This window comes from Miscanthus floridulus, chromosome 2 (assembly GCF_019320115.1).
Source record: "Miscanthus floridulus cultivar M001 chromosome 2, ASM1932011v1, whole genome shotgun sequence".
Classification (NCBI taxonomy): domain Eukaryota; kingdom Viridiplantae; phylum Streptophyta; class Magnoliopsida; order Poales; family Poaceae; genus Miscanthus; species Miscanthus floridulus.
In genome coordinates this window covers 97663926-97736014 of record NC_089581.1, presented here as the reverse complement: position 1 = coordinate 97736014, position 72089 = coordinate 97663926, and positions in this window count along the sequence as shown.

Sequence of the window (72089 nt, the reverse complement as noted above, 5' to 3'; positions counted from 1 at the left end):
TGACCACTTCACCAGTAGGAATTTCCTCCACAGTCATGTAGTGAACACGCCCCTGATGGACGTTTCCTTGAGCATTCTTGGGAGGATAGGGACACTTATTTGCCCAGTGACCAAGCTGGTTATAGTTCTAGCATGGCTTGTTAGCTGGTGGGGCATTGGAGCTGCCCTGCCCAGAGGTATTCTTTGGCAAGGAAATTGTGTACCCCTTGCGGAAACTAGTTTTAGCTTGATTCTTTTTTTGAGGTGGGCGGTACCGAACATTAGCATTGGGTGGACGGTACTGGGTCTTGGATACCATTGGAGCCTTAGACTAAGAAGCTCCGGCCTCAAAGTTTCTTTTACGGGTCTTGGAAGCAGCATATATCTTGTTATTATTCTCTTGAGTCAGGGTGTCACTGATAAACTCATTGAAGGTGACACACTTGTAGTTGCCCATAGACTTCATCAGTTTAGGGGAAAGTCCCCTCTTGAAGCTAGCTATTCTCTTAGCATCAGTATCGACGAACTCGGGAGCATACCTCGCTAGGTTGTTGAATGCCTAGAGGTATTCATTAAGACTCTTGTTGCCTTGGGTTAGCTTCATAAACTCGGTATGCTTAATGGCCATGAGACCAGGAGGGATAAAGTGTCCCTAGAAAGCTATCTAGAACTAGTCCCAAACTATCTCGACGTTTGCAGGGAAGGTGGTCCTGTGATGGGTCCACCAGATGCCTGCAGGGCCTTGGAGCTGGTGTCCTGCATACGAAGCCTTCATGCCTTCTGTCAAACAGAGCAATCCAAACCTTTGCTCTATCATGCTCAACCATTCATCAGCTTGTAATGGCTCTTCTGCCTCACGAAAGATAGGAGGCTTTGTGTCCATGAAGTCCTTAAAGCTGCTGTACTGGTTTGGCTCGGGTCCCTGGCGGACATGCCGATCCTCACGGTTAGCCATGTGGCGCATAGCCTCAGCTAGCATGCGCTGACTTTCCACGACTATCTGCATTAGCTCAGCTAGTGTGGGCGGTGGAGGAGGTGGTTGTTCCTCATCTCCCATGCTACGACCACGATGAAGGTTATAAGCCATCTGCAAAATGTATAGCCAATGAGCACTAACAATGTGGAAATTTTTATAGATGAATTGTATAATTATGCCAAACTGAGTCCATTGGAGAGAATACATTTATATAATCAACAGAGGCACAATCATTCATCACAATCACATAACTTATCAAGTGCATCAATTGACACATAAATGCGATGAACTTAACCAACAGCGAGATCTATAGACCGCAAAGACGAAATTCATCAAAAGCTCACATACGTGGGGCATAACACGTTCAATAGGTTACATTGAAGCCATAGAGGTTCCAAACTTACATCAAGGGTAACATAGGGTTCGATATTACATCCCAACGATTAACTTGATACAAAGCTACTCGTTCATGCATGAGGATCAACAAAAGACTAGCTCTAGCGCATTAGCTAAGTAGTAAGCTAAACTACGCATCGTCCTCGGAGTCAGTGTCGAAGATCTCTCCTCCATCTTCATCAGTAGCAGGCTCTAACTCCTCATCTTCCTCCTGATCAGGTGGAACATCCTCAGGTCCATTGACCTTAATGCCATCATCACCTTCAGCCATGATGACACTAGAGCCCATCTCATCCTCATCATTAGGTGGCAGGAGAGGGTGAAGTTGATTGTGTAACAGGTGAACCTCCTCATGGAGATGGTCATTGTACTCTTTGGCAACTGCCACTTGCTGCTCTAGCTCCACCTGTCGTGCTCTCAACACATTCTCTTCGTGCCAGGCTTCATTCCATTGGTTCATCATATGAATCAACATACGTTCACAGTTGCGGTGAGCAACTGTCAATCTCTAAACCTCTAGGGTCTCTTGGTCCCATTCATGTGTTACTTGCTCCAAATGGTGCTGAGCCACATTCCTCTCAGCAGTCACCTGGGCCAGCTCTGCCCTCAGCCTTTCCGCCTCAGTAGGCTCAGGACGGGGCTCACGAGGAGCTAACCGGTGACGAGGCGCCCTGCCTCCAGTAGACTTGTGAGCAGTGAGTTTCGTGCGCGCCATCTATAGCAAAAAGTTGCAACATAAGGGAAGAATCATTTAAGGGATACGAAATTTAATTAGTCAGGACAATCATATTTTAAAGGAGGGAGTAATGCAAGAAATGCCATGTATGCTTGAACATGATGCATGCACGGTCCATACGTCCTCACAACCAAGAAAAATTTAAAGGCTAGCAAAATATACGGTGGCATACATACATTCTCTCGTATACGGTAGCTAGTCGATCTACAACGATACGTTGTTAGTGTACCTGCAGAAAATTTCATTTCAGCCCAGTAATTTCCCAAAATGCATAAAAAGTAAGCAGTAAACTGAATACTTTCATACATACATCCCCCGATGCATATACTCTAGTATCACAGCTACCCGTCAGAGATACCCACATTTAAGTACTCTCATAGATACATGATCGAACATGTAAGTATGCAAGCAACCACAACTACTCTCCCCTAGACCGACGGTTGGACGATCATGCTCTCACAACTCCCACTTACCAGAGCGTAGATGTATTTTGATCCATACATTACCACCCAAGCGGATGGCATCCATACAATAGCACGCCGTATGGACGATGAAACAGAACAAGTAGGAACCCCCATGTTAGTACTTTAATAAGCCACCTAAGAGTCCTTATTTGGGCATAAGGGATATGACCACTGGCAATACTTAGTGTTTAATTTAGGATTTTCGCAAATACTTTTGTTTTAAATACACAAATGACATGTTTAGTGTTGAATCTTGCTCTGATGCCAGCTGTAACTGAACCGACCAAATCATAAGAACGTAAGTACAAAAACAATCACTGAAGCGATCAAATTCCTATACTTAAGCTCCCATAATCCCGGTAGTCCGAAAATCACGAAGGATTTCAACCAACTCTCGACATACAAACCAAGATCGTAGTGATTCAACACAACACATCATTCGTTACAACATTTCACAAGTAGCATTCGAATTACATCTATCAGAGTTCAAATAACATATTACAAACCAAGTTTGAGTGTGCGGAAGCAACATAGTTTAGTACAAAACATCATAGTGTTCAAATACATTGCCAAGTCTGAGTCATGTCCCACAAAAGCATTATTAGGTATGAGAACTAGTAGAGACTGCGCCCCATGGTCTAGTCTTCATCCCCAGCTGGGAGAAGGCAATACTTGCAGCAACCAAATTAGAACTGGTCATTTGCAACAGGTGGGAGATAAACCCTGAGTACGAGAAGGTACTCAGCTAGACTTACCCGTCAAACCAGAAATAAAAGACACCAAGGATCATGCAAGGCTTTTTAGGTGGGCTAGGTTGACACAGTTGCATAAAAGAGCTTATGATTATAGTAACCAATTTAAACTTAGCATCAAGCTTATCATCATTTACCTGTCCACTAGATTAGCACCTGTACTAGAGCACTCACTTATTAGGAGCAAACAATATTAACCATAGCAGGTATAATAAGGTTGTCAGCATTATATCATCATTTCCGAACCATCATGTTATTTAGTGTATCTACTTTGAAGATAAGCCCGTCAAGTTCTCACTAACCGGGAGAGACGGTGACTCGAATCGAATTACAACTCAGCTAAGGGGGTATTCCTAACTCTCACCCTGGCATACTTTGCAAGGGTAGTCGTGGGTCACCTTTGGAACATCTCAGGAACCAAATTCATGGGTTTGATCAGCGCCAGCACTCTCAGGGATTACCCTTCTGCCAGGACGATTAGGACTTTTAAATCATCTGCCCTTGGACTCACGCCTACGGCTCCCTTTCGAGGCGTACTTTATACTTATCGACTCCTAGCCTAAGGTGAGCTACTCGGCTTCGTGGTCGGTCTCTAGACCTGGCCAACTAAGAGAGAGGCATGCGTTCAACATGAACAGGAAAGGCTCCAAGATTCAGTCCTTAATCGACACAGACAGAGTCACTGCAAACCGGCAAGCCTTCGCCCGGTCTCCATTTTAAATTAAGACTGGTTCTTTTCCACGATAGCAAATATAGCCAACCATGCCATATGTATCTTCCTATATCTCATAGGTGACAGGAAATCACTTGACTTCTGCCACGTTTAAGCAGGGCTAAGCACTACATGAGCCTGAGCTACATAGGATTTAGGGTATCAATATCTAGATAAGGATCGGATAACCAATGCAGCAAGTGTTTGCATTCAACACCTAACTTAATGCAACAATATATATATGTAACAATAATACTGTAACTGCATTTCAGAAATTAGGAGGCTTAATATGCTCCGGGGCTTGCCTTTCACAAAGTTGCACAGATGGTGATCCGGGCACTCAACGGCGACCACGTCTGGCACTGCTCCTGAAGGCTGCACCTCCTGAACCTCTGGTGTTGGCTGCTACTGCTCGCTCGGTTCCTCAAATTCCAGCAGTGTTACTCCCTCCGGTACACCTATTGCATGCCGATGTACAAGATAAATATCATGGATGCATAAGGAATGACATGATGCTCATGATGAATGAATCACAGTAACTGTTTAACGAAAACATCACTGGACACCCGTTTACCAAGTAAAATAGCTCTATTCAAATCACTTTAAGCATGTATCTAACTTAACTTAAAGAACAAGATCAACTTACCTAACTTGCATAACCTAAGATAAAGATGCTCATCTTCAGTTAAAGGCCTAACACCTAGGAACATTACCACAAACTTAGAAATAGTAAAGGCATACATAAATCAACATTTAAAGTTTCATATGCACACAAGTAGTCCCTTAATTCAATCACAACCAGGGTTCTACAATTCCAAATGGCTTGCATGAGGATATTCTGGAAAGCTTATGAAATTCTCTATAAAACAATTATAAACATCACAGCATGATTCTTACGTTAACCAAATCGAATTCCAATAAATCTAGAATCTGTCTAGAAATGACAAGGTTACTATCTTAATTATTTAATGATGATGCAAAAGCCTAATTTGACCAAACCAAGTTTACCAACTTGTTGCACATACGAGAGGAACACTAGAAAGTATAGTGCTAACTTCTAAATAAATTATTTAATATCCTTTTCAAATTTATTTAGTTAATTAGGTGATTAAAGCAATATATAGTAAAACTATTCATAAAAATCTACAAAAATTACAGTAGCTATCTCATGCTTCACAAAGACTACCATGAAAATTTCAAAGCCATTGAGCAAGCAGAACTTGCTGTATCCAAAATAATAGGTGGCATGTCTATTTTTAGCATAATTAGGAAACCCTATTGAAAAGTGTCAAGCAACAAATTTCTCATTTTTCCTAGCCTCATTCTAGCATAAGAACAGCACTCACCAATTTTTACCTTTACTGGATCTATAGAAAAATTATGAAAATTCACACAAGATCCACCCATGCAAACAAGATAATTTTCTATCTCCTACAAACAGTGTCCAAAATTTATGAAAATTTAACTACAAGCTATTCATGATATGAGCAGTACACCATAAAAATTTCATGCCATTTGGAGCTACCTAGAAAAAGATATAATTACCCCTATTTCTTGCATGATTAAAAGAGATAAATAGAAACTCCCATTTTCATAACAGAACATGGTATGGATTATATTTTTAGTAGAAACTAGACATTATCATGAACTCAACAAAATTAGAACCACATCATTTGGATCTACCATCTAAGAGCTACATATTTTTGAATATGTACATAAATCTGTGAAATAATAAAACAAAACAAAATAAGAAAACCAAATCAACTACTGGTGGGCCGGCCCGAAGAAATGGCGGCCCGCAAAGTAGGCATAGGCGCGGCCCAGAAACGGCACGGCCTAGCCAGGCTCCCGCCTTAGCCGCAGCGACTGACGTGTGGGACCCACGCAACAGAGAAACAGGCAGGGGAGGAGAAGGAGACAGCGGCGTAGCTCGTCACCGGTGGCTCCTCTGGCGAGGTCAGCGGTGCTACGACATTTGCCATGCCCGTGCGCACCTAGCGGTGTCCTCAATCGCTGCTATTACCGCGGCTATCGGGGTTGGCGACGAGCACGGCAGCGCCCAGCCACGGCATGGCCGGCTCCGGCGAGACTACGGCACTTCGGCTCGAATGGGTGACCCTACGAGCTTCAGCAGCGCTCCTAGGACCTAGCGCGAGAAAGAGATAGGATGGGAAGGCCACGGTGGCGACTGGCCGCGTGGAGCAACAACGCTGGCGAGGTCAGCCACGGCGGCGGTGGAAGAAAATGGTGATTTCGCGCTTACCAAGGCACAATTGGATCGACGGTGGGGTGGAGGAGGTAGAGGGGATCACGGCGAGGCTAGCAACGAGATGGCTGGCGTGTTTTTGCACCGACGAGCGTGCACGACAATGGCGACGCTCGATCGGGAATGAAGGGCGGCTGCGGACTCGTCGCTGCGCGCGGAGAAGTTGAGAGGGAAGCAATGGAGCAGGCGGTTGCGTTTGAGCTGGCACTAGCCCTCTTCTGGAGCGTGGACGCACGATGTGGTGGCTTCGACCGAGCATGAACGCCACGTGGAGAGCGACTCCTGCGCCGGTTGGCCATGATGTTCACTGAACGTTTTCTGAAAATCGCGATTCAGTGATCACCGACGATGACTGACAGATCAAGTTCGACAGTGATTAGCTCCTAATCCGTGATGATTTAGATCATGCCATAGTTAACAAAGTTGATCATCTATATGTGAACTACAATTCTCTTATCATTGGAGCTCGAGCTGGTTTGGCTTTGTTAGGGAGATACAAGGTGAAAAAGTTGGGTACACGAAACTACAAAACACTTAAGGACTTAGAAAATTTCTAAGTATGAAATCAGCATGAAATTCTGACTTGTGGGCCATGTTTGAGCATGTTCTAGCCATTTTCATGAGATGATCACAAAACAACTTTTGTTCCTTGATAAATTAGCTACAACTTTGGTAAAGAGTGTATAGCCATGCATGATCCCTAAGTTGGACTTTTGAATCAGTCAAATAGTGCCACTCTAGGGGTCAATTCAAGTCAAACCTCTCCTAAAGGGCAATTTTGTCATTTTGATCTACATGAACAATGTCCAAACAATTACCCTAAGTGTAGTTAAGGTGTATTATACCATGATCAACCACTTTACACAATTGTTATACCAATCCAAATGATCACATGTGATGAAACAACAAAATAAGCAATTTACTCAATTGTTGCAATGCAATGTTTCACCTGTTTCATGACTTTGTTGTTACTTTACACTTGTCACATTACTACCATATTGCCATGTTTCAAGGTATGAGAAATCCATGTTGCATTCACATGTTGCACTCCCACCATTCATAAGCAATAAAGTACGAAACAAACAGAATATGCAAATGTTGCATATGTATGTTTCAATGATAATGGCATGATGACACAGATGATGCATATGTTTATGAAATGACATGCAATTTAGTGGAAGCCAAACACATAGGGTGTTACAGGCTAGATGTGGAGGTGGTTAAAGTGGTTACGGTAAAAGTGGTAGGGTGAAGTTATTACAATTATAGGTTGGATCTTGGCAGAGTATTACCATTCTCACCAATTTCTAGGTTAATTATAGTTTACCAAATTAGTAAAATACATCTTACCAGATTATCATAGTTGTAGAAGTCTAATCATAGTATCCCATCCTAGCATCTGCCCATTCCAAGGACGTGTCTATTAGAATAGATTCAATAAACTCTATAGAGGTGTATAAATTTATCCACAAGATAGACACAGCCCGACACCATCATCATGGCTTAGATAGGTCTAATGAGACCTCGTACCCGAATGTATGTGACCTTAGATTTCCATATAATTCTACTACGGCTTCTTAGGGGTTGGAACACACTAAACTCAGGAGGATAACTAATTGTCCCAACATATAGTGCTGATGATACCTAATCATCATAATCATTAACAATAACATGGGCTCGAACGCGGCCAAATCTTAAAGGGCTTAATGTGGAGGATCACATAGCAACCACGCCAACCAAACCATGGAAGATCACCTAGCATCCGTGGCTGTTCCTTATATTTTGTTGCCTATACCTGCCTCCTAGTAGAATTATACTTCTATCTAACGGGTGTGAGATGAAGTCTACCCATATAGACATGTGGTTGTACGTAATATCTCACTAAGTGAGAGGGACTACGAACCAGTCTTCATGTGACCAAGGCGAGTATCTCCCACTGGAAACCCTCACCAGGCAAACCTGCCAAGGTAACTTGTACCACACAAATTACCCCCACTTGCCCCCTGTCGGGGTTTAGTCCAGTTTTACAAGTTTTAAGTTAATAATTATTATCCTCAGGTTCATAGAGCTTATCTCATATCAAGGTAACCATTACCTTATCTCAATAACATAGTCAACTTATATCATATCAATATAATTATCATCAATATTCATATTATCATAACCGAGCTCATGACCCATTATAATTCTATTAATTCATAAAAGAGAATTTAAGTAATATAAGTTAAGTTTATTGATTAGTGGAGATGGAGGGTGGAGGGTTTATGGTGGAGGCTAGCAAGATGTAGTGGTGGTGGAAGGGTTTGTTAATGGATGGCATGCAATGTAGAGGGAAGGAGTAGGTGGGTGTTAGGACTTGCCTCCATTCACTGACGATTATTTCCTCACTTCAAGACTCCAATTCCTGTGTCTCCTGCTCCTGACTTCTAAGACTCCATCAGCTCTCTCCATGTCTTCTATCCTACGTGGTGTAGCATCGACAAGCAAGAAAACACAAACAAGGAAAATAACAAGGCATGTAAAACATGCATAAGCAACAAAGGTGAAGGTAACGATCCTAGATGGGTTGGTCCTATTAGGTCGGTGAGTCATTATCTAAGGTTATCATTATTATGTTAATTTGAAGTAAGGTTTGGATGAAGGGATTTCATCCAAAAGGTATGGTTCCTATGGGTCAAGTTAGAGTGGTGGTGATCTGGTAGAAAACCAGACCACATTATTATTAGGGTTCACTATTATGTGAACCTGAAAGAGAAAGCCTGACCAAGTCATCATAGATGACTCATTTGACTTCTATAGGTCCACCGAGATAGTGGCACATGCGCACCTGCATATGTATGTGCCTCGGGTTAGGTAGGGAAGAGAAAGGGCGAAAGGTAAAGTTAGCCATACATAGGCGTATACCCGGGTATCGGGCATCTCCTTGTATGTATGTATATCCTATTATTTTAGGTGATTGGGTGTGGTTATATTCAAGTATGTGTCTTGGTGTACACACATACACGAATATATGGGGTTGACTAATACTACGGTGATGGGCTACTACTATAATTAGTATTAATTTAAATGTAGAAAAGAAAAAGTAATCAAACTAGAATTTAGATGGGCACCAAATAATAGGACAAAGGGTATGAATAAGTAGAGCTTGAATTTAGGAGATTTTTGGTGAAAGAATCAAGTAATTTGGAGTTAGGATGAAGAAGATATGATTTATCAAAGATTTAATAGTAAAAGTATACATAGAATATATTTTGGGAATTAATTCTGGAAACTAGAATAATGGAAATTGTGTGGAAACACTTGGGTAGGATCTGGGGTGTACCTAGTTTATTTAGGAATTTTCTAACAATTTTTCCATGCAAGGAAAATGGATTTCTACTCTCCTGTGTACACTACTCGGGTGCTCCTAGAAACTCCTCTCTCGATCAGGGGCTGACGTATGGGATAGTGCGGGCGGGGTCGGCTGCTGCTACTGTGCTATGCGCCAGGTCTTCCACTATTCCGTGAACTCACTCACTTCCCGGGTTCATGCAGACCGGGTCTACGGAAGAAAGGAGGAGGAGAGGGAGTGCATTGCTGTCGCTGCCATGTGGGTCCAGAGCGTCAGCGTCATCGTCTCCTCCCATCTAACGGTGTGGACATCGTTCTGACCCGAGCCTATGGACAGTGGGAGAGGGAAAGGAACGGAAGAGAACGACGGCAAGATAATGGCACTCGATGTGGCGGCGGGAGCAGAGCAACGGCGTAGAGCTCACCGGAGTTGGCATCTCTGGCGGTGCCTTCGATCAAAGCTCGTCGCGGCTAGGTGGACGATGCTCCCAAGTCTATCCCGTAATGCCTGAAGCAGTTGGCGATGATGGCCAGTGCTCGAGGCAGACGTGGCGGCTTGCCGAGGTGACGGCGGCGGTGCGGTGACGATGTCTTCGCCCTCTGGTGTCGTTTGAGTGCGCAAAGGTGTGTGCGTCATGATTGGGATGCAAGCACGAGCACACAGGATCCTTGTCACTCTATTGGCGTGCCTCGTCAGTGTCAAGCAGCGGCAATGGCGGCTCGGCGGCAGCGCTTCACGGTGGCAGGGTGACACAAGGAACTAGAGAGGACTAGCGGTGGTGCGTAAGACAAAGGGGGACTCCAGGAGCTCACCTACTCGCCTAATTAACCTATGGTGGATTGGGGAAAGCTAGAGCGCAGCTCGACTCCCATGGTGGCAATGGTGCCTAGATTTGGGGAAACCGAGCTAGGGCTTGATAGAAGGGAGGAGAAGAGAAACTGGGAGGGAGATGGAGTGTTCCTAGTGTTGTCGTCGCTTCGCCGGCGCCCGCCGCCGGAGACGTAGAAGACGACCTGCGGAATCCCAACACACTCAACGTGAAACACAGGTGAACACGATGATTCGGTGCCGCTTGAAAACCACAGTATTTTCTGACTCTATTCATGCGAATATAAAGACCCGATTACAATGCCGCGACCGCAAATTCAGTCCACGACTCCACGCTCGCCACCACCTCCTATCGGTCCGCGCCATCCCACGAACGAGACGATGCCGGGCGTGCTACCACTACAAGCTAGAAAACAGCAATGTCGTTGCATGCTCTCATGCGCACGACTCCTACAAATGTGTAGATCCAAATGGTGTGATTCAAATTTTGTTAGACTCACAGTGAGGTCTAGTATTTAAGAAAAATATGTCTTGAGCACATGATGTATAAATTTTGGATGAATTAAATAGGAATTTGAAAGGTGTTTTTGAATGCATGCAAATTTGTTTAAATCATATCTTGAGTTTCTGTGATCCAAAGATTATGAAATTTTATGGGTAAGCTAGTCTTGCTTAGTAGAAGCTCTGGTTAAAATTTGAGAGTCATTGCATGTATAGTTTTTGAGTTATAGATTTTTCTTTTATCATTGATGGATACTTGTATGAATTTTTGTAAATTATCTAGGAATACTATGACCATGAAACTTGGTGGGTAGTATCTTAGTACCTTAAGGATGCTAGAAAAAATATGAAATCTATTGCTTGACACTTTTCACTAAGGTTTCCTAATTATGCTAGAAATAGACCTGCCATATGTTATTTTTTATACAACAAGTTCTGTTTGTCCAATTGCTTTGAAATTTTTATGGTAGTCTATGTGAAGCATGAGGTAGCTACTGTAATTTTTGTAGATTTTTATGTATAGTTTTACTATATGTTGCTTTAATCACCTAATTAACTAAATAAATTAGAAAAGGACATTAAATAAATTATTTAGAAGTTGGCACTATACTTTCTGATGTTTCTCTGGTATGCACAACAAGTTGGTAAACCTGGTTTGGTCCAATTATGCTTTTGCATCATCACTAAATATTTAATTTAGTAAACCTGCCATTTCTAGATAGATTCTATGTTTACTTGAATTCGATTTGATTAATGTAAGAATCATGCTTTGATGTTTATAAATGATTGGTAGAGAATTTCATAAGCTTTCCAGAATGTCCTCTTGCAAGTCATTTGAATTTATAGAACTCTCGTTGTGATTGAATTAAGGAACTGCTCGTTTGCATATGAAACCTTAACGTTTGATTTAAGTATGCCTTTACTATTCCTAAGCTTGTGGTAATGTTCCTAGGTGTTAGGCCTTTAACTGAAGATGAGTATCTTTATCTTAGGTTATACAAGTTAGGTAAGTTGATCTTGTTCTTCAAGTTAAGTTAGATACATGTTTTAAAGTGATTTGAATAGAGCTATTCTTAATCAGTAAACGAGTGTCTAGTGATGTTTTTGTTAAATACTTACTGTTATCCATTCATCATGAGCATCATGTCATTCCTTATGCATCCATGATATTTATCTTGTGCATCGGCATGTAATAGGTGTACCGGAAGGAGTGACACTGCTGGAATTCGAGGAACCGAGCGGGGAGCAGCAGCAGCCAACACCAGAGGTTCAGGAGGTGCAGCGCTCGGGAGAAGTGCCAGACGAGGTCGCTGTTGAGTGCCCGGATCACCGTCCATGCAACTTTGTGAAAGGCAAGCCCTGGAGCATATTAAGCCTCTTAATTTCTGAAATGCAATTAAAGTATTATTGTTACATATATATTGTTGCATTAAGTTTAGGTGTTAGATGCAAACACTTGCTGCATTGGTTATCCAATCCTTGTCCAGTTATTGATATCTTGAATCCTATGTAGCTCAGGCTCGTGTAGTGCTTAGCCCTGCTTAAACGTGGTAGAAGTCAGGTGATTTCCTGTCACCTGCGAGCTATAGGGATATACATATGGCATAGTTGGCTATATTTGCTATCGTGGAAAAGAACCTATCTTAATTTGAAATGAAGATCAGGCGGAGGCTTGCCGGTTTGTAGTGACTCCGTCTGTGTCGCTTAAGGACCGAATCTTGGAGCCTTTTCTGTTCATGTTGAACGCATGCCTCTCTCTTAGTTGGCCAGGTCTGGAGACCGACCACAAAGCCGAGTAGCTCACCTCAGGCTGGGAGTCAATAAGTATAAAGTACGCCTCGGAAGGGAGCCATAGGCGTGAGTCTAAGGGTAGGTGATTTAAAAGTCCTGATCATCCTGGCAGAAGGGTAATCCCTGAGAGTGCTGGCGCTGATCGAACCCGTGAATTTGGTTCCTGAGTTGTACCAAAGGTGACCCATGGCTACCCTTGCAAAGTATGCCAGGGTGAGAGTTAAGAATACCCCCTCAGCTGAGTTGTAATTCAATTCGAGTCACCGTCTCTCACCGGTTAGTGAGAACTTGACGGGCTTATCTCCAAAGTAGAAACACTAAATAACATAATGGTTTAGAAATGATGATATGATGATGACAGCCTTATTATACCTGCTATGGTTAATATTGTTTGCTCCTAATAAGTGAGTGCTCTAGTACAGGTGCTAATCTAGTGGACATATAAATGATAATAAACTTGGTGCTAAGTTTAAATTGATCACTATATTCATAAGCTCTTTTATGCGACTGTGTCAAGCTAGCCCACCTCATAAGCCATGCATGACCCTTGGTGTCCTTTATTTATGGTTTTGACAGGTAAGTCTAGCTGAGTACCTTCTCGTACTCAGGGTTTATCTCCCACCTGTTGCAGATGACTAGTTCTATTGTGGTTGCTGTAAGTATTGCCTTCTCCCGGCTGGGGATGAAGACTAAACCGTTGGGCGCGGTCTCTCCTAGTTCTCGTACCTGAAGATGCTTTTGGTGGGACATGACTAAGATCTGGCAATGTATTTGAAACTATGAAGTTATGTACTAAACTATGTTGCTTCCGCAAATTTGAACTTGGTTTGTAATATTTTATTTGAACTCTGATGGATGTAATCCAAATGCCACTTAGGAAATGTTGTAATGAATGATGTGTTGTGTTGAATCACTACGGTCTTGGTTTGTATGTCGGGAGTTGTTTGAAATCCTTCGTGATTTCCGGACTACCAGGATTATGGGAGCTTAAATACAGGAATTTAATCACTTCGGTGATTGTTTTTGTACTTACGTTCTTATAATTTGGTCGGTTCTATTACAATGCGGCCGAGCTCGAGCCAGAGCGGAGGCGCGTGAGGCAGGGATCCCGCGGCGGCGCGAGCTAGCGCGGCGGCTCGGCGAGCTGCCACGACGCCGCGGCCAGCAGGGCGGCACGGGCGAGCAGGGCTCCTACGGCTATGCGGTCCAGCAGGGAGGCGCGCGAGCAGCGCAGCGGCTTGGTGAGCTCCCGCGACGGCGCGGCCAGCATGGCGGCATGGGCGAGCAGGGCTCCCGATTGGACTCCCCTCCGACGGTGCGGCGCTGAAAGCTCTAGTTTGGTTTTGGTTAATTGATGAAACCCTAAGTGCTAACCTAGTTTATCAAGATGATTATGAGATAGGTAGCACTACTCTAAGTGATGAAGCAATGGTGAAGATCATGACAATGGTGATGGCATGTTGATGGTCAAATGCTTAAACTTGGAAAAGAAGAAAGAGAAAAACAAAAGGCTCAAGGCAAAGGTATAAAATGTAGGAGCCATTTTGTTTTAGTGATCAAGACACTTAGTGAGTGTGATCACATTTAGGATAGATAGCCGTACTATTAAGAGGAGTGAAACTCGTATCGGAATGCGGTTATCAAAGTGCCACTAGATGCTCTAACTCATTGCATATGCATTTAGGATCTAGTGGAGTGCTAACACCCTTGAAAATATTTGTGAAAAAAGGCTAACACATGTGCGCAAGGTGTTTGCAGGGTTGAGATGGGTTTGGGTCGGCGGGATTCGGCGCTTTTGGGAAAATGAAATGTCTATTTTCTATTGCGCCGGATGCAAAATTCTTAGTGGTTGGCACATTTGAGTAAGGGTGAAGTAGTTAGAGTTGAAATGGAGTTGGTCGAAATGATGCTGGCGTCGGTCTACTGACCGGACGCTGGGTCACTCAGCGACCGAACGCTGAAGGGCTGCATCCGATCGAGCTGTCAGACGGCACAGTCGCTAGGGTTGAGCACCGGACGCTGGTCTGCGTCCGGTCAAGGTGGACCAGACGCGTCCGGTCGAAAAAACATGCCTCGGGGAGCTTACTGGAAACGACCGGACGCTGGGGCTTCAGCGTCCGGTTAGTTTTGACCGGAGCGTCCGGTCAGCTTCGTAGCCGTTGAAATCTGACGAACAGCGTTTGAAGCCGGTGACGCGTGGCGTCCATCGGGCGACCGGACGCTGAGGGCCAGCGTCCGGTCAGTATGACCGGAGCGTCCGGTCAGAGCGCGTTTTGCCCAGTGAAGGGGTATAACGGCTCTATTTGATGGGGGCTCTATTTATAGCCCCATGGCCGGCTCAAAGGATAACTCTTGCACATTTTCATTGACATAGCATCCTTGTGAGCTTAGCCAAAGTCCTCCCACTCATCTCCATCATTGATCCATCATCATTGTGAGATTGGGAGAGAATCCAAGTGCATTGCTTGAGTGATTGCATCTAGAGGCACTTGGTATTCGTGTTGTGCTGCGGATTTCGCTTGTTTCTCTTGGTGGTTGCCACCACCTAGACGGTTGGAGCAGCGGTGGAGGATCGGCACGAGTTGGTGATTGTTCGTGGCCGTCTCCGGTGATTGTAAGAGGAGTTGTACCTTCCCCGGCGGAGTGCCGAAAGGTAACTCTAGTAAATTGCTCGTGTCATTGAGTTACCTCACTTGTGGGTCGGTTCTTGCGGTGTCCAATCGTGTGGACGAGGTTTGTGAAACACCTCTTAGCCGCCGAACCACCAAGTGTTGGTCGACACAACGGGGACGTAGCGTGTTGGCAAGCACGTGAACCTCGGGAGAAAATCGATTGTCTCTCTTCTTTGGCATTCTCCCGGTGATTGGCTATATATTCATCTTGTGATTGGTTCATCCCCTACACGTCGGTATAATCACTCTACTCACTCATTTACATTCTTGCAAACTAGTTGATACAAGCTCTTTAGTGTAATTAGAATTGAGAGCTTGCTTTATTATTTACATTCATCTAGTTGAGCTCTTTAGAGTAGCAAGGTTGAGAGCTCTTAGTGAGTAATTACATAGCAAGTTTGTGTGCCTAATTATTCATTGCAACTAGAATTGTTGGATAGGTGGCTTGCAACCCTTGTAGAGCTAGAGCAAGTTTGCATTACGCTATTTGTCATACTAATCAAATTGCTCTAGTTGATTTGTAGATTTTTAAATAGGCTATTCACCCCCCCTTCTAGCCATATTAGGACCTTTCAGGCGCGGCCAGCAGGCCGCCGGTGCGAGCAATGGCGAGCGGGCGCGGCGACACGGCCGAGCGCGAGCGGCGGGCAACGACAAGCGGGCGCGGCGGGCCTGGCCGAGCGCAAGCGAGCGGGATAGGCGTGGCCAGCGCGACACAGCACAGCCAGCGCGAGCAGCGGGCAACGGCAAGCGGGCGCAGCGTTCCTGGCCGAGCGCAAGCGAGCGGGACGGGCGTGGCCAGCGCGACGCAGCACGGCCAGCGCGAGCGGGCGCGACACTACCAGGGTTGCCGGCAAGAACCCGGTGGTTTCTTCCCAACGGTGAATTCATTGTTTCTTTGTGCGTTGGGTGGAGAGAAGTCGTTTCTCTGTTAAGAAATTAGGCTGCCACGTCAGTATTGTTGTGGCATCTCATTTAATAGGAATAAAAACCATCATTAATGTTTCGTTTGGAATGCCCTAAGGACTCTATTTATATTAACTCTATAAAATCTCATGGTGTGTATTTGGACATCCAAATGATCTCAAATAAAAAACATTTGAACTATAAAGTTATAGATCTCGTGGAGTACTATAATTTGATATAAAGTTTGTCGTCATCAGATATTATACGAGAAAGTTATGAAGTTTTTTTGCAGCATATCACTATCCGTTCTTAAAACCAGCAGTGATGACCCAATAGTATCATTGCCGATTCTTGGCTAAAAAACAGACAGTGATGATCCAATATTAGTGTTAGTTGATCCTATCACTATCAATTTTAACAAAAAAACCGGTAGTGATGGAGTCAGCAATGAATGTCAAATTTGTAGTATTGTAATAGTTAGTTAGCTAGCTAATGACTAATAGCTATTAACTGCTATTAGCTGATTTGGCTCAACTAGTTATATAATTGTTATATATTTAACTAAAAAATAAATAGACTATTAGCTGGATCGTTGGATAAAAAGACTAACTAGTAGCATCTAACCAGTTAGCTCTATTGATGCCAACAGAACCTAAGCTACCTCAATAGTTATATTTCTTATAGTCTAACCCACGTTTAATTTTGTGATATGTGCTATTCATTCTATGCTATGTTCCCCCTTAATAGAGAGGCACATGCATGGTTACATCATTAATATGGTATAGCTTAGTTGGTTAAAAAAAATTTATACAATTTATCTATCTAGGTTTAAATCCTCAACTCTACATATGTGCTAGTACCTTCTTTGATTTATTTATTCTAGATTTTTCATAAGACGAGTATGCATGCTTATATGTGAGTGTATCTATAACGTGATTCAAAAAAATAATAAAGATATTTCATTCTTTTAGAGGCACATATGTGCATCTGAGCGTTTCATCTCTGTTGTGTTTGGTAAAAAAAAAAGTTATGGCACACTAAACATGTGCCCTGTTCGCTTGGCTGATAAGCCATGACTGAAAGTACTGTTGGCTGATTTATTATGAGAGAAAAATATTATTCGTTGACTAAAAAAGTACAGCTTATAAGCCAAACATATAGGACGATGATATATAGGTAGAAGAATAATGTCTCGAGGCATCATTGAGCATCTCTAAGATTTTTCAAAACACACTTCTTATCGTAACTTCTGATCTTTCGGCACTTGTGATAACAGCTGAGACATGCAGAAAGATATGTGGGGGGCGACTCAGAACTCAGAATCAGCTTTGGCGCAACTTGTCCTGATGTTTCCTCCTTTTCCGGACTCCTTTTGTCCTGGCTTTTTTCTGGCATGACCTAGTCAAGCTTGGAGGCCTCTGGCTGCCTACTACTAGAGGGCTATGAGCCTATGACCGCTACTAGCGGGCTATGACCGCTGATGGCGTGGCCTTTTCCTGGTTGCACTGCTTCTAAAATATTTGTCACATCTAATATTTAGACACATGCATAAAGTATTAAATATAGATTAATTACATAATTTGTGACTAATTTATGAGACAAATATTTTAAGTCTAATTAGTCTATGATTTGACAACGTGGTGCTACAGTAATCATATGCTAATGACAGATTAATTAGGTTTAAAAAATCGTCTCGTAAATTAGCCTCCATCTATGTAATTGGTTTTATAATTAATCTATATTTAATGCTTTTTATTAGTATCTAAACATTCGATATGACATAAATTTTAGCAACGACTAAAGAACCAAACACCCCTCGGATGGTGTTGCGGTGGCCGAGGCGCCCAGAAACAAGCAGAGCGTCCTGCCGACCCAAGGTGGAGAAAAAGAAAGATGTAGAGAAGAATATTTTTAGAAAAGAGAATATATTAATATTCTAGCTTCTGCATTGATTAATGCATATGGTTGTTCGTTATTACAAACACACGTAAAAAGGTTCAGGGAATCTCAAAAACAAAGTTTTGAGCCATAAAGCCAACAAAATTTTGAGAATGAAAAAACTAGATAACAATTCTATTGCTAAATCTCCAGCCATGTCTTACAAACACCTTCATCGCGGCTGTCTCAATAGTCCTACAACCCATCTTCACTGAATGGCAATCTTCCTCTTTCTAAAAAAGTGACCAGAACGTAGTCCAATATGTCGCTTTGAAGATAACCTACAAATAAAATGGTGCTATGGCCTTGTCAAACACAATATCATTACAGGTTAGCCAAAGCACCCAGCAAATAGCACTTGCCCCTACAAGAATTTTAGATTTCATTTTCTTATTTAACCCTTCCAACCAATTTGTAAACAAATTGTGTACATTATTTGGAGGATTTAGGTTAAACCAAACTTGAACAAGTCTCCACATAAATTTAGCATAATGACAATCAAAGAGTAAATGTTGTATAGACTTTTCGGAAGAACAGAAACAACACTTCGTATCTCCTTGCCACTGTCGCCTGGCTAAATTATCTTTTTGTTAAGATTACACTCTTGTACAAGTACCACATAAAGACTTTAATTTTGAGAGGTAGTTTTAGTTTCCAAATTAAATTGTTATATGGTAAAGCCTAAACGCCTAGCAATGCTCTGTATATGGAATTTACTGAGAACAACTCATTCTAATGCAACCCCCACACAAAGCGATCTCTCTAGTTTTTAGATGAACATGTGCAACCATGAGAACCACATTGAACCATGCTTGCAGATTAGGCCCCATCAGAGATCTCCTGAAAGCTTCATTTCACGGTGTCGTAGACAGTACTGTCCGAACATATGCACTTTTCTTTCTCACAATGTTGTATAATGCTGGGAAGATCGTTTTTAAAGGGCGTGGCGTAATCCACGAATCCTCCCAAAAATGGACCTAGGTCCCGTCACCTACATCAAACCTGCCCATCGAAAGAAACTCATCCTTGACCTTCATGAGGCCAGCCCAAAACTAAGAGTCCCCAGGCATGTATTGAACCTGTGTTAAAGTTTTATCCCTTAAATATTTACTTTTAAGTAACTGTTGCCAAACACCATCTCCGTTTAGCAATTGAAATAGCCACTTGCTTAGGAGGCACTTATTATGAACATCTAAATTTAGGACTCCCAAGCCTCCTTAATCTTTTGGTGTACACACTACCTCCCACTTTGTCAATCTATATTTTTTCTTGTATTCGTCACTCTGCCAAAAAACGAGATCTAAAATAATCTAATTTCTTCAAAACCCCTCTAGGTATTTCAAAAAAGGACATCTTGAACATGGGAAGACTACTTAGAACTGAGTTGATTAGTACAAGCCTTCCCCCTACTGACAACATTTTACTCCTCCAACCACTCAGACTCTTCTGAAAATCTTTCTTCCACATGTTTCCAGTCCTTATTCATAAGTTTTCTATGGTGCATAGGAATTCCTAGGTATCTAAACGGGAACGATCCCACATCACACCTAAAAATCTGTGTGTATTCATTTTGATTAGCTTTGGCTGCTCCGTAACAAAAACAACTCACTCTTATGGAAATTGATCTTGAGTCCTAATAATTGTTCAAAAGCACAAAGCAGGAGCTTCATGTTTTTGGGCCTCTATAGATCATTGTCCATTAAGATGACAATGTCATCCGCATACTGAAGGACTGAGAGTCCTTCATCTACCAAGTGCGGAACCACTCCCTGAATTTGTTTGGCCTCTTTTGCTCATGAAATAAGAATTGCCAGCATATCAACCACCATATTAAACAAAATTGGAGATAATGGATCCCCTGCCACACTCCTTTTCTTGTTTGGAAATAATGGCCTAAATTATCATTTACCTTTACTACAACACTCCCTCTAGTCATGATTCTTGAAATCCATTCACACCAAACGGGTGAGAATCATTTCATCCTGAGGACTTGTTGTATAAAAGGCCACTTTAGTTTATCATACGTTTTTTTCAAAATCTAGTTTTAGGATCACTCCATCTTGTTTTTTCCTATGCAACTAATGAATTGTTTCATGTAATATTATAACTCCTTCCATTATATATCGGCCCAGAATGAAGGTCGTTTGAGTCAGACCTATCAATTTATCTGCCACTTTTAGAATTCTATTGTTTAACACCTTTGTAAAAATCTTAAAGGACACATTTAAAAGACAAATTGGCCTATATTGTTGTATTCAGATCACATCATAAACTTTGGGTAACAGTGTAATTACCCCAAAGTTTAAACTATGAATAGGCGGTCTCCCTACATGGAATTCACTAAAAAGGCTCATCAAATCCTGCTTGACAACATCCCAAAAGAATCGGTAAAATTCTGCAGGAAAGCAGTCCAGGCCAGGTGCCTTATTATGTTCTATATCAAAGACTGCCAATCTAATCTCCTCCTCGCTGAATGGAGCCACCAATACTTCATTCTCCTCCTCCGACACTTGAGTACGTCATGCCTTAAAGTCTCGTTCATTGAGAAAGAATTCTGAATATGAGGTCTAAACAGTCATTTATAATAATCCGTTATATAATCTTTTAAGTTCGCATCTCCAATAATAATTCCTTCTTCTTGTTCTAGCTGTATGATTTTTGTTTTTCTATGTCTCCCATTTGCCACCAAGTGGAAATACTTAGTATTATCATCCCCTTGCAGTACCTTTGTTGCTTTTGATCGTTGAAGCCAATAGATCCCTTTCTCTCTTAGCAACTTAGTTAATTGCCCTTTAAGATGATGTCTAAGTTCCACCTCATGTGGTGACAGCAAACTTGTTTTCGCCTTTCTATCCAAATTATCTATCTTAGCCAATAAATCTAATTTATGTTTCTTGTTTTGGGAAACTAAATTTCTAGCCCAACCTCTAAGGAATCGTCGCAACCTTCTAATCTTATTTTGCCACTGGTCCATGGGTGATCTACCCCTATTCTCCGACTCCCAAATCTCTTTTACTAGATAAAAAAACCATCCCTTGTCAATCACCCTAACTCAAAGTTAAACTTCCTAATGTTCCGTCCGTGAGATGGTTCCCCTCCATCTAGTAAAAGTGGTGTGTGATTGGAGATTTTTTGGGTGAGCGCCTGGACAGTAGTAAAGCAATTTTTTGTTCCCACTCAGTTGTCACCAAAATACGATCTAACTTCTCATAAGTTGGCACTTCAGCATAATTAGCCTAAGTAAATTTTCTACCTGTTATCTCTAATTCCCTTAAATTCAAAGTTTCAATAATGGCGTTGAAGATGAGCGGCCACTTATTGTTGTATCTTGAATTTTTTTTCCTGATGGGTTCCAGATTATATTGAAATCCCCTCCTACTAGGAAAGGTAGATTCCCGCTGCTAGTACATGCCGGTACTAACTCGGACAAAAAATCTCTTTGTGCTCTTCCTGTGCTGCACCATATACAGACAAAAGAGCCCATCGAAAACCATCTAGCTTATTTCTTAAAACAAATTAAATATAGTACTCTCCATCGACAATATTTTCTAATTCAAAGTACTCTTGATTTATACCCATTAGCATCCCTCCAGACATACCCCAAGGGCACCGCCAATGCCATACATAATCAGCCCCAGCACAGAAATTTTCTAGATACTGAGTGGAGAAACTATTTCTGTTGGTTTCTGATAAAGCTATAAAATCAAGTCTATTATCTTCAGCCACGTCATGTAAGAAAGTGTGTTTAGCTAGGTCTCGCAGACCTCTGCAATTCCAGAACAAGCCCTTCATTGGAATAATTTTTTCTTTGCTGGTACCTTCTTAATGAGGAGTTTCTTTATTTTTCTATTTTTTGCCACCTTGATGGGTATATCAACTAGTACTCCATCAAGGCCCGCACTATTATCGTCCATCACCTCCTCTGTCAAGTCCCCACAGAGTCGACTGATAGTGGAAGTATCAGGATCAATCTCATCCTTCTCCGATTTAAATTCTTCATCAATCGAATGAACAACATTAGATGGTTTTATCTTTCTTTTTTCGTATCTAAGATAAGAGCTACAGACTTAGCAACTACTTTCTCTCTATCCCCCAAGGTAATCCCTATCCCTCCTAAGTTATGCTCAATATGATCATTAGAAAAGGAAGTAACTAAATTAACTAATACATTCACATTACCTGGGGTTCCTCGAGATTTCTGTAAGCAATTCTTTTTTTCTGTCTTTTGAAGAGCGTGTACATCAGCGACATCTGCATTTCGCTTGCTACGCCTTACTGGGGTAAGCTCTCCATCTGACAGCACCGCCATCGTCATCACACTTCCAAGTTCTTTCTTTGTTCCACCATCAGCTAACAGGCCAGCTTGTACCATAGCATCAGAAAGGATCCCAAGGTGTTGATCTTCAATCGTAATCACATCTTCTGCTGCCCCATCTGGAAGCAATGAAGCCTCATCCTATTCCTCATCAAGCAAGGAAGACTGCTGGTTGTAATTTTTTTGTGAATCAAGACCTGTAGGCACAACAGCACCCGCAGCCTATACCCCCGCCTCCTTGGTGAGCTGCTGCATTTTAACAGGCTGCTGCTGCTGCGTTTGGCTTGGTTGCTGCGGTAAGCGAGCTGGTGCTGATGAAGAACCTAACAACGTCAGAGAAGCTGCAGTCCTCACATTCACCGAGTGACCTTTTTTTTTGACCCCAATAAAATCCCGTGCCGCCTCACTAACTTCATTTTCCTCACCCAATAAATCATCCTCTGAAAGATCAATATCCATATGTGCTTCCGGATCCTTTACTTGTTTTCCCATACTAATATTGTTCTTTACATTTGCTACACTTGCACCTGAGGCGGTATTATCACCATGATTTTGTGTCTCTCCCATCTCAGTATCTTTTGGTGCCCCATTGTCATGATCTGCATTGCCATCTTTTCGGGTGTTCTAAATATTTCTCAGCCCAATATTTGGAAGATAAGGCTCAACCTCAAAAAGTAACTGGAAGTACCTATTACCAATGATGACATCTAGCTTTGTCGGAATTGCTTCAGGTTCTAGCACTGCCACTGCAAACCGGCCAAAGCTACTTGCTCTGAAAGTCACCATATCAACATCCTGAGTAACTCCAAAAAGAGTTCCTAAAGCCCACAAAATCATATATTCTTTTAAAATTGTTGGGAGGTTCAAAACACGCATTCAAACTACTGGTAGAGCATGACCAAAGTATTCCTCATCTTCCTTGAATTCTTGAAACTTGAGAGTCACACCTTCCTTCATTTCTGCATTGAACCTCATCATCTTTGTGAGATCACCTTTTGTAGGAAAAATGACCTTAAACTCAGAGCCACTTTGCCTTTTGACTTCCCAAGCAAAAGTATCAGAAACCAATACACATAAAAAAGCAGTGACATCCTCCTCTATCAGATTCTTACCAGAAGTCGAGATCAGAGCCAACCTCGAATCTCTCTTTGTTGGCTGAATTGGTGCATGTGTAATATGAAAACCGGCAAGAGCATCTGTAGCCTATCCAACCAGCTAGGCTACTGGTTTCGGTTGCTTGAGAACTGGGCACCGACTCATAGCATGATCAGAGCTTCTGCAAATATCACATAACACAGTCGCCATGCACTCAAACATCAGATGATCCTTCACACCACACCTTCTACAAATCCTAGTAGTAGCTATCTTGTGGGTCACACCCACAGAGCCTACATTTGCTGCATCAACCACTAAGTTCTCAATTTGCACTTCACCTGGTCCAGCGACGAAGAAGAGCCCTGCAAGATTTGAGATCCTTGCATCACATCGGTGTTGACCGCCGAACCAACCCCTACTGACACCTTTCCTGATGGCTGCTGCTGCCCCAGAAAAGACGATGGTTGGGCCTCCATTGCCGATGGCTTTGGAGGAGCATGCAATGTGGTCTGCTGCTGATTCACAGGTAGATTCACCTGAGTCTGAGTGGGCTGCTGCTGTAATACTTGCTGATGCTGCGGCTGAAGTGTCTGATGTTGTGGCTGGATGTGCTGTTGTGATGACGCTTGGTGCACTACTGGAGAACAGACTTTAGAACGATGTCCCAATTTAACATTAGCCTCGGCATTTTTTGCCCCCAGGACTAAATGACCCTTTAGTCGCGGTTGGTTGGTAATACTAACCGGAACTAAAGGTCCCTGCCCAACGGTCGTCCGCGGGGCAGGGATCTTTAGTCCCGGCTGGTATTACCAACCGGGACTAAAGTTTTACCTTTAGTCCCGGTTGGTAATACCAGCTGGGACTAAAGCTTTTAGTCCTAGTTTGGGTGATGCCCCGGGAATAAAGATTAATCTTTAGTCCCGGTTTGGCCCCTTAACCGGGACTAATTATCCTGGCCTATAATCCAGCTCATTTCTTCCTTCCCGAGCCCGAGCCATTCCATTCAAACTCACTGCCTCTGTTCTTTAGCTTGCTGTTGTTCTTGCTCTCTCCCCCTCCATTGGTGTTGCTCTTCGATTTTGGAGGTAACAAACTTAATCCTCTTATGTTTTATCAGTAGCTTATCTCATTTTGCGATGTAGATGCATGTGTAACTTTATATGTTGGACTTTATTATGATTTTATATGTCATTTTTAGCTCAAAATCACATGATGATTTGCATATATGTTTGGATAAACAAAAGTTAAATTAGTTCATCGAAATCACGCCTCGCTCGTCCTCGCTAGAGCACGCACCATCCTCGTTCCCGGTGGCTTACATGATCTTAGAATTAATTTTTCCATGAAATGAAAAACTTAGAAAATTGTTAGAAAATTGTAGAAAATCCGTACTAGTTGAACTTGCGGACCGTGTTCAGCTCGGCAAGCATGTTCTCTGCCGAGCAGTAACGGATGTCAAGGAGGAGCTTTGATTCTACGAGGGAGAGCGGCAACGGTCGTGGAAGACCGTGTTCCCTTTCTCGTAGAATCGGAGCTCTTCCTTGGCTAAGTACGGTGCCGTCCGGTGGAGAAATGCTCGCCGAGATGATCACGTAAGCAAGGTCAACTAATACGGATGGTTATTTATTGAAACATGTTTTTGAGCTATAATTTGATGGATATTTGATAACTTCAGACCTACAAATGTCATCTACAAATGTTACTATCCTCGGCAACCTAAACGCCCGCGAGCTCGCCGATATCGAGCAGGTCACTTAGAATTATTTTTTCCATGAAATGAAATACTTAGAAATCATGCCTTTCATTTTTTAGAATTAAATTTTCCATGAAATGAAAAACTTAGAAAATAGTTAGAAAATTGTAGAAAATCCGTACTAGTTGAACTTGCAGACTGTGTTCAGGTCGGCGAGCATGTTCTCTACCGAGCGGTAACGGACGTCAAGGAGGAGCTTTGATTCTACGAGGGAGAGCGGCAACGGTCATGGAAGACCGTGTTCCCTTTCTCGTAGAATCGGAGCTCTTCCTTGGCCAAGTACGGTGCCGTCCGGTGGAGAAATGCTCGCTGAGATGATCACGTAAGCAAGGTCAACTAGTACGGATGGTTATTTATTGAAACATGTTTTTGAGCTATAATTTGATGGATATTTGATAACTTCAGACCTACAAATGTCATCTACAAATGTTACTATCCTTGGCAACCTAAACGCCCGTGAGCTCGCCGATATCGAGCAAGTAGTTGAAAGCTCTAGTTTGGTTTTGGTAAATTGATGAAACCCTAAGTGCTAACCTAGTTCATCAAGTGATCATGAGATAGGTAGCACACTTCAAGTAGAGAAGCAAATGAAGATCATAACATGACAATGGTGATAGCATGGAGATGATCAAGGGCTTAAATTTGATGAGAAGAAAGAGAAAAACAAAAAGCTCAAGGCAAAGGTATAACTTGTAGGAGCTATTTTGTTTTGGTGATCAAGACACTGAGAGAGTGTGATCACATTTAGGTTTGATAGCTGTACTATTAAGAGGGGTAAAACTCGTATTAGAATGCGGTTATCAAAGTGCCACTAGATGCTCTAACTCATTGCATATGCATTTAGAATCTAGTGGAGTGCTAACACCCTTGATAATATTTGTGAAAATATGCTAACACACGTGCACAAGGTGTTTGCAGGGTTGAGATGGGTTTGGGTCGGCAGGATTCGGTGCTTTTGGGGAAATAAAATGCCTATTTTCTATTGCGCCAGATGCAAATTCTTGGTGGTTGGCACATTGGAGCAAGGGTGGAGAAGATAGAAGTGAGAACAGAGCTGATGCCGACGTCGGTCCAGTGACTGGACGCTGAATCCAGAAGCACCAGACACTGACTGCCTGCGTCCGATCGCGTTGACTGTCGGTACAGTGGCTAGGGTTTACCACCAGACACTGGCTGTGTCCGGTCGAGGTGGACCGGACGCGTCTGGTCAAGGAAAACCAGGTTTCGACCCTTACTGTACTCAACCGGACGCTGAGGTTCTAGCATCCGGTCAGTTTTAACCGGAGCGTTCGGTCAGCGTCATAGCCGTTGAAATCTGACGAACAGCATTTGAAGCTGGTGACATGTGGTGTCCATCGGGCGACCGGACGCTGAGGGCCAGCGTCCGGTCAGTATGACCGGAGCGTCCGGTCAGAGCGCGTCTTGCCCAGTGAAGGGGTATAACGGCTCTATTTGATTGGGGCTCTATTTATAGCCCCATGGCCGGCTCAAGGGATCTCTCTTGCACATTTTCATTGACATAGCAACCTTGTGAGCCTAGCCAAAGGACTCCCACTCATGTACATCATTGATTCATCATCATAGTGAGATTGGGAGTGATCCAAGTGCATTGCTTGAGTGATTGCATCTAGAGGCACTTAGTGATCATGTTTTGCTGTGGATTTCGCTTGTTACTCTTGGTGGTTGCCGCCACTTAGATGGCTTGGAGCAGCGAGGATCGTCAAGCAGAGGTGGTGATTGTCTTTGGCTCCGATCGTGGTGATTGTGAGGGGTTCTTGACCTTTCCCCGGTGGAGCGCCAAAAGGTACTCTAGTGGATTGCTCGTGGCTTGTGTGATCCTCATCTTGTGTTGGTTGTGTGGCACCCTATTGAGGGTTTGGCGTGTGAAGCCAATTAGCGCGTGAACCTCCAAGTAAGTGAATTGCCACAACGAGGACTAGCTTGCCGGCAAGCAAGTGAACCTCGGTAAAAATCATTGTGTTCATCATTGATTCCGAGGTGATTGGTCATCATTGTTATTCATCTTCGTGATTGATCAGTTCATTCATCTACACGGCGGTATAACCCTCTTGATCACTCTCTTTACTTTACCGCAAACTAGTTGACAAGCTCTTTAGTGTAGCTAGTTGTGAGAGATTGCATGCTTGGTTGGTGTGGCTCTTTAGTTAGCCTTTGAGAGCACACTAACATAGGGTAGTGTCATTGGTCTTGTGTGAATTGACACTATCTAAACTAGAATTGTGGTAGGTGGCTTGCATTTTGAGTAGGCTAGCGCAACACTCGCTTCGCCTCATAATTGTCTAACCATTTGGTTAAGTATTGTTATAGAAATTTTTATTAGGCTATTCACCCCCCCTCTAGCCATTAGGACCTTTTAGAAGTGCATTGTAGTTTTAGTTTGTTTAGTGATAGTTGGGATTGCTTACGTTGTAGCCAGGCTTAGTTAATTAATCAACCGTGTGTGTGTCATCTATGTTGTGTAATAAAATACTTAATTATGTTCAAGGTTTTCATAATTTGTCGTGTAATGCAGATTATGTCATGCCATTGGATGTATAATGCCGATCGCCGCTCCCAAGACTTTATTGAGGGCGTGCACTATTTCTTAGGTGTGGCCGAGGCAAATAAGCGGGATGGTTTCATGTGTTGTCCATGTGCCATATGTAAGAATTTAAAGGAATATTCAAGCTCAATGAGTCTTCATTCACATTTGCTTAAGTCAGGTTTCATGTCAAACTATATATGTTGGACTAAGCATGGAGAAAGCGGGGTCATGATGGAAGAAGGTGAAGGAGAAGATTTAGACATTGATGACATTATTGCTCAGTATGCTGCCTTTGATGATACTACAATGGGGAGAGATGAAGAAGAGGTAGCGACAGAAGATGATCTCGATGATGCTCTTGGCGATGCCATTCGTGATGCACAACAAGAATGCGAAAGTGAAAAAGAGAAAGTTAAGTTCGAGCGCATGCTTGAGGATCATAGGAAGTTGCTATACCCGACAGCCGAAGAGGGGCAAAAAAAATTGGGTACAACACTGGAATTGCTACAGTGGAAGGCAAAGAATGGTATATCCGACAAGGCATTTAGGAATTTATTGAACCTCATAAAGAAGATGCTTCCGAAGCCAAATGAATTTCCCACCACTATGTATGAAGCAAAAAAGGTTGTCTGCCCTTTGGGATTAAAAATCTAGAAGATACATGCATGTCCTAATGACTGCATCCTCTACCATGGCAATGAATACGAGAATTTGGATGAATGCTCGGTATGTAAAGCAGCGCGGTATAAGATCAGGCGCGATGATCTTGGTGACGTCGAGGGTGAACAACGTCCTAGAAAGAAAATCCCTGCCAAGGTTATGTGGTATGCTCCTATAATACCACGCTTAAAATGTTTGTTCAGAAATAAAGACCATGCAAAGTTGTTGCAGTGGCATAAAGAAGACCATAAGGTAGATAATATGCTGAGACACCCAGCTGATGGGTCCCAGTGGAGAGCAATAGATAGGGAATTTCCAGAGTTTGCAAATGAGGTTAGAAACTTAAGGTTTGCCTTAAGTACAGATGGTATAAATCCTTTTGGGGAGCAGAGCACTAGTCATAGCACTTGGCCAGTTACTCTATGTATCTACAACCTTCCTCCATGGTTATGCATGAAGCGGAAGTTCATTATGATGCCGATCCTCATCCAAGGTCCGAGGCAACCTAGCAATGACATTGATGTCTATCTGAAGCCATTAGTTGAAGAATTTCTAGTTTTATGGAACAAACCAGGTGTACATGTCTGGGATGAGTACAAACAAGAACACTTTGACCTATGAGCAATGTTGTTCATAACAATCAATGATTGGCCCGCTTTAAGTAATCTTTCAGGTCAGATAAACAAAGGATATAATGCATGCACATATTGTTTTGATGACCTTGACAGTATATATTTGAAAAGATGTCGAAAGGTTGTGTACCTTGGCCATCGTCGATTCCTTCCTTTGAATCACCAAGTAAGAAAGAAAGGTAAGCATTTTAAAGGTAAGCCAGACCACCGGAAGAAGCCTCATAACCAAACCAGAGAAGATGTACTCGCAATGGTCAAGGATGTGAAAGTAGTATTTGGAAAGGGACAAGGCAGCGAATCTGTTCCCAAAGATGCTAAGGGACACGCACCCATGTGGAAGAAGAAATCCATCTTTTGGGAGCTACCCTATTGGCAAGTCCTAGAGGTCCGCAACGCAATTGACGTGATGCACCTGACAAAGAATCTTTGTGTGAACCTGTTTGGATTCATGGGTGTGTACGGGAAGCCAAAGGATTCACTTGAAGCACGCCAGGACTTGCAGGGCATGAAAGAACGAGACAACTTTCATCTAGAGAAGATAAATGATGGACGTCATTACTTAAGTCCTGCTAGCTACACGCTTAGCAAAGAAGAGAGGGACATCATGTTCGAATGTCTAAGCAGCATCAAGGTCCCATCGGGATTCTCCTCCAATATAAAGGGTATAATAAATGTGCCAGAGAAGAAATTCCTAAACTTAAAGTCCCATGACTGCCACGTGCTTATGACGCAATTGCTTCCAGTTGCTTTAAGAGGAATTCTACCTCCACATGTACGTCTAGCCACCGTGAAGCTATGTGCATTCCTTAATGCAATTTCTTAGAAGGCAATCAATCTAGTGGAACTAGCTACTCTACAGAATGATGTGGTTCAATGTCTTGTCAGCTTTGAGTTGGTGTTCCCTCCATCCTTCTTTAATATCATGACACACCTCCTAGTTCATTTGGTGAAGGAGATTAGTATTCTTGGACCTGTGTTCTTACATAACATGTTCCCCTTCGAGAGGTTTATGGGAGTCTTGAAGAAATATGTGAAAGTCCATTCTAAGCCTGAAGGAAGCATCGCCCAGGGCTATGGAATAGAGGAGGTCATTGAGTTCTGTGTTGACTTTATTCCTGACCTTGCCCCGATTGGTGTTCCTGAATCGCGACACGAGGGGAGACTCAGTGGTAAAGGAACTTTAGAGAAGAAAACATATATTGGCATGGAAGACGATTATTTCAATAAAGCACACTATATAGTTCTTCAGAACTTGTCATTGGTGCATCCATACATCGAGATACATAAGGAGTTCTTACGATCCAAGTTTCCAGGGAAGACTGAAGCTTGGATTAGGCGTCAGCACATGGAAAGTTTCAGTGGTTGGTTGCGAAAAGAATGTCAAGGCGATGACAATATTGATGAGCAACTGTATTTGTTGGCTAGGCAACCATCATGGCATATCCTCACGTAGCAAGGGTATGAGATAAATGAGAATACATTTTACACAGTTGCCCAAGATAAAAGGAGCACCAATCAAAATAGTGGTGTTCGCATAGATGGCACATATCCAAATGGGAATATACAAATATATTATGGCCGCATAGAAGATATATGGGAACTAGACTACGCACCTAATTTTAAAGTCCCTTTGTTCCGGTGCCAATGGGTGAAGCTGACCGAAGGAGGGGTAACAGTCGACAAAGAGTATGGAATGACAACAGTGGACCTCAACAATATTGGGTATAAAGACGAACCATTCGTCCTTGCTGCCGATGTGAGTCAGATGTTCTATGTGAAAGACATGTCTACAAAATCAAAGAGAGAAAAAAATGAAGACATCAACTCAATGATCAATGAGCCAAAGCGCCACATAGTTCTTTCTAGGAAAATAAATATAGTAGGAATTGAAGACAAGTCAGACATATCAGAAGATTATAAAAGAAATATCTGAATTCCACACTTCATAGTGAAGAAAGACCCAAGCATCATGTTAAATGATGAAGACACTCCATGGTTACGACAAGATCATAACCAAGGGTCATATGTTAAGAAAAAATTCACTGTTGTGCCCGCATGATACAACGATGCAAATCCTAGATTGTCTCCAACTGAAAAGTTTTGAATACCAAGTTTGTTCAGCTCATCAAGATATACAATCCTTATATAGGCTATTTTTTCATTTGAGAAAGTTTGAACAAAATGTAGTTCAAATTTCACAAGTGTGTGACATAGTTTTAGAAAGTCTATATGAGAATCAATGATTTGGGACTAGTGTTTGATAAAACTTTCTCAAATGGAAAAATGAGCTATGTAACAATTGTAGATCTTGCTGAGATGATCAAACTTGGTATTCAGAGATTTTTCATCTGAGGTCATTTAGTGTCTCATTTGAGTAAGTTTGACCAAGTCAAATTTGGTCAAATAAAAAAACAACACTTTGACTCTAATATTCTAAACTCTAAATGACTTTAAATTGAAAAGTTTTGAGTACCAAGTTTGTTAAAATCATCAAGATCTACAATTGTTGCTTTGGTCAACTTTCCATTTGAGATAGTTTGGATGGTTCAAATTTGTGACTTTTAAATTTTGACGCCTACAAACTAGTTTTCGGAACCCTAGATTGTCTCCAATTGAAAAGTTTTGAATACCAAGTTTGTTCAGCTCATCTAGATATACAATTCTTATATAGGCCATTTTTTTATTTGAGAAAATTTGAACAAAATGTAGTTCAAATTTCATAAGTGTGTGACATAGTTTTATAAAGTCTATGAGAATCAAGGATTTGTGACTAGTGTTTGATAAAAATTTCTCAAATAGAAAAATGAGCTATGTAACAATTGTAGATCTTGCTGAGATGATCAAACTTGGTATTCAGAGATTTTTCATCTGAGGTCATTTAGTGTCTCATTTGAGCAAGTTTGACCAAGTCAAATTTGGTCAAATGAAAAAACAACACTTTGACTCTAGTATTCTGAACTCTAAATGACTTCAAATTGAAAAGTTTTGAGTACCAAGTTTGTTAAAATCATCAAGATCTACAATTGTTGTTTTGGTCAACTTTCCATTTGAGATAGTTTGGACGGTTCAAATTTGTGATTTCTAAATTTCGACACCTACAAACTAGTTTTCGGAACCCTAGATTGTCTCCAATTGAAAAGTTTTGAATACCAAGTTTGTTCAGCTCATCAAGATATATAATCCTTATATAGTCCATTTTTTCATTTGAGAAAGTTTGAACAAAATGTAGTTCAAATTTCATAAGTGTGTGACATAGTTTTAGAAAGTCTATAGGAGAATCAATGATTTGTGACTAGTGTTTGATAAAACTTTCTCAAATAGAAAAATGAGCTATGTAACAATTATAGATCTTGCTGAGATGATCAAACTTGGTATTCAGAGATTTTTCATCTGAGGTCATTTAGTGTCTCTTTTGAGCAAGTTTAAGTCAAATTTGGTTAAATGAAAAAACAACACTTTGACTCTAGTATTCTGAACTCTAAATGACTTCAAATTGAAAAGTTTTGAGTACCAAGTTTGTTAAAATCATCAAGATCTACAATTGTTGTTTTGGTAAACTTTCCATTTGAGATAGTTTGGACGGTTCAAATTTATGATTTTTAAATTTCGACGCCTACAAACTAGTTTTCGGAACCCTAGATTGTCTCCAATTGAAAAGTTTTGAATACCAAGTTTGTTCAGCTCATCAAGATATACAATCCTTATATAGGCCATTTTTTCATTTGAGAAAGTTTGAACAAAATGTAGTTCAAATTTCACAAGTGTGTGACATAGTTTTAGAAAGTCTATATGCGAATCAAGGATTTGTGACTAGTGTTTGATAAAATTTTCTCAAATGGAAAATGAGCTATGTAACAATTGTAGATCTTGCTAAGATTATCAAACTTGGTATTCAGAGATTTTTCATCTGAGGTCATTTAGTGTCTCATTTGAGCAGCTCATCAAGATCTACAATCCTTAATGAAAAAACAACACTTTGGCGAGCTGCAAAAATTTTAGGCCTTCAGTCCCGGCCCAGGCCAGGAACTAGGACTAAAGGGTGGGCGGAATTGCTCGCCCAAAAATACCTTTAGTCCCGGCTGGTAACACCAACCGGGACTAAAGATCCTTTAGTCCCAACTGGTAAGCCGAGCCGGGACTAAAGGGTTGGACCTTTAGTCCCGGTTCTACTTACCAGCCGGGACTAAAGGATCTTTAGTCCCGGTTGGTGTTACAAGTCGGGACTAAAGGGTCCCGGCCTATATATATATCGACCAGTTCATCTTCTACTTTTCGATCTACAATCGATCTCATCGTCTTTGCCGCACCCGCGCGCGCCGCTGTCATCGTCTACCCCCGCCCGGCCTCGATCGTCGTCTCTGCCGCGCCCGCGCCACCGTCGTCATTGAGCCCCACCTGGCGGCCATCGATTCTCCACCGTACATCGTCCTCGCGCGGCTCTGCTCGGCCCCGTGGTCGGCCAGCACGCCCAGCCGCCATGCATGCATGACCATGCATCCATAGCCTGTTTTATTTAGATAGTTTTTAGATAGTTTTTAGATAGTTTTTTAGATAGTTTTTAGGTAGTGTTTGATATATATATATGTTAGATTTAAATGTATTAAAATTTAATTAGTAGTTTATTCTTAGTTTTTAGATAGTTTTTGATATATGTTAATTAGATTTAAATGTATTAAAATTTAATTAGTACTTTATTTAGATAGTTTTTTAGATAGTTTGTATTATAGTTTTTGATATATTTAGTAATTATTATTCTATCTCTCTCTCTATGTGTTAGATTTAATTTTGATTTAGTAAAATTCTATCTATGTATATATATGTTAGGTTTAATTAGATTTAGTAATTAATTCTATCTAGAGATTCTATATGTATACATATATATGTACTTAATTATTTCTATGTGTATATATACATGTACTTAATTATTTCCATGTGTTGAGAGAGAAAATTGTATCTAGAGAGACATTCTATGTGTTATCACATGCATGTCTAGAGATATATACATATGCACTTATTCTATGTGTTGAGAGAGAGAGAAAATTGTATCATTCTATATGTATATATACATGTACTTATTTCCATATTTTTTGGATCGAAAGTGTTTTTTATTCGATTCCAAAGCCTATACCTTATTATTGTTTATCCTTATGAAATATTATGTGTTATTATATTTAATTGGATTTAGTAATTCTATATGTGTTATCACATGTACTTATGTTATGTGCCATAGTAATTCTATCTATGTGTTATCTTGAAGATACAAATGGCTGCTCCGGATGATAACTTGAATGATGACATAATGGCGAATATTATCAACGCCGGCACCAATGTAGATGACACGAGTTAGTACTTTGCTGATTATGATGATATCCTGAATATGCCGGTGGTTGAAGATCAACAAATTGTCGCGCAAGAAAATACTAGCGAGGTATATTCGATTATCTATCATCTCTTATAGATGCATTGAAAGTGCATTTGCCCCCTATGTGGGTTTTGGTGTATTAATGACATCCAAATTAGGGACTAATGTGATCTTAATGAGATATGTTGCAGCTATTAGTTCCATGAAAGATTCAAAGAGTTGATAAAGATGAAATGGTATCCCTCAATTCTTGAAGTTGTAAAGGCGGACGAATTCAAAACGATCTCCAAAGGTTTTAATTTTGTTTTTGAGTTTAGAATCCACCGCACTATAAAGAGGGATGCAAGTTTAGTTGGTCTAAGGAAGATAGAGTGCTCAAGCATTTAAATAAAATCAAAAGGAGTCACTCTAGCACTTCACGAGCACATAGAATAATTTTTCTGTGACTTTCGGTGTCGGAAGTCCCGACGTAAGTCGGAACTCCCGACAGTCGGAAGTCCCGACCTAAGCCAGGAGTCCCGGCACCTGTGCTTCTGACTGCTCGCTATCTGTGCATGTCGAAAGTCCCAATGTTCGTTGGGAGTTCCGACCGTCGGAAGTCCCGACGTTAGCCGGGAGTTCCCACACTAACTTGACCCAAGCCGGGAGTCCCGGCCGCAGTAGTGCTGGCTGTTTGATTAACTGTGCACGTTGGAAGTCCCGACGTTCGTCAGGAGTTCCGACCGTCGGAAGTCCCGACATTTGTTGGGAGTTCCGACACTGACTTTCACCCGTAGACTTCTAACCCATTGGGAACAGTATTTTATGCTAACATCGGAAGTCCTGAGATCTGCGTCGGGACTCCCGACATAGATCTGAATGGTTGGATTTTCACTTAGAGTATAAATACTCCTCTCTTCACTTCTAACCATTATGGACTCATTTCACAGTTGACTCACTTCGTGCTGAACAGCTCCCAAGCAACCAAAGCACCCCTCTCCTTCCCCCTTTGCTCCGATCTTTGATTCCCTTAGTTTTTGAGTAAAAGGAGAGTGGATTAAGTGAGAGCATCACTTTGGAAAGCTTGAGCACTTGATTTCTTTGTCAAGCCGGTTGTGTTTGCATCTATTACTCTTGGGGCTTTGCCCCTAGCCGGCTAGGCGTTGCCCAAGAGCTTCCATCTTGTGGAAGAGCCTTGGGAAGTTTGTATCACCCTTCGATTTCTTAGTGGAAAGCTCAAGTGACCTTTGTGGTCGCTTTGAGAGAGGCAAGGAGGTGGAAAAGACTCCGACCTTAGTGGTCACCTCAACAATGAGGACGTATGAGCTCCTTTGTGGGGTTGCCGAACCTCGGGATAAATCCTTGTGTCCCACGTGCTTGTTGTTGTTGTGATTGCTTGAGATTACTTGTATGTGTTTGTCTCTTTGTCTCCAAAATCTCTATTTTAGGGTTTGGACTCGATCTACGGTTTGGAGGCTTTACGGTGTCAAGGGAGTGACCCAACATCTTCACCAAACCACTAGGAAGTGAGGTTGTAAGTTTATTTATCTGCAAAGTTAAATTTGGCACTGCTTTTGTAGTTCACGTAGGCGTCGGAACTGCTGACGTTTGCGTCGGAACTTCTGACAACGTCGGGAGTTCCGACCCAAACGTCGGGACTTCCGACAGTGGCTGACAGATTTGAACTTAGCATTTGTAGTAAATTTTTAGATACACCTATTCACCCCCCCTCTAGGCATTGTTAGATCCTTTCAATTGGTATCAGAGAAAGGTCTTCTCTTTGCGTTTCACCACGTGAGAAGAAACAATGTCGGAGACCGACAAGATGCAAGCCGTTGCCATCGAAATGGCCAAGAAAATAGCTGAAGAGTTGATGAGTACTCAAGTCAAGCTCTTTCAAGATGAAATGAAAAAGATGCAAGATGAGATGAGCAAGTTGAAGGAAGAATTGAGCAAGAAGGTTGATGATGCAATAAGTGTCAAGAATGATATTAGTGACAAGAATGAAGTAAACAAAGATGCCGCTAGTGATATTGGAGCCGGTGAGCATGCTCATGGAAAAGGAGTATATTCACACATGAGTTTTGACTATGGACAAATAATGAAAGGTTCAACACTACATACTCCGTCCGTCAATATTGGCAAGCCACCTCACTTTGATGGAACAAGATACACCGATTGGTCTTACAAGATGAAGATGCATCTAATAGCCGCAAGACTATGGGAAGTTGTGGATGTTGGTGTGATGATTCCTACCGATGAAGATAGAGAGATAACTCTGGAAGAAGTGCACAACCTCCATCAAAATGCACAAGCCATAGCATTGCTTGTGTCAAGCCTAGCTCCGAATGAGTTTAGAAAAGTGAATGGAATGGAAAGTGCAAAGCAAATTTGGGATACTTTGAAAGTATCATTTGAAGGAGATAAAAGTGTGAGAAAAGGCAACATAGAGTTACTTCATGGTGAATTGGAAAGATTTGTATTCTTGCAAAATGAAACAACACAATCCATGTTTGATAGGCTCATGGCATTGGTCAACTGCATAAGAGCTCTTGGTAGCAACGAATGGGATGACAACAAAGTTGCTAGAAAGATGTTGAGAACCTATAGAGCCAAGAACAACATGCTAGTGTCCGTGATCATGGAAAGGCCCGGTTATGATGAGATGACACCTCAAGAAGTTCTTTCAAAGCTCAAGCATCATGAGTGTCTAGATGAAGATGCAATCAATGCTCACAATCAAAATCCTAATGCAATGGGATTCAACAAGAGTGCCGCCCTTAAAGCAACTCAACAACATGAAGGTCAAGTTTCAAGTCAAGAAAAGAAGAAGAAAGTGAAGGATGATTCCTCAAGTGGAGAAGAAGATTCCAATACGGAGGTTGCATTTGTGATTAGAAATCTTAGAAAGTTTATGAAGAAGAAAAGCAACCGCAAGACCTATGGTGATGGTAAGAGAAGGTTCAAAAAGAGATTTTGCTATGGATGTGGTCAAGTTGGTCACTTCATAGCCGATTGTCCTAATGAGAAAAAGAAGCACAAGCATGACAAGGATGAAGATAAGAAGAACAAAGGCAAGAAGAGAGGTGAAGCTCATCTTGGGGAAGAATGGGAGTCAAGTGATAGTAACTCAAGTGATGATGAGAAGAAGAAGAAGGGAGCTGCAAACATCGCCATCCACCACTCTTCTTCACCAACCATGATCTTTCCCGACTCAACTTCACCACCAAAGCTCTTCTCCAACCTACCTTCATCACCGAGGCTCTTCTCCAACCTCAACGACAATGACTACTACACCCCAACTTGTCTCATGGCAAAAGGGGAGAAGGTACATACTACACCCGTTTCCTCTAGTGATGAGTATGATAGTTGTGATGATAACATAGAAGAAATTGAAGCAACCATGATAAAGAAATTTGGTAAAAAGGCCTTCACTAAAATAAAAATGCTAATGAAGAAACTAGAAAAGAGGGATAGATGCTTAGAGTTGCAAGGAGATATAATTACTCAAGAGAGAGAGAAAAACCTTACACTTGAAGCATCTATCGCTGAGGAAAAGATGAAGGTTGAGAAATTAACCATTGAATTGTCTTTAGCCAATGACTCAATTGGGAAATTGACTAAGGAACATTCCTCGGTTAACGATCAAATAGCTAGCCTTAAGAATGAAAAGAGTATAGCTCAAGAAAGCCTCACAAGCTTGAAAGAAAAATATCAAAATCTTGAGCTAAACTATAGTACTCTTTGGGCTAGCACTTCAACTTCTCCTAAGGCAACCGAAGTCTCTAATGTCTCCACTAGTGATGGTTGTAAAAGATGCTATAAAATTGATGTAAACGCATATGCAACTAACCTTGTTGAGTTAGAGAAGAAAAACAAGGAGATTCATAGGTTGGAGATGATATTGAAGAATGGGTGTAAGTGTCAAGAGCAATCTAACAAGACTATATACAAGTCATCAAGGCACCCATCAATCAAGGAAGGCATTGGCTACAATAGGTATGATAGAAAGGCAAATGGAAGGAATATAATAAATGGTGTGCCTTGTGTGAAGTTCAACAAGGGTGTTGCTCTTGATGAGCTTATATGCAAGGCAAACAACAAGGTATACATTCCAAAGATCCAACCTACAAATATCAAGACAATCAAGATAAAGCAATCCGATGTCCTCAAGCCACAAGCACCACTTCCACGGTGCTATGCTAGTGACTACATGTGTTGTTGGGGCAAGGATGGCAAGATTGTGGTTAAGTATGTTGGTGCCCAAAAGAGAAAGGAAATTATGAGGAGTGTTTGGGTGCCCAAGTTTTATGTGACTAACCCGCTAGGACCCAAATCTTTTTGGGTACCTAAAACAAAAGCTTAATTTGTTTTTGTAGGAATATTCCTCCGGTGGAACAAGTTGGGTGTTGGATAGTGGATGCACCAATCATATGACCGGAGAGAAGGACATGTTCACATCATTCCAACCAAGTCATGATCAAAGTGGAAATATTGTGTTTGGTGACAATGGAAAAGGTGAGGTACTCGGTTTGGGTAAAATTGCAATATCAAATGATAATTCCATTTCCAATGTCTTACTTGTGAATTCGTTGAGATACAATTTGTTATCCATTTCACAACTTTGTGAGATAGGTTACAATTGTCTCTTTATAGATAAGGGTGTGGAAGTCTATAGAAGGGAGGATTCCTCTATTGCATTTACGGGTCATTTAAAGGGGAAACTCTATCTAGTTGATTTCACATCAAATAGAGTAAATCCTGAGACTTGTTTAATGGCAAAATCTAGCATGGGTTGGTTATGGCATCACTGACTTGCCCATGTTGGGATGAGGAACTTGGCCAAACTTCAAAAAGGCGAACACATCCTTGGACTAACAAATGTTTCTTTTGAGAAAGATAGGATTTGTAGCGCATGCCAAGCGGGAAAACAAGTTGGAGCTAAACATCCCACCAAGAATGTTGTGACAACCGAAAGGCCATTGGAGTTGCTTCACATGGACATATTTGGACCCGTTGCTTATATAAGCATTGGTGGTAACAAATATGGTTTTGTAATTGTTGATGATTATTCGCGTTTCACTTGGGTATTCTTTTTGCGTGAAAAGAGTGAAGTCCAAGGAATCTTCAAGAAGTTTGCAAAAAGAGGCCAAAATGAGTTTGATATCAAAATCAAAAGAGTTAGAAGTGACAACAGGACAGAGTTCAAGAACACCAACATTGAAGAGTTTCTTGATGAAGAAGGAATCAAGCATGAGTTTTCGGTTCCATACACTCCACAACAAAATGGTGTTGTGGAGAGGAAGAACCGAACGCTCATAGAAGCCGCAAGAGCAATATTGGATGAGTACAAGACTCCAACCAACTATTGGGCAGAAGCGGTCAACACGGCATGTCATGCCATCAACCGCTTATATCTTCACAAGATAAGAGAAAAGACCGCCTACGAACTTCTAACCGGTAAAAAGCCTAAGGTGCACTACTTTAGAGTTTTTGGATCCAAGTGTTTCATACTTAACAAGAAATCCAAAAGTTCTAAGTTTGCACCAAAGGTTGATGAAGGTTTCATGCTTGGTTATGGTACTAACAAACATGGATATCGTGTTTTCAATAAAACCACCGGTTTGATTGAAATTGCGGTAGACATGACTTTTGATGAAACCGACGGCTCTCAAAAAGAGCAAGTCAATATTGAGAATGTAGGTAATGAGGAAGCCCCACATGAAGCAATCAAGAAGCTTGCTATTGGTGAAGTAAAGCCCGTTGAAGACGAAGATGAAGACCATGTTGTGCATGATGATCTTGATCCAACCATTCATCATGTTTCATCAAATGAACATGGTGAAGCTTCTGCAACAAGAGATAGTCAAGATGGGAGATCACATGAAGCACAAGGTCATTCTCATGAAGATGGTGTCAACAATGAGCGAGCTCAACCACAACTCAACAATGGAGAAAGTAGTGAGGTCAACCCTCCACAAGCTCATGATTGTGATCTTCCAATCGATCATGACCATGATGATGATGATGATGATGATGGCCCTATCCAAAGATCAACTCAAGTGCCGCATCCTAGAGTGCATCAATCCATTCAACGGGATCATCCCATTGATAACATATTGGGGAGCATTCGATGAGGGGTAACTACACATTCCCGTTTAGCAAGTTTTTGTGAATATTACTCATTTGTTTCTCCTTTGGAACCTCGTAGGGTGGAAGAGGCACTTGATGATCCGGATTGGATGATAGCCATGCAAGAGGAGTTGAATAACTTCACTCGGAATGAAGTCTGGTCCTTGGTGGAAAGACCCAAGCAAAATGTGATTGGAACCAAGTGGGTCTTCCACAACAAGCAAGATGAGCATGGCGTGGTAACAAGGAACAAGGCAAGGTTGGTGGCTCAAGGATTCACTCAAATTGAAGGCTTGGATTTTGGGGAGACCTATGCACCGGTGGCTAGGCTGGAATCAATTCGTATTCTACTTGCCTATGCCGCCCATCATGATTTCAAGTTATACCAAATGGACATGAAGAGTGCATTTCTCAATGGCCCCCTATCCGAGTTGGTGTATGTAGAGCAACCACCGGGCTTTGAAGACCCCAAGTATCCAAACCATGTCTACAAGCTCGACAAGGCGCTCTATGGGCTCAAACAAGCCCCTAGAGTTTGGTATGATTGTTTAAAGGATTTCCTACTCAAACAAGGTTTTGAGATAGGAAAGGCTGATGCTACTTTGTTTACTCGCAAAGTCAATAATGATATCTTTGTTTGCCAAATATATGTCGATGACATAATATTTGGTAGTACTAATGTGGCTTTTTGTGAGGAATTTAGTAGGATTATGACAAATAGGTTCGAGATGTCCATGATGGGAGAGTTGAAGTTCTTTCTTGGATTTCAAATCAAGCAACTCAAGGATGGCACGTTCATAAGTCAAACCAAGTACACCAATGACATGTTGAACAAGTTTAACTTGGACAAGGCCAAGCCCATCAAGACACCCATGCCAACCAATGGACATCTTAATCTTGATCAAGGAGGAAAGGACGTCGATCAAAAGGTATATCGCTCCATGATTGGATCACTCCTTTACCTTTGTGCATCTAGACCCGATATTATGCTTAGCGTGTGCATGTGTGCAAGATTTCAAGCTAATCCGAAAGAATGTCATTTGATGGCCGTTAAGAGAATTTTTTAGTATTTAGTGCACACTCCTAATCTTGGCTTGTGGTATCCTAAGGGCTCCACTTTTGAGTTACTTGGCTATTCCGATTCGGATTATGCCGGTTGCAAAGTAACCCAAAAGAGTACTACCGGAACTTGCCAATTTATTGGTCGTTCCATGGTGTCTTGGAGCTCTAAGAAGCAAAATTCTGTTGCTTTGTCCACCGCCAAAGCCGAGTATGTGGCGGCCGGCGCTTGTTGTGCCCAACTACTTTGGATGAAGCAAACACTAAAGGACTTTGGATGTGAGTTAACCAAGATTCCACTTTTGTGTGACAACGAGAGTGCCATTAAGTTGGCAAACAACCCGTAAACCACTCTCAAACAAAGCACATAGACATCCGGCATCATTTTTTGAGAGACCACGAAGCCAAAGGAGATATCGCCATTCATCATGTGAGCACCAAAAAACAATTAGCCGATATCTTCACAAAGCCCCTAGATGAGTCAAGATTTTGTGCTTTGAGGAGTGAACTAAATATCATTGATTCTCGTAACGTGGCTTGATCCCTTGCACACACATTTTGTTTGATCTAGTTAGGAGAAAAGAATTGTGAAAACATTGTGTGTCACTTTCAAAATCTATTTTGTAATTTTCATGAGTGACTATTGTTTTGTATTGGATGAATGAAATCTAGTCACCTATGAAAATCTTAGTGTCCATCATATTTTTGCCCCACATGATAGAGCGAGTGCAGGTTAAGGTGTTTTTCTGTTTCCCTGCGTCGGAAGTCCCGACATTCGTCGGAAGTCCCGACGGCCGGGAGTCCCGACATTCGTCGGAAGTCCCGATGGCCGGGAGTCCCGGCTCGCGCCGGAAGTCCCGACCGCCGGAAGTCCCGGCGTGCGTCGGGAGTTCCGACGCAGATCTGACTGCACCGATTTGTTACCTGATTCCCTTTTAACCAGCCCCGTCCTATTTGTTTTACTGCGGTTTCTCTTCCTCTACCGACGCCGATGCCGCCTTGGCTCCTCCTCATGCCGCCCCATCGCGCCCTCCCCTCCCACCACCGCCCTACCTTGTCCTCCGGCCTCCTTCTTTCTTCCACCGCCGCCGGAGGTCTTGCCGGTAGTGCCGACCGCCCTCCCTCCCTCCCTGCTTCCACCGCCCGTGCCCTCATTTTCTTTGGATTGGGGTGTTCTTGTCGTTGGTGTGGAGGAGATTCCATTGGTGGAGGAGATTATGCCCGTGGATTTGTTCGTCGACGACTATGATTTGGTTCTCTACATCTCTTCCGTTCTCGTTTCAAGGTACTACCATGGTGTTCTAACCCTAAATCCAATGTACCTTTTGTTTTGCCTCTATTCTTTCTTCCTCTCTACTCCTCTATCTCCCTTGTTTGGATGTGTGTCATGATTTGAAGCCCCATGAATGGGATGGTCATCGTGTGCGCCGGAAGTCCCGGTGACCATCGGGAGTTCCGACCGTCGGAAGTCCCGACATATGCCGAAACTCCCGGCTGTCGGAAGTCCCAACTTTGGCTGGGACTACCGACCCTATGGTGACCACTCCATTCATGTTTCTTCACTTCTCGATGTTCATTCACCTCTCCTTGTATTGTGTTCTACGCAGTTATGGAAGGTGGTAGTAGTCCCTCGCGCCATCGGGAAAAGCGTCCCAAGAAGACTCAAGATCGTGCCGCTGTTCCCAAGCCTCCTGGATGCACCAAGGCGTCTTACTCGCGTGGTGCTGGTGGTTCCTGTGGCCGTGGCCGTGGCGACCAAGGGTCATCGGCTGCCGCTCCTCCTCCTGCCCCTCCTGCTCCTGCTCCTATTGGGGCTGAGCCGATGGTTGATGAAGAAGAGGAAGCGTTGGACCGTGCCGGATGCACCCTTGCTATTCCACCACCTCGCACCCCGTCACGTGGTTCGTCGGGGACTTGTTAGCTCGTTCCATTCACCGAGGTGTCGCCGATCATGAGGGAGCCCTCCATGGCTCCAAATCCGGCTAGTGGATGGACTCCTCCCCTTCCAGTGGATTATCAGCACTGAGTCAAGGACATCCAGTACAACAGAGGAAGGAACCTATATGTAGAGGATGAGAAAGATCTCTGCCTTGAGTATCGTTTCTGGCACCCCTTCCATAATGATTTCTATGATTCCATTCTTTATCAGAAGTTTTTGAAGAAGAAGGAGCCACCGGTCCTTCAGATGAAGTGCATTGATGCATATTCTCTTGGCAAGTACAAGGAACCCGAGCTAGAGCAGATGGTTCGGGATATAAAATCAATGGGGCTGTACTACCTGCTACAGTTTCAAAAGAATTGGAACAATGAGTTGATTTGTTAGTTTTATGCTTCTTATCATCATGAGAGAGACCAGACCGGTGCTGTGGACATTATTCACTGGACCACTGAAGGCAAGCACTATAAGGTGGACTTCATCAATTTCTCTCGCCTTCTAGGTTTGGGTCACAGCGACCGGAATGCCAATGAGTTGACTGAGTATGAGGATCTTGCTTTGGAGGAATATCAACACATGTATCTTGAGGGCCACAGAGCTGATGGACAGACCACATTTCTGAAGCCATATTATTATGTTCTGAACAACATCCTAAGACAGATATTGTATCCGAAGGTAGGTGACTCCACCTTTCTTCGTGATGATTCACAGAAGGTGCTTCAGAGATTTGGAGATGAGTTTGAGAAGTTCTCCATCAGTCGATACATTTGGAACAAGATCCATGATGCTACTGAGGATCCGGTAAAGCATCTTCCCTATGCTCCGTACATCATGCATATCATAGAGCAAGTATCCGACATCCGTTTTCCCTATGACTCTTAGCATAAGCTCCTCAAGATATCCAACAAGACCTCTACCGTTGCCGCTAGAGAACTCAAAGAACAAGCTGAGGCAGCCCAAGCTAGAGGGAAAGGTCCTTCTGGTTCTCGCTCTCGCCGTGGTGCTGCCACCACTACTGCTGCTGCTGCTGCTCGCTCATCCAGCGATGAGCCCCTGTCTTCGTCCTCCTCCGGAAAGAAGCCCAACAAGTTCAAGTTTCTAATGACCTACATGTTTGGACAGTGTTGTGCTAGTGCTCAGCATGAGAACGACATGCAAGAGAGGCTATATCGGTTGGAACAGCAAGCAGGCATTGTATCTTCCCCTCCGCCGCCATTTGTGCCTCCTCGTGATCCGTTGGCTTTATATGATGAGGCTTGTGCGGCATACGAAGATGATGCTTCTTCTCGCCCGCATGGCAAGGGGAAAGCAACTAAAGAGGATGAGGAATATCAAGAGGAAGAAGATGATGAAGACGACGATGATGGTGAGGAAGGTGACCAAGGAGAAGATGATGACTCCGACGATGAGTAGTTGATTTATCATGTGGCCTACCACTTTTGGCACTTGTTGACAAAGGGGGAGTGTTAGGCTTTGATTTATTGTAATAAGTTAGTTGGTCTCTATGTTTTGGAACTTTAAAACCTTTAGCGTGTATGAACTATGTCGTGTGGTGGCAACCGTGTGATGGACAACTATCTATTTATATGTGTGTGATGGATGATTGTAGGATAAGTAATGTTTTAATCTATCTTATTTGCTTGTGCTAATCTCTACTTGTCATGATGAATGTTTTTTATGGCCATGTAGTGCTTCAAGTTTCTACTTTGAAATCTTGGCCATCATATTTACTTGTTGTGAGAAATAACATGTCATATTGCATCTCTTTTCACGTCTATATACTTGTTCACACACACTTGTTGCACCCCACGGATTACAAAATTGAGGGGGAGCTTTTGTCTTGGTGTATGCAAAGCATGTATACATGATTCCAATTGAAATTCAAATTCATGCATACATCAAGGGGGAGCTCTCCATAAATTTTGGGGTTCAAAAAGCTTTAGATTCTTTCATTCCTATATAAGCCAAAGTTGGTTGTCATCAATTACCAAAAAGGGGGAGATTGAAAGTGCATTTCCCCCTATGTGGGTTTTGGTGTATTAATGACATCCAAATTAGGGACTAATGTGATCTTAATGAGATATGTTGCAGCTATTAGTTCCATGAAAGATTCAAAGAGTTGATAAAGATGAAATGGTATCCCTCAATTCTTGAAGTTGTAAAGGCGGACGAATTCAAAACGATCTCCAAAGGTTTTAATTTTGTTTTTGAGTTTAGGATCCGTCACACTATAAAGAGGGATGCAAGTTTAGTTGGTCTGAGGAAGATAGAGTGCTTAAGCATTTAAATAAAATCAAAAGGAGTCACTCTAGCACTTCACGAGCACATAGAATAATTTTTCTGTGACTTTCGGTGTCGGAAGTCCTGACGTAAGTCGGAACTCCCGATAGTCGGAAGTCCCAACCTAAGCCAGGAGTCCCGGCACCTGTGCTTCTGACTGCTCGCTGTCTGTGCACGTCGGAAGTCCCGACGTTCGCCGGGAGTTCCGACACTGACCTGACCCAAGCCGGGAGTCCCGGCCTCAGCAGTGCTGGCTGTTTGATTAACTGTGCACGTCGGAAGTCCCGACGTTCGTCGGGAGTTCCGACACTGACTTTCACCCGTGGACTTCTAACCCATTGGGAACAGTATTTTATGCTAACGTCGGAAGTCCCAGGATCTGCGTCGGGACTCCCGACGTAGATCTGAACGGTTGGATTTTCACTTGGAGTATAAATACTCCTCTCTTCACTTCTAACCATTACGGACTCATTTCACAGTTGACTCACTTCGTGCTGAACAGCTCCCAAGCAACCAAAGCACCCCTCTCCTTCTCCCTTTGCTCCGATCTTCGATTCCCTTAGTTTTTGAGTAAAAGGAGAGTGGATTAAGTGAGAGCATCACTTTGGAAAGCTTGAGCACTTGATTTCTTTGTCAAGCCAGTTGTGTTTGCATCTATTACTCTTGGGGCTTTGCCCCTAGCTAGCTAGGCATTGCCCAAGAGCTTCCATCTTGTGGAAGAGCCTTGGGAAGTTTGTATCACCCTTCGATTTCTTAGTGGAAAGCTCAAGTGACCTTTGTGGTCGCTTTGAGAGAGGCAAGGAGGTGGAAAAGACTCCGACCTTAGTGGTCACCTCAACAACGAGGACGTAGGAGCTCCTTTGTGGGGTTGCCGAACCTCGGGATAAATCCTTATGTCCCGCATGCTTGTTGTTATTGTGATTGCTTGAGATTACTTGTATGTGTTTGTCTCTTTATCTCCAAAATCTCCATTTTAGGGTTTGGACTCGATCTATGGTTTGAAGGCTTTACGGCATCTAGGGAGTGACCCAACATCTTCACCAAACCACTAGGAAGTGAGGTTGTAAGTTTATTTATCCGCAAAGTTAAATTTGGCACTGCTTTTGTAGTTCACGTAGGCGTCGGAACTGCTGACGTTTGCATCGGAACTTCTGACAACGTCGGGAGTTCCGACCCAAACGTCGGGACTTCCGACAGTGGCTGACAGATTTGAACTTAGCATTTGTAGTAAATTTTTAGATACGCATATTCACCCCCCTCTAGGCATTGTTAGATCCTTTCATGCTTGCGTACGTATATTTGTTGTTAATCGTTGTGTTTTTACTTATGTAGCCGGTCTCTGGATCTACATCAACCACCGGCAAGAGTAGGAAAGTCCGAGGGTCAAAAAAGCCATTAGAGGGCCATTTCATAATATTAGAATTCGACACCGATACCGGCAAACCATTGGGACCACATGCTCAGACATATGTCAATCAATGTGGGTTCATTGTAAGGGATAGGATCCTAGTTAGTGATCGTGAATGGAAGTAGAAGATATCCGCTCCTAATGTTAGTTTTGTATTTGATCGTGACAAGAACCTAGCTTGGAGAGATATCACTCAGTATTCCACATTACAAGCAGATGATGCTTTGAAGGAGCTAGTGAGGGATTGGACAATGAAGAAGATGGCAACATTGTTCCAGAGTTGGAAGAAGACATTGTATAAAAAGTTTATCTTGAAGAATGAAACGCCGAATTTCAATGCTAAGGCGTTTGTCAAGTTGGAGTCCCATTGGGATGACTTCGTATAATACAAGACATCTCAAGAGAGTGAGGAACGTGAGATGAGGAATCAGCAGAATGCCCGACAGAAGTAATACCATCATCGCATGGGATCAGGTGGTTATAGGAGTGCTATTCCCAAGTGGCAGAACCTAGAAGCAGAGATTACTGCCAAGGGAATCATACCTGAAACAATAGAGAAGAACTGGCCTCAACGTGCGAAGAATTGGTTCTACACTCATGGGGGAAGCCTAGACCCAGACACTGGCAAGCTAATTTTCGACCAAAAAATTGAGAGAGCAACACAGAGACTAGCTCGTGCTAGGGAAGAAGCTGATAGTGGTGTTTTCAAGCCCAACAGAGAAAATGATGAATTGACATATGCCCTAGAGAATCCTGAACATGGTGGTCGAACAAGAGGCTATGGGGCGGTTCCGTGGCTACAAGCATTCCCAGCAGACAGGGATACATACAGAAGCCGCCAGAGAAAGAAGGATGAGGAGGCAGACCGAATCCGTGTATTGGAGCAATTTGTTAATGAGTCACGACAAGCATTGCTTGAATCACGTGAATGAGAAAAATCTCTTGAGGCAAGAATGCAGGAGGAGATCAAGAGGCAAGTGCAGCTAGCAATGAGTCAAATGCAATCGACGCCGGGAGTCACCATTAGCCCTGTTGGTCAGATGAAAAGCAGTTGTGCTTCCACGGAGCTATCAGTTATTCAAGGTGATGCTAGGTTGTGCTTCCCTGTTGATGACATTACCGAGCCTCTAACAATATGTGAGCTGCACATTCCAGATGATAATAATGCATTAATCATGGTGGCTGTTGGGATTGTATCTCCAATAGATCGAACAAAGACACCAAGAATCCATGGGTCAGTTATTCAACCTGGATATGCTAGCGTCTCGGTCGATAGAGTGCTCAAAGGTTACAGCAATGTTCCTCTTGACATTGAAGGCGGTGATGGGGAGAAGACACTAGGAGAAGCAGAGAAGACATTTATTCAATAGCGCAAACGCTTCATCATCATTCTTGGGGCGCCACCGCTTCCCCTACCTCACCCTAGGTACGAATGATAGTGAATGAAATATTATTTTTCCATTAATTTTATATTGGCTTCAAAAATAATTGACCACAATTTATATGCATGTACGTGTGTGTATAAACCAATGCAGATTTCACTGGATACTCATTGTCATTGAGTTAAACTCAAGTCAGTTAGTAATCTTGGACTCATTGAGAAAAGAGCGAGCACTATACCAAGATATGATAGACATTATCCAGGGGTAATTTCGATCTCTCGCGCATAACTATTATTGAATAGACTTTGCCATAATTTATTAACGATCGTACATTATTGGTCGCACTGGGTTTGGAAAGAGTTTATTCGGCAACACCGCAAGGATTGCAAGGCACCACTTAATGTAGTTGAAATACCAGTAAGTAGTACTATATATACTTCCCCACGTGTTTAATTACTCTATCGTACTTCAATTTACGTGTGAGATGATGAGAATAATCTTTTTCTCGTACAGTGGTGTTTGCGGCAGGAACCAGGTAATAACTTGTGTGGATACTACGTTTGTGAATTTATCACTGCATACATAAGAAAAACTCCTGAAGATGTCCTTAGAGTACGTATATATCAATTTTTTATTTATTTTTAAATGAATATATATATATATATATATATTAATACTTTTCCTTTTATTTCAAATACAAGACTGAATGGTTGAAACGAAGGGTCATGCAAAAAGACCATCTGAAAGCAGTTCAAAAGTCATAGCAGGATATCTTCTAGAAAAAGTGCTAAATCCCAATGGCGAGTTCTACTTTGATCTAAGGAACTAATGATGTAAATGAAATGTTTATTGATATCGTTATTTTCGAGAACAAGATTATGAAAGTGTTGTATATATACATATATATCTATAATATATATAGTTTCATACTTTATTCGAATATAATAATACTCGAGATGAGAATTAGATGTAATTATATGCATGCGTGTATTTATATTAGCAGCGTAGAATACATATATAAAAACATATTATATATTAAACAAATATGTGTAACTGAACTGAAAACAAATTAAACAAAAAAAAAGAAAAAGAAAAGGAACCTTTAGTCCCGGTTGGGGTTACCAACCGGGACTAAAGGGTGCGCCAGGTTTGCTCACCAACCGGGACTAAAGGTCCCTCTTTAGTCCCGGCTTGATGACCCGGAACTGAAAGTTCAACCTTTAGTCCTGTGATCGTTGTCCCGGCGCGATAACTGGGACTAAAGGCCATTACCACTCGGCACAACAAATCCATTCTATAGTAGTGGTGCACCTGCTGCTGCGGCGGTACACGTTGCCGAGGTGCCCCCCGTTGCTGCGAAGGGGCTTGAGGCGGCATTCCCTGCCACTGGAAATTGTGAACCTGTCGGTAACCCCCATTCCACCCGCGAGGTCCATTAGGTCCACATGTACCCCTTCTTCCCTGCTCATACTCCCATCCGGGCCCGTAATTTGGTGGATGATGGAGAAAAGAAGTATAAAGCCGGATCGGATGATTTGAAAATAGTTTGTGGTTCCCAAGACAAAACTGTCGTCTAACTTTTATGAGCTGAGATATTAGAAATTGTTGAAAAATCCAATAAATATGCTCCTTGTTTTTTTATGGCTTGAAAACTCATTTGTTTAATAATTCTTTTTTTAGAACTATTGAAGATGTTCTAACTTAGTTAGTATTGGACGTCCTGAGATGCCAAGCTAGCTAGCTACAAACAACAAAAATAATCAATAATAAGAACACCCCTTGCAGAAAAGGGTTAGCTTTCTAAAAGAAATCATGATAATGTTGTTTGACCAAAGCTAGCAAGGTAATAAAGCAAATGTTTCCTTTTAGCTTTCTGTAATATAATGTACTACTAGTAGCATGTAGATCCATGCGTGCAATAATCGAGAGCGCATTGCGTGCGACACTCACATTGCATGGTGCACAGAAGTGCGCCATCAGCATAATGTTTTATTTTTCTGTTTTTTCCATGACATTGGTGTGTGTGTGTGTGTATATATATATATATATATATATATATATATATATATATATATATAGACTGCTCTGCTAAAACCTTTCATGCATCACGGTTACATAAAAGTAACAGAAAAGATCGATCTGTATTCAGAAGCGAACGCATCGAAGTGCACATGCCATGATGGATGCTGAGCGCAAAGGCGCTTTATTTCTAGGTACTGAATCGTAAAGGCGAGCATGAACTTGAGCAGTAAACTACGCTAAGGAAAAGTTGAAGGCATCTTCGGGGTGTTTCTTATCTTGGAGAGGAAAAGGCAAATGGGTGAACCATAAAACCCAATGACGGATAGATTTTGGACCGTATCATTAACCTTCCATGTCATCTTGACACGCAGCAACTAAAACTAGAGCATATCCAAGAATTCCTAAAAATTTGTTTCCAAAAATCATTGAGTTTTCTAAGTCGCCACAAAGTATTGAGAGCAACAAAGAAAGGTTTATCCAACGGTTTCAAAAAAAAATCACTCCTAAAAGATATCAAAAACTTGGTCCCACATGAAACTTTCTTGATGACGGGGTTTTCTTTCATGGGAGATCGCACGTGTCGCCGCATCTGCGTCACGGCCTGTAGCCAACCAGGTCCACACTGCCAGCAACGACCATGGCCACGGAACGAAGGAGCAGAAGGTCTAGGAAAGTGTTTTTCGGTGTGACCGCGAGTGCACGTATTTTTTCGTGCGTGGGGTTCGGTTTTTTCAAGTGCCAGAAGATTGGGAGCTAGGGTTGAAAGTTGTTGGAGATGTGTTTTATTTAATCTTGTCAAAAATCATAGATTGGGAGGGTGTTTTGGGAACTCTTGAAAATGCACTTATACTCCCTTCATTCCCCAAAAGAGTGTCAACCATAAAACCCCATGACCGATGGATTTTGGCACCACATCATTAACCTTTCGTGTCATCTGACATGCAACAACTGAAAGTACTCCCTCCATTCCGCAAGAGTGTCATTATCTCTTCCTCATAAATCTAATATTTTCAACTTTGACCAAACACATAAAAGAGACTATTAATATGTATGTACATAATAAGTACCAGTAGATTAATATTTAATATATTTTTCATAATAAGCTTATCTAGAGATACAAATATTATTTATAGTTTTTATACATCAAATCAAACTTAAGAAAATTTGACCTGCACAAAATCTTAGGTGAGTTTCTTTTTTGGATGGAAAGGATACTTTGTAGTTTGTTCTTCTTCTTAAACCAAAATACTCGGGGACTGTCCAGCCACCGCAGATCGAGTTTTTTTTACTATACATAAATAAATCAATCTGTTTCTTTAAACAAACAATACATTATGTTGCACCCAGGAGTATTATTTTGCTCTATTATATAAATATAAGCTTTTTTTCTTATTTTGTTACCCCTATATAAACATAAAAACTGTCGGGTTCATAAACCCGGGATACCTTACGGACCGGCTTTCCAAACAAAAGGCTCGGCCCAGCAGATAACGTTACGAACGACGCATAACTCATGGGTCGGCCCAAAACACCTAAGCGACATGCCAGAGCGATAATCCAATTTCCGGCCGGAAGGCCTGGCCGAGGAAGAACGGCGCCTGCTTCCAACTCCAGCCCGCCTCTTCGACCAGAATGCCTCACGAAAAAGGAACAACACTCGCTTCCGACACTGGCCCACCTCCGAACGGCCTCTCCGACCGAAGGGCCTGGCCAAACACCGCTTCCGACTCCGACCCGCGTCTTCGACTAAGGACATGTCGAACTCCTGCTTACTATTCTTTGACTAGCACAATCAGAGCCGACTGGGACCAACCGATCGGGGACACTCGCTCGGTAAGGACAAGGAAACAGACAGAGAAAGTAAGGCAGGGCACTTAAGTCAAACTGCAATACCAAGGACCATACCCTGAACACCTGTAGGACAGTACCCTGTGACCTCCCTGGCATGACAGAACAGAAGCAGTGTTGTAGGCACCGACATTTTCCCCCTACAGTGTTGTGGGCGTCATCAACTTTCATACCAGACAAATACGGTAAGGCTCCCCCACGTGCCTCTGAGGCATCAACAGTGTTGTGGGCGCCAGCATTTACCGTGCCAGGCGAACATGGTAAAACTCCTTGCATGCCTTTGGATATCAACAGTATGGCAAGCGTCGACGTCTGTCATACCTGAAGAAGACAACGCAACCTCTCATGTGCATCTGACATTCAACAGTATTGTGGACGCCTACCATCATTTTGTACCCGTCGACATGGGCAGCAAGACTTAGTAGCGTACGTACTCTCTCCCTCTCACTTATAAGGCCATCCCCTTCATCTATAAAAGGGGTGTGCTCTCTCCCAAAAGACAGTTCATTCAGATCGATCAGTTCACTAGCACACAACAACAGAACCACCAGGTTCAAACCACAAGCACATGCTCGAACACTTAGCATATAGCGGAGCTCCCGTCACTCTTGGCCCCTCAGACCAGAGTCCGACCAGACCTCTTGTACACCCATCTTTCTCCTTCTCATTTGTAACCCTACAGCAAACTTCGAGCACCTAGGCTCAGGAATAAAGTCATCGGCTGACTCAAACTGGATGTAGGGCATGTGCCTGAACCAGTATAAATCATATGTCATTGAGTGCTAGGCCACCTCCGATCATAACGTACGACAAATCTACAAATATTTACGTGTTGGTCACTTTCTGCACTGACAAAAAACTTACTATCGTCGTTTTTTCCTAACTTTTTTATCAAATTAAAACAAACCCTCTGCGTACTTTACCTTTTTTACTACCAAATACGTATGTACATTGCAATAGTATGTGTAGCTTGTTGGATAGTCACATGGACCACCCTTGCCAAAGATAATGAGGTAGCTATCTTTGTAAGACTTAATTGAGCTTGACCTAGCCTTATTTCAATTAAATTGAGTGAGTTCAAATTTTCATAATAAATGCTAGGTGCAATAAAACATTAATCCCGCATGGAAAATTGATTAGAGATTGATTGAACAACTTACTGATTCTAGGCACACGCATGTCTAACTATGAACCTTTTGTGGGTTTTGGTGCACCCCGGCACACCCACTACTACAGAAACGTTTTTTAGGGGCGGCTCGTAACCCTTTGTAGGGGCGGTTTGGCCAGCCGCCCCTACCAAACCGTCTCTATAAATCATGCATTTGTAGAGGCGGTTCTCAGGCTGATGAGGACATGGCACCCATGCATATGACCATATTTGGCACATGGTATGGAGGGGTAGGAGGCCAGCAAGGGTGTCCAAGTCAAGAAGAAAGTCCAAGGCTAATTCGGTTCGAGTCCCCGAGGTGGAGGCCCAAAGCAATTCAAGTTCGAGTCTGTCTCGGGTTTCAGGACCAGTCTGCCTTAAATTGGTCACTCAGGACGCATCCGGACTCCATTTTTGATGATCCACATATGGATGGAAAGCTAATTGGATAAGGAAGCCAACCCAATTGGTTTCATATCAAAAGACCTTCGGAATCAATAGGAATCATCGAAATAAGTCAGCGTCCAGAATCTATCAGGGTGCTGCGACACCGTCTTTTGGTCCGTTGGACCGTGTATCGTGTTTGGGCCCATTAGGGGGTGCGTCCAGGGGGTGACGCCCAAGACTCTATAAATAGCAGCCATCACTCTCCTTAGGGTTTGAGTTTTGTTTAGCAGCCATCGCGCATTATTCTCGTTTTGTCCTCTAATTTGGAGTCTGTTCTTAAAACTGGTCTAGTTTTCACATACGAACTCAGATTTCGACGTTCCATATATCAAAATCGATCAGAAAAAAAATTCAGATCCGTCCATCTCCCGTTCCATTGGGGTCGGAGATTTTTATTTTGGCCAAAAAGTGGTCACAAGATCCTCTTTTTGTGGTCACAAGATTTTTGTCGATTTCGAGTACGTCTTCTGAAAATTCCACATGCCACATCTTTCACTTGTTTAAGCTCATATTTTCTGTGGTTACTTCTTTTGTGCTCCTAAGTGAAGAAAAAATATAAAAAGAAAAAAAGAAAAAGTCAAAATTTCTCAAAAAAAACAACGATAGCCTAAAAATAGAAAAAGAGAGGGACAAAAGTGGAACAATATCTAGAGGAGCACATAGAGAGCGCCATTTGAGCTATGTTTGCGTGTGCTGATTTTTGCCTTGTTCCTAATCATATTCTTGCTGTTCACATCACTTGATACATCTGGTACTTGGAATGTGAGTAGGTCAGCAACTAAGACAAGTACTTGGGATACTTATTCAGCTTTGCTATTCAGTTGCGAATTTTGCTATTCCTTGCTACTATATTGTGCCTGTCCAAGCTTCACTTTCTTCTAACCAAGTACAGGTTCGCCTTGCAATTGTTACACTCAAGCTACAATGGTATCACAGTCACCGACCGATTGCACCGCCTGTTGCTTTGGTAAGAACACTTGTAAGACCGTGGTAAGATGCTTGAGAGTTGAGTGCCTTGTTTTTTCCTTGTCCACAACCTAAGCAGTTGATAGGGATAATACTTTTGTGTTGTCTTTTGCTGTTTTCTAACAATGATAGGTTGTTCGTATCCACCAACTTATAATGGTATAGGTGCTGATGAGTATATGGAGTGGGAAATTGCCATAGATAATATATTTGCTACTCGCTTTATGTGTCCAAGGAGGAAGGTAACAAATGCAGCTAGTGTTTTACGACATTCTGCTTTATCTTGGTGGGAGTCTTTAGATCCTTCTAATAAACCTCAAACTTGGAATGATATGAAACTCCTTATGCGAGAAACCTTTGTTAATCCACCTCCTATTTTGACTTCATATGATGAGGTGCACCATTTAGAGGAAGAGTATGTTGTTATTCCTCTTGCTATGACTAACCTTCTGCAGGATAATGTACATAAGCAAGAGGATGACATGGAAGAAAATGAGGAACTCACAACCTCATATGCAAATTCAGAACCATCACTTAACAATGCACCTATTACTCCTGCTAAGAACATAGGTAATGCCTATGGTGCTACACTCACAGAAGGTGAGAATTATTTTAATGTACTAAATTCTTCCACATACCATGCTATCATAGAGCAATTGTTAGTGGAACCCTCTCTTGATTTATCTTTGTCCCATGATAATTTTCTTGATGTTCCTTGTGATAAAGATGAATTGGTTGATGATGCTTCAGTTTTACATGTTTTGGAACCAACCACTTACGTTGAAAATAAACATGTTATTCATATTGCTACTAAAACTGATGAGTTTAAACTATTGTCTTCTTTACATACTTTGGGTTACATTGAATTTGATGTTTTGTGTAACCTAGATTGTTTGGAGGAGAGCCTATTTAAATATGTTGATTTTCCTTGGTTTTCTAAACATACATATCATGTTATTGGCAAATATAACAAGGGACAATATATAATACATCGAGTATACATTCGCAGCAATATGAATTCTCCTTTTGTTGTACAAGATTATGATCGTTTAGAGGTCAGCCACAATAATACAAACATTTTCTTATGTTCCTCAAAGAAACAAGTTCACTTCCAAGAAGGGGAGCATTGTTGGTTGCTACCTATGTCTGCTAGATCATATATTCCTGCATTATCTTTGGTTAGTTCTAATCTTTTGCAGGATAGTGTTGACATACATCGTGTGCATTCGGATCATGGAGTCTACATGCTTGCTGAAATTTTTATGCGAGATCACATGCTACAAACTTGGAAACATGGTCATATTCCTTCTCACAATTATTTCAGTTTCTTTTGTTTTCGCAACCCCGTTCTCCTTTATGTTGTGCAAGATCAGTTTCAAGCACAATCGACGCTGAGGACGGCTTTTCGTCAAGAAGGGGAGGATGATGAGGACATGACACCCATGCATATGACCATGTTTGGCACAAGGTATGGAGGGGTAGGAGGCCAGCAAGGGTGTCCAAGTCAAGAAGGAGGTCCGAGGCAAATTCAAGTTCGAGTCTGATCACCCAAGACGTATCTGTACTCTGTTTTCGATGATCCACATATGGATGGAAAGCTAATTGGATAAGGAAGCCAACCCAATTGGTTTCACATCAAAAGACCTTTGGAATCAACGGGAATCGTCAAAATAAGTCAGCGTCCAGAATCTGTCAGGGTGCTGCGACATCGTCTTTTGGTTCGTTGGACCGTGTATCGTGTTTGGGCCCATTAGGGGGTGCGTCCAGGGGGGATGATGCCCAAGACTCTATAAATAGCAGCCATTGCTCTCCTTAGGGTTTGGGTTTTGTTTAGTTCTTGATTTCCTCGTGAAATAGACATCGTTTTGCTGCAACTATGCCGCCAAGGCTGCTTGCTGTGAACCAGGGCCCCAGTTCTTGATCTTGTTCACCTGTGGCGATTAGTCCTTTCGAATAAAGACTTGAACTCCTTCTTGTTATTATAAGCCTCATATTTATTTGCAATTTTAGATTGTGTTCATCTCGTTGTTGCTTGTGTTCTTGATTCGCTTGCAGGAAAGCCTTCTCGATGAGGTCAATCACGTTCACGTGGTTGATAACCAATGGAGCAGTGGTGTAACGGTTGCGGGGGTCCGAATCAATCTTAGTTCGAAGCCTAGATCGTGAACGTCGTCGAGTCTCCACCAATCGACGCTATCATACCTTTTGGAAGATCAGACCTAGTCTACATCACAGGCCGGCCCTACAAATCAATTTGTAGAGGCGGCTGTAGTACCAGCCGCCCCTATAAACTAATTTGTAGGGGCTGTAGTGCTAGCCGCCCCTATAATACCTGTTTGTAGGGGCGGTTCAGTCTAGAACCGCCCCTACAGTATGTTTCCCGCAAAAAAATTCAAATTCGACCAGAACACTATTTGTTTCCACGTATTCCATCCAGCGTTCGCGTTGCCGAACGCCCCGCGACCAATGTTCTAAACCGCGTTCGCGTTGCCGAACGCCCCGCGACCAACATTCGGAACCGTGTTCGCGTTGCCGAACGTCCCATGACTAGCATTCCAAACCCCTTAGGCTACAAGCACAGGAGTATTATATAAACTACAATTACAAGTCCAATTAACAAGAATATATACAGTCTATCATTAAATAGACATAATTCACAAGGTAAAACTAATGTCAAATTCCATACACATTGTTATCAACATTGTAGAGCTAGCCCTTCAGTCTCATGAAGGTGTTGGTACTGAGGATTACTACCTAAGTCAGACTCTCGGTCATGGTAGGCGCCTTTGACATGTACAATCTGGTCCAATATGAAGTTGCAAAGGTCGCTGACGAGCTCTAAGAGTTGGTCATCCTTGTATGGGTCTCTTTTCATTTCTCTCTCTTCTTTCCACTACAAGAAAACAAGTTTTAGTTTAGTATTTCATACCATGTATGAAGTTTTTATACTATGGGTGAAGAGGTTCAAACTTACCCTTAAGGGATGTCTCCTGTAGGCACCGGTGTTACTCATCATAGAACATATATAGTATCCACAATATACACTCCTAGGCTTCTGCTTGGGGTACTATGTGTTTTGCATATGAAAATGTTAAGTAATGCTTTTAACAGCCATGTAATGGAGTACTAAAGAAGTAAGTTACACTTACCGCACATAGTGTTTTTATAGCCAGCTTTTCCTTCCTTGCTGGATCATGCCTTCCATGATGTGTAGTGACATAGAACCTAAATGCCCTGTTCGAATTATTTTAGCAAATACAACTTGTTAGTGTCCAAAAGTGAACGTTACATGTATGTATACAAACATATAAGCTAATGACGATTGTCGATATGTATACATCTTGAGAATTGATATAAAGTCTTTGTATGTCACTGGGTCCCTATCTATTGAATCAAAGATCCATGCCATGCTCCTCCCGACATCGATGGCTATATAAATCTTGTGGTTGCTGCATGGATTTAATCATATAACTAGATAAGCTCTTTTGCATTGAATAAAATATATCAAACAAAGCTTTAAGTATAGAGTTGAACTTACTCGAAGTTGTATGGTAGCCATATAGTATAGTGCTATTGGAGAATTTTGAAAGCCAGGGCAATGTATGCTGCAACCTTAAGGGACTCTTCCCTTAGTTTCGCCATATGGATGTGCTCTTTCTCCCAAAGAGTCTTTGTAGCAGCTAGCTCTTTGGCATCCAATTTCCACTGTTTAGGGTAATTAAAATTTGTTTGGGCTATAGCTCGAGGGTCTATATACCCGGCTTTTACACTTGGCATTTGTTTGACAATGTGCACTTGCATTCTACAAATCACGGCATGGGTTAGTTACAACAAAATTCAAAGATTATATTCATATCATATCAGGAGGACAAGGACTTACAGGCACCACATGCGAATTAGATTCATCTCCATTGCTCCCAGGTGAAAGCATGTCTGCATGTCATTGAAGTCAAAGACAATTTTCCTGGCTGGGCTTCCAAATGTGCCGGTGGGGAAGCATGCTTGTATGAGGTCTATGCTCATTGGGAGAACACGCAAGTACCAATCATGGAACCTTCTCATTCCAAGTGGTAGACGCTGGATGTCCTAGTTTGGTAGGATGGGCTTGCCTCTTTCATATGTTTTCGGGCAATCATTTGACCATTTGATGGCATCAACATTTGGATACTACTTTGCAATTTGGTGGAGTTTGCTAGTGATGGCCTCCTTAGAACCCTGTGATGGGACTTTTTCAACTTGGTTCTCAGGCTTGAACTGGTCATGCAAATACCACTTAGACACCGATGAGACATCTTTCATCAGAACATAAACTGGCCTTATGGTGATTGGATGCTTCTTTCAAAGTTCCCATTTAGGCACGTCCTCATCTTCTTGTGCATCACCTTCTTTAGGAGGCACTCGTTGTTCATGTATCGGCTGTGCTTGTTGAGAAGACTATGACATCTCATCATGCACTTGCTCGGTATGAGCTGGAGAAGGTTGTGGCATCTCATCAAGCACATGCTCTCTAGGAGGCGGGGAAGAATGTGGCATCTTAGGAATGTGATTGTCATGAGACGGTGAAAATATCTCCCCAACCTCAACAACTCGCTCCAAATTTTGGAGAGGGGGATGCGGCGAAGAAGCAGTCAATATAATGTCCCATTTGTGCCAGAGGATGAACTGCCCAATAACGTCTCTGAGTAACACCAGCCCCTCGGGAGTTGCATAGTCTATCCTCCACTGCATAAACTCAGGCTTAACAGTATGCACCTTGACCCTAGTGTAGTCCGACGGTATCTTATTATTGTGGTGTAAGCCACCGGGAGAATGTGCCACACCCGTTGCCACCTCCATCACAGTGTTCTACCGGCCACTGAGAAACACCAAGGTGCAACTAGTTAGTTCCCATATGCGATCGACGGGGGTTTAGGCTGCAGTGGAACCTTGGCTACTAGAAACTTTCGGAGGGCTGCCAACTAATGCCATTTCTCCTGGCGGCGTCACTAATATCCATGGCTCCATAGACAGTCCTTGCTCCTCCAGCGCCTTCGCAACTAGAGCCTTCACTTGGAGCTCAAGATTAGTCTCCTGGTCTCTGCCATGTTTCTTGTATATGTGCTTGTCCTCTTTGAATCATTGCTTCTAGGTCATCATTTTCCCTAGCCCCCTGGTGCGGCCTGTGTGCTCCTTGTTTCCTAAGCCAAGGCTAAGCTCGTCCCTCTCTCTAGAAGGATTGAATGAGCCCTTCTCCTTGTCTTTAGCATATTTTAATATCCTTGATACCGCCTCTTGGGTCTCTAGCTGATCAAACTTAAGATTATCGCCGAATGATTCTGTACTCCTCGCATATATCCAATTCCTTGAGCATACATTCAAATTCATCACATCGATATTCTCAGCAGCTGTGGCCTCTTCGTCCATCTTCCTAAACTACTCTTCCTTGGCATAGTAGCCACTAGGGCCTAGATGATGGTGGTGTTTATTCCTCTTCGCCAGCTTGATGTTACGGGCACTGAGCTCCAATGCCTCTGGTGAAGTCTTTTGAGCCACGAGCTCCTCCTATTAACTAGGAGTTATTTTGTTGAACTCGTTAAAGGGAGTTAACCCCTTTTGGATATAATTCATATTGAGCTCTGACCTCCAATGTCGGAATGACTCTCCCATCACCCTGAAAGCATTTTTTACCAGTTCTTCCTTACCCTCCATAAATCTAAAATTGAGCTTCAGCTGCCTATCCCATAGTTTATTCTTTTTGTTCTTTGGTACCTCTTTCTAGTTAGGGATTGCTGGGTTCAATTTATCTCTTACTAGGGCCCCAATCGCATTATGGAATCATCCTCTTAATTCCTTCGGCTCAAGGATCTCCCCTGCTGGCCCAACCTCCATTATCCCAAAGCATGCCTTATCTGGATATAGATTTCCTTTTCTATTCCCTCATTTCCTCTTAGGCTTAGTAGTCGTGGTTGTACCTTGAGGTTGTGGAGCAGAGGCATCATGATCCGTCTCTATGGCTGTTGCCTTCTGCTCTTCTTTCCTCTACTCCGTCTTGTCTAGCGAGATGTCGTGGACGTCGACGTCATCTTTTCTGAGTTTTAGCAGGGACCTGTATATACGACAGGTCAAAGTGTTAGTAGAGGTAAGATAGCCAAAACTTTAGTAAAATTTACAAGCTAAGGCTTTTTCCCTACCTCCTCGTCCGGGTCAAAATCCTTGTCTAAATCTTCCTCCGTTGGCCTCCTTCTGGCTTCATGTGGGAAAGGATCCTCGGGACTTACATATCCCTCTTCTGAGTCCTCATCATCATCATCAACTTCTTCGCCTTCAGCAGCCTCTCCTACTCTTCCTTCTCGTCACACTGCTCTTGAGTAAGCATCACTTCTATATCCTTTTCTAACTCATTATCGAACAGCTCCTGAGTAAGCTGGTCCTCTAGTGCTTGCTCCTCATAGGTTGGGTGCTCATCATGCTCGAGGCATCGGGCTACACTGTCTGGTGTCCGCGACATTATTTCGCGCTTTGTTCTAATAGATGCAAAAAAGTGTGTTTTAGGTACGCGAGAATGTATAAGAAATAAAAAAAGTCTATAAACCAAAGTAGTCCTATAAAACAACAATATATCAAAAAACAAGTAGTAGCAGTGGTAGAGGCCTCAGAAACATGTCAATCATCATCTGATCATGAACTTGGAGAATCAAGGCATCATAACATAGAAGAGAGGAGAAGGTAATGTAGGGGTGGCTGCTAATGATGCCCAGTTCCTCACAAGTTCTTGATCATCAGCTCATATTCTATATAATGTATGGACGTGGACAATTTCATCATCGGCAAAAACAAAGGAGAGGAGAGGAGAGGGGAGATTTGGCAAAAAAAACAACAGCTACTTAGCAAACATAGAGCAACAACTGATGGCAAAAGACAGGACAACAAGTCCTGGGCGAGTCCTAGGAGATTTGGCAAAAAAGCAACAGCAGCCATCAGTTAGTAGCTAGAAGTAGCAAGTAGTAGTAGTAAGTAGAAAGTAGTAGAGTAGACTAAGTGTAGCAGTAGAGTGGTAGTAGTAGAGTAAGAGCAGTAGCCACTTAGGAGTAGCAAGTAGTAAGCGGAGTAGTAGGAGGAGTAGTAAGAGGAGGAGGAGGAGGAGGAGTAGTAAGAGGAGTAGCAGGAGGAGGACTAGTAGTAGTGGTAGGAGTAGTAGTAGTAGTAGCAGCAGTCACTACACACTAGCGATATATAAGCAAAAAACAGAGAAGGAGTGGTAGTAGTAGAGTAAGAGCAGCAGCCACTTAGGAGTAGCAAGTAGTAGTAGTAAGTAGAAAGTAGTAGAGCAGACTAAGTGTAGCAGTAGAGTGGTAGTAGTAGAGTAAGAGCAGCAGCCACTTAGGAGTAGTAGTAGGAGCATCACTGAAAGAAGAGCAGCAGTAGGAGTAGCAAGTAGAGGGAGGAGTAGTAGGAGTAGTAAGAGGAGGAGTAGGAGTAGTGGTAGGAGGAGGAGTAGTAGTAGTAGCAGCAGCCACTACACACCAGCAGTATATAAGCAAAAAAACAGAGAAGGAGTAGTAGTAGGAGCACGAGGAGTACTAGTAGGAGTAGTGGTAGGAGTAGTAGTAGTAGTAGTAGTAGTAGTAGTTAAGTAGTAGTAGCAACAGCAACTACACACCAACTTTATATAAGCAAAAAACAGAGAAGGAGTAGTAGTAGGAGGAGGAGGAGTAGGAGTAGTAGTCCAAGAAAATATCACAAATATAGTTAACAGTAAAAACCGGCCAATGTGAAAACATAGGAAATCACTTACTGCTATAAGCAAAAGGCAAAAATTAGTAGTAGTAGGACAGTAGTAGAAGTAGTAGTAGAAGCAGTAGTAGTAGTAGAAGTAGTAGTAGTAGTAGAAGTAGTAGTACTACTAGTTGTAGTAGAAGTAGGAGGAGTATGAGTAAGGCCTTAGAAATATGCCAATAATCATTTGATCATGATCTTAGAGCATCAAGGCATCATAACAAAGAAGTGCATGAAGGTAAGGTAGATGATGCCAAGTTCCTCACAAGAATTTGATCACCAGCTCATTTCAGGTAATATATGGAGATGACAATTTCATCATAGGCAAAAAGGAGAGGAGATGAGAGAAGAGGAGAGGAGAGGAGGCCAAAAAAAGCAGCTGCTACTTGCCAAAACAAATAGAGCAGCACTAGCTTGCCAAAATAAATAGAGCAGCTACTGCTGCCAAACATAGAGGAGAGGATAAGAAACAGAGTGGAGACGATAGGATCATGTCAGCCATACAGTAGCCGATAGGAGCCATGCATGAAGCCGATAGGCAAGTACTATCGGTAAGCCTGTAGGAAGCAAAAACAAATCGGCCTATAGGAAGCCGACAAGTGTTAGTAGCCGATAGAAGCCATGCTGGAGGCCAATAGGCAAGAAAAATGGTTGGAAAATTTGCTAAATGCCACCATAGGGAGTCCTTTTGTTGGATATAGTTGCAAATGTGAATGGCTAGGAACATTGGAATATATGAAGTATGAATATCTATGTTGGTTAAACGGTTTCCATCTTGGTTCATTTACTGCACTTTTTCTAAGAATTAACATAATGGAATTTTCTAATAATTACCATGTTCTTTATATAATCAGGATATCAAATTTAATATATATTTTGAGACATCTGGTGTGACCTATGGAGAAAAAGAGAGAGATCTTCTACTTCTACCATACAACAGTAAGCTGGTAGATTGTTAACCCAATACCAAGCTGTAAAATTCATAAAAGAAAGACCGGAGTATAACAAGAGGAACTAAAGATTGTTAACTGAATACCAGAAATTAACAACAGGGGATCAAATCATAACACAAACACCTACTGTTGATCTACCTTTTTCATATGATTACCGGCTAGTTTATCAGAGGCTACCAGTAAAACTGAAATGGATGGCTTACTGAATAAAAGCATTGGTTGTCAATAATCTCCTAAGGGAAATTTCAAAATTGAAAGTTTGAATTATCTTTTTTGGATGTTATAGTTGTCTGCCGTTCAAAGCAAGCACTCTATCACGCATGGCAATAATGTCAGCATGAACTCAAATGCTTTAATCAGTATACTCAGGATCAATATATTGACTCATTAGTTCAATCTACTAAACCTTGAGCATATAAGTACAACACTATAGGCATATGCAAGTTTTTTGTGTTTATTTTGCTTGAAGGTGATCTGTGTTTGCCAACAAGCAATGCTTAATTGAAATAAATATCCTCACAGTATTTAAGGCTCTATTATCCAGATTAACTAAAACTGACACCAAGTGGGAGAGAACAACATGTGTTAACTATAAGACAGCAACCAAAAAAACAAAACATGCCCAAAATCCTTAGAAATTACTTAAGTTGATGCAGTTACTTCTCCAAGGAGATTCATGATAGATATATGAATATATCATAGTCCCTGTTGACTCAGGTAATATATAAATGGCTGGAAAATAAGCTAAATGCCACTCAAGTATATTGTCGCGTTCAGATCTAGAGCAGATAGCGGAGGCATACCTGGAGCAGAGAGCGGGAGCGTTCAGATCAGCTCGCTTCACCGGGAAGTTGCGGACTGAGACAGGACGTCGTCGCTGGAGGAGTTCGCGCTGCCGGAAAGTCACAGGGGCCGGGCGAGTCCGCGCCGCTGGGGGAAGTCGCGCCGAAGACAACAGGAGGGGATGGTGCCAGCACGTCATCCTCAGCATCGAGAAGGGGAAGCAGGAGGGGAAGTAGGCGGGCGACCTTCACTGCCGCTGATCCGGCGGCGCATGTGCATGAGCATCTACGCGGGAACTGATGCCCCGAGCGAGCAGGGGATGGGGAGAGACCTGGTGGCGCGCGATGGGGAAATGTAGCACGCGGGAGGGCGGGAGGGGGTGAGCAGGAGAAGGCGCAAACCCTAGCCGCCATGGCGGCCAGCCTGGGGAAGGCGGTGTTTGGGGAGGAAGCGTGGCGGGCGACAGAGGCTTTCACAGGAGGATGGCGGAGGTGAGCGGAAGTGGTGCGCAGAGAGCAGTGGCTAGGGCACGGAGATGGTGGCGGCGGCAGGAAAAAGTTGGGCAGCCTGACGGCGTCGGGGGGAAGAAGAGAGCGCCCAACTGGAGGGGATGCGAGCGCCCGTGGTTATATACCCAGGGCGATTTGTAGGGGCGATTCCTAATCCAGCCGCCCCTAAAATGTATTTGTAGGGGCAGTTCCTGATCCAGCCGCCCCTACAAATGCATTTGCAGGGGCGGTTTCTGATCTAGCCGCCCCTATAAATATTTTCTATTTTATTAAATATTTAATTCTGTATATGCACAAATAAAAACAATTCTGTATATTGAATTTTAAAACTTCGACTACAATTTTAGGATATTAAATGACCTAAAATGAAAATATTATAAACATAAAAGTTATATAACTCATCAACATGTACAACTTTTATTTTGGTCATCTTGCCATGTGACTTTGTTTGAATGATTCAAAATTTAAAATTCAAATAATTTCAACTTAAAACAATATTTTGAAAGAGTAAATGATTTCAGCTGAAAAACTTATGAATACCAAAGTTGTAGAACTCATCAATATGTACAACTTTTATTTTGATCATCTTTTCGTTTGACCAAATTTGAATAGTTAAAATTTTAAATTTCAATAAATAACAACTTCAAACAAGATTTTGAAACCTTAAATGATTTCAACAATAAAAGTCGTGAACTTAAAAGTTGTTGAACTCATCATTATCTACAACTTTTATTTTGGTCACTTCTTCATGTGCCAAAGTATTAGTAAACATTGTTCATAAATTCACATATGGCTCATAGTTTTATGAACTATACGAGACATGTTGATTTATGAATAATGTTTACTATCACTTTGTCAGATGAAGAAATGACTAAAATAAAAGTTCTAGATCTTGATAAGTTATACAACTTTGGTATTCATCACTTTTTTAGCTGAAATCATTTAATGGTTGAAAATCTCATTAGAACTTGTCATTTTTTAAAATTTGAAAATTTGAATCGCTCAAACTTTGTCAAATGTAAAGAATAACCAAATCAACACAGTAACTTGATAGGGCATGATTTTACAAAATTGTAGGAAAAAATCATCACATTTGGAGTTAGTATGAGGGAGAAAGACTAGTTAAAAATTTTACACAGAGATTAAAAAGAAAAATCACAACTGTTCATGATGATCAATGATGAACAAGTGTGATTTCTCTTTTTAATCTGTGACTGAAACTTGTAACTAGTTTTTCTTCCTCATACTAACTCCAAATGGTCTATTATTTTAGTCTAGTCATCTATCTTTGTCACTAATTTTGAATAATTCAAATTTTGAATTTCATAAAATGACAGATTCAAACATGATTTTCAACCACTAAATGATTTCAGCTGTAAAGGTGATGAATATAAAAGTTGTTGAAAATATCACTATCTACAACTTTTATTTTGATCATATTTTTATTTGATAAAATTTGAATAGTTCAAATTTTGAATTTCAAAAAATAATAGCTTCAAACCTGATTTTCAACCACTAAATGATTTTAGCTGTAAAGATGATAAATATAAAAATTGTGATCTCCTACTTTTATTTTAGCCATTTCTTAATTTCATAAAGTGTTAAGTGATTTCATAAAGTTTTAGTAGTAATAGAGTGGATGTTGAAATAGATTCATCTAGATGTTGCAAAGGGTAGTCTCACACACATGCATAAATGTAGTCTCACACATATACAAAAATATATAGTCTTACACAAATATATAAATATATAGTCTCACACGTATGTATAAATGAAGTCTTACAAACACACACTTACACAAACACTCTACGTTCAACAACTAGCTAGCCCGCTGTAACGACTTTCCCCTTGACACCTTTTCATTCCCATGGCAATATGTCTTTAGGTAGGTTCTTTTCCACAACACTGATCTTCTTAGGAAAGTCTATGAATAGCGGTATCTCATCGTAGTTATTGTAAGCTTCAACATCGTCCATGCCATCAACTCCGATAATGTGTTGTTTTCTAGAGGCAACCACGTGCTTTGTCTTCTTCTTTGGGGGGAGGTTACTTTGTGGGTCAGACATATAGAAAACTTGTGCGACACATGAAGCGAGCACCCAAGGGTCATCTTGGTAGCCTAGATTCTCGAGGTCCAGGACTCTCAATCGGATCTTGTTTAGTTGGTGTTGTTTGATCCAGCGGCATCGAAACAAGGCCACCATTATATCCCTTCCATAGTCAAGTTCCCATATCTCTTCAATGATGCCAAATTATTGGATCTTTCGCCCCAATCCATCGAGAGCCTCTATTCGAACGCCGCTATTTTGGTTCATATATTTACTATCCTTTGCGTGGGTATAGTACATATACACATTGATGTCATAAGCATTCCAAGATGTCACTTGTCTTGATGGCCCCTCCGCCAACCTACTAATGGTAATAGAGTCTATGGTTTCTCCAGGCGGTATGTTTTGGTCCTTCAACCACGTAGTTAGTCATTGCTTGTGCTATTTCATGATCCAATCATCCGAACAACCATTTCTCTCCGCCATAATGATAGCCAAGTGTTCATCAACGTACGGTTGCATCAGTTGTGTACTCTACAAGACACTATAATGCGCCCGACTCACCTCTTTGTAATCATGGTCGATGAACACTTTTCTACCACTGGTGCCCTTCCTAGCCAGCCTACCCTTGTGACGAGAATCGAGTTTACCAATCCCTTTCTATACTTTTAGGTACTCTTGACAGCACTTGACGACTTCTTCAGTACTGTAACCCTATATCATAGAGCCCTCTGGGTATACTTGATTATGCACATATCGACTTAGAACCGACATGAACTGCTCGTAGGACCACATTTCATGCAAGTAGCAAGGGCCCAACGCCTATATCTGATGAACCATGTGAATCATGAGATGTGGCATTATATAAAAAAGCAGGAGGTAAACACATCTCTAGTTGGTTTTGTGTCTCCACCATAAATTCATGTAGGTCACTCAGCTCTTGCTTGCCAATCGTCTTCTGTGAGATCAACGAAAAGAAGTAGCACATGCGGGTGATGGTCATTTTCAAGAACTCTGGCTTTATAGCCCTGATTGCAATAGGTAGAAACACTGTCAGCATCACATGATAATCGTGAGCCTTGCAATATGTTATTAACAAGTCTTTCATCGACACTAGCTTCTTCACATTCGCTGAAAACCCAATCAGGACTTTTACCCCCCCTCAGGAAAGTGCATATAGCTCTCTTCTCGTCTGGTGTTAGGTTGAAGCACTCCACGGGTAGAGTGTATTTTCCATTAGCCTCAGGTACCAGGTGAAGCTGTGGCATCATGTTTAGCTGCACCATGTCTTTCTGTGCTTTCAGACCATCCTTTGACTTGCCTGTATCCAGCAAGGTAGCAATGAGACTCTCAAAGACATTCTTCTGCACGTGCATAGCATCAATGGCATGGGGGACCTCCAAGTCTGGCCAATAAGGCAAATACTGAAAGAAGATCGATTGTTTCTTGAAAGGTACGCCTTCGACAGGAGGTGTGCTTCTATCTCTATTCGTCCCATCCGGATTCTTCTTTCTATAGATGATGCGTATGTTTTTACCATTCTGTACACGTGTTCTCCGTTATGACGTCTCTCCGGGGTGTTGTCATAAAATCTAAAGAACAATTTGCTATGGTACTTGTGACTTATCTTTAAAAAGCGTCGGTTCCTTAGGTAAACTATATTCTTGGATGCATCCAGGTATACCCATGTAGTACCATCCAAGCAAACCAAGCATCTCGTCTTCCCTTTGATCTATCTAGACAAAGCAAACAACACGGGGTAATCATTGGTAGTAACAAATATTATTGCTCTACATATGAAGTCCTCCTTTCGGAACTCATCGTACATCGGCTCCCCATGCCTCCATAGCCTCTCCATTTCTTGCATCAAAGGCTCGAGGAACATGTCTATATCAATGCCTAGTTGTTTAGGGCCAAAAATAAGAATAGTGAGGAGAAGGTACTTTCTCTTTTAACATAACCACGTTGGGATGTTGTACATGGTCAAGATCACAGGCCAAGTGCTGTGGTCGCTCATCCTCTCATTGAAGGAATTCATTCCATCGGTGCTCAAGCCAAACCGTACATTCTTTGGGTCATCGCTGAATTCTTTGTGCTTCTCATTGAACCTTTGCCATTGACTACAATTAGTCAGGTGTGCAATCTTATCATCATCCACCTTGCGCTCGTCATCCCACCATGTCATGAGTGCGGCTTCTTTAGGGTTTAGGAAGATACGTCTCAAGCGGTCGGTCACTGGTAGGTACCACATTATCAAGGTAGGAATTCTTCTCTGCTTTGCATCGTTGCCTAATGGAGTGTCCTCTGGGGGCTAAGATTCTTGTTCCACCTTTTTTGTACCCTTCCTATTTCTCTTTTTCCCCGTGGAGGCTTCATCCCCACCGTAAAGGTCATTATTCTTGTACCGGCTGGCCCCACACCGGGGACATTTATCTAGTGACTTGAATGTTTCACCACGAAAAAGTATAGAGTGGTTGGGGCATGTATGGATTTTTTCAACCCCCATTGTCAATGGACTTATGACCTTCTTTGCTTGGTATATGTTGGCGGGAACTGAGTTTGGTTGTGGCAGCACCCATGACAGGAGATGCAATAGATCATTGAAACTACAATCTGACTAGCCGTACTTAGCCTTCAGGATGAGTAGCTCAAGCACAAAACATAGCGATGTCCAATGTGTCGGACATCCCTTTTCAACACCATACACAGTCTCCTTCGATGCTTTTGTTACCCTTTCCAAATTTTCTAGACCTTTCAGGCTATTTAATAAAACCTCTGGTCCAAGGGCTCGAATCATGTCCTTCAAATCATCTTCATCCCCGACACGTGCTCCACCATCATTATTGGCACCACCTTAGTCGTTACCATCCCAACCACAGCATCACCACCTTGTTCATTGCCAAACTCTGAATCCATTCGTGCATCAAGCTCTGCTGAATATTGGGACAGGGATTCTAGGGTTTCGTCGTCGTATTCCTCCTCATCCTCGTCATTAACAATAACCGTTTCACCATGATGAATCCACATTGTGTAGTCCTCAACAAATCCTTGCATAATCAAATGTGATCTGATGATAGTCACATCTGTCCATGTCATATGGTTCTTGCAATCTTTACAGGGACAAATAATTGTATCCTTATTCTCTGTCAATGTCGTTGCATGCTTCTTTGCGGCCTCAATAAATTTATCCACCTCTTCACGGAAACCTGTCTTGAACCTTAACAAACCATACATCCAAGACTTCATGTACTCCATCTTTTACAACAACAACAAAACAAACATAAAGGACTACTTATTCAGATATATATAAAAATGAATCAAATTAATAATTACTTTAGAATAATTGTATATACTTCAGATATATATATGAATATAAATCAAATATAATTACATGAGCATACAAACACACCATGGTAGAAGAAAATTAATTAATGGCCCATTTATATATAAATAATTAGAATACATATTTGTTGATTACAATAAATAATTTTAAAGACAACAATTAGCAACAATTATATTTTACCCAATATCTTTCATGCAAACCCTAGTCTAATTTCATCAAACACAAATTTACAAAACCGAAATTAATAAAAAACTAAACCCTAGATCTAAATCTACATGCACATGAAACATCCATAAAACTAACTAATTATTCACTAAAATCAAGAAACATGGACCAAATAAGGGTATGATCTTGTTCCCCTCCCTAATTTACCCTAGTACATTCAAAACTTGGGTCTAATTTGCTTCATAAGTAGCTCAAGCACGATAGAAGAGAGAGAAAAGCAAAACTCTAATTACTCACTAACTAACCATTAAAACTTCAAAAAAGTGTGGAATATTATTTTCTTACCTTCTATAACCTCTCCACCAAAGGATTTGAGACCAAAACCTTTCTCCCTTAGTAGAGTAATTTTTGAGAGGTGCCCAAGGCCTCCCCACTTTTCTTTCATGGGTTGGAGTGAGTGACCCGATGAGAAAGAAAGTATTGCAGCTTGCTTTATATGTGGATCATTTGTAGGGGCGGCTGGTGATTGAGCCACCCCTATAAATCGTAGGTTTTTATATGCGGGCATTTGTAGGGGCGGCTCAATCACCAGCCGCCCCTACAAATAGCAATACCGGGGGCGGCTAGTGAGTGAGTCGCCCCTACAAATCCGATCCATTTGTAGGGCTCGTATCACCAGCCGCCCCTGCTGTTCCATTTGTAGGGGCGGCTGGTCTCGTGGCTCCCGAGCACGTCATTGTAGGGGTGGCTCCATCACCAGTCGCCCCTATAAAAAATTTATCCCATTGCTACAAACCATTTTTCATGTAGTGACCTACGAGATCTGCCTCCGTGATCTGAATATTGTAGGGCTTTATGTTTCACTTGACTTGCAATGAGATTTTCACACAGTAGAGCACTCACTGTCACATCTCCCTACCCTTTGGATTTTGTTTAAGGGTGCAAATTATTGTAGCAACCATGTACATGAACGTCATAAAGATGACCATGCTTATGTAGTTTATTCAATAAATGCTTGCATTTGCTAAAAAGTTACATGTGTGCGTCTGCAGGGTCTGAATCTTTTTTTTTCCATTTTCTCTAAAAAGATACTCACAGCATGATAACTATATGTGTGCTTCTTCCACATCGTCATCATCAACCCCGACACTTAAATCATCACAAAGTTTGCAACCCAACATTGAAAATTAGATCTGGCAACCCTACTGCTTGCAGTGATAATTATGTTTACACGTACGTGCGGCGCGCGCCAAAGCGCGAATGTGACATCGAGCACTCAACAAGACACAAATCCTCTAGGTGCAGGTATTTTATCGC